This window comes from Procambarus clarkii, chromosome 45 (genome assembly GCF_040958095.1).
Source record: "Procambarus clarkii isolate CNS0578487 chromosome 45, FALCON_Pclarkii_2.0, whole genome shotgun sequence".
Taxonomy (NCBI): domain Eukaryota; kingdom Metazoa; phylum Arthropoda; class Malacostraca; order Decapoda; family Cambaridae; genus Procambarus; species Procambarus clarkii.
In genome coordinates, this window is record NC_091194.1 from 13,276,945 (window position 1) to 13,349,033 (window position 72,089).

At 39.1% G+C, this 72,089-nt stretch overlaps 5 protein-coding genes across 6 annotated transcripts in view; all 5 read right to left on the reverse strand.

Moving 5' to 3' along the window:
• Positions 1–801, reverse strand: part of LOC123770190 (uncharacterized) — a 9,584-nt gene extending 8,783 nt beyond the window's left edge. Inside the window, exon 1 of the mRNA XM_045761862.2 lies at positions 485–801. Coding sequence (XP_045617818.2) covers positions 485–608 — 124 coding nt within the window. The 5' untranslated portion in view covers positions 609–801. The remainder of the gene's footprint in view (positions 1–484) is intronic.
• An 8,711-nt stretch (positions 802–9,512) lies between these two features.
• Positions 9,513–15,226, reverse strand: LOC123770191 (uncharacterized). The gene is made up of 6 exons (XM_045761863.2): positions 14,860–15,226; positions 13,175–13,249; positions 11,065–11,190; positions 10,649–10,765; positions 10,392–10,517; positions 9,513–10,053 (listed from the first exon to the last, which is right to left on the reverse strand). Exons 1-6 carry the CDS (start codon positions 14,981–14,983, stop codon positions 9,899–9,901), a joined length of 723 nt encoding a protein of 240 aa, XP_045617819.2. The 5' UTR covers positions 14,984–15,226; the 3' UTR covers positions 9,513–9,898.
• A 9,096-nt stretch (positions 15,227–24,322) lies between these two features.
• Positions 24,323–32,224, reverse strand: LOC123770192 (uncharacterized). The gene is made up of 4 exons (XM_045761865.2): positions 31,920–32,224; positions 29,067–29,249; positions 26,863–26,988; positions 24,323–26,320 (listed from the first exon to the last, which is right to left on the reverse strand). The coding sequence occupies exons 1-4, from the start codon at positions 32,041–32,043 to the stop codon at positions 26,007–26,009; spliced, it is 747 nt and encodes a 248-aa protein (XP_045617821.2). The 5' UTR covers positions 32,044–32,224; the 3' UTR covers positions 24,323–26,006.
• A 16,781-nt stretch (positions 32,225–49,005) lies between these two features.
• LOC123770193 (uncharacterized) lies at positions 49,006–58,909 on the reverse strand. The gene is made up of 4 exons (XM_045761866.2): positions 58,605–58,909; positions 53,142–53,354; positions 51,094–51,219; positions 49,006–49,859 (listed from the first exon to the last, which is right to left on the reverse strand). The coding sequence occupies exons 1-4, from the start codon at positions 58,720–58,722 to the stop codon at positions 49,741–49,743; spliced, it is 576 nt and encodes a 191-aa protein (XP_045617822.2). The 5' UTR covers positions 58,723–58,909; the 3' UTR covers positions 49,006–49,740.
• A 7,476-nt stretch (positions 58,910–66,385) lies between these two features.
• LOC123770194 (uncharacterized) overlaps positions 66,386–72,089 on the reverse strand; it is a 7,732-nt gene continuing 2,028 nt past the window's right edge. The window contains exons 2-4 of one of the 2 annotated variants that reach the window (XM_045761868.2): positions 69,866–70,039; positions 67,076–67,192; positions 66,386–66,578 (exon numbers count right to left, since the gene is read on the reverse strand). In XM_045761868.2, the coding sequence (XP_045617824.2) occupies positions 66,442–66,578; positions 67,076–67,192; positions 69,866–70,039 (428 nt within the window). In that variant the 3' untranslated portion in view covers positions 66,386–66,441. Of the gene's footprint in view, positions 66,579–67,069; positions 67,193–69,865; positions 70,040–72,089 lie in introns of both variants that reach the window. The other variant, XM_045761867.2, reaches the window with a different exon arrangement.

Here is a 72,089-nt window from a genome sequence, read left to right on the forward strand (position 1 = left end):
CTCTAAGCCCGACACCAAACACATGGCATACAACTAGGGAATAAGAAAACTGGAGCCAAAATGGTCTCTCCTGGAGGGCCGACCAATCAAACGCTGGGAGATGGTATTAACCAAGGTACGGCTTTTTACAGGTACCAGCTAAACGTGAAGATACCTTATATAAAACACACCAAAATGTATACGAAATATATATACAAGTATGAAACACAAGGAAGAATATTCTTTAGACAGCATCGGTGCCACAGACCTACCAACTATTCTACAGGAGTCTGACACTGTCAGCAGCGTTTAAAATAACTTTTCAAGACGCACGAGGAAACTGAGACGTGTTTCCTGGCTTTCCTAGTTTAATACACAAAACTAATGTCTTTTTAACTATTACTCTCTGGCTCATGACTTTACGTTACTGCTCTTCTGGTTGACGTGACTGGTTGCCTCCAGCAGAAAAAACACAACAACAGAAAAGTTCTGTGACATACCTCACCAGCAGCTGTACCGTTGCTGGCGGGTGGTGGCGGTGTTCCCGCGGGCCCGGACGCGGATCCGGTCACGCTGTCCGCGTTCACCAGGGAGACGCACAAGAACATCACCAAACACACCGACTTCATGGTGCCGATGTCTCGCTCTTGGGGGATTGGTCTCTCACTGTTGGTATTTCTGGCTTCTGGGAGTCTAGCTGTTGGTGTCTGGCCTCTTGGTCTTGCTGGGAATGTTCTATCTCGTAGATCACTGCGTGTATGTGTGTATCAGACTTGGGTCGAGTCTTCGGCCCTTCACGTCCGCTGCCAGTGAATCGCAACTGTGAACTGTGGCTGCTGTAGGGGGAGTCACTTGCCTTATATCTAATCTAAATGCGAATGCAGACCTCCAGAAAACACCTGCTGAGACAACAGGTGCTAGAAGCTGGACACATATCGCATGTAAGGGAGTTATTGGTTAATGTTCAGATGCACCTGTGTCTCTTGCCACGTCACTGACCATGTGTCTCAGAGGTCTGTGACCTCGTGGGTTAAAACTGTTCTCATAATGGCTTTACCAGACGCGACGAAAATGGTCTTCAAAACATAACAGTATTCTATAATTTTTTTGTAACATGTTTATACATGCCCTAAACGGAAGTTTAAATTTTCCTTTCCTTCAATGACAGGAGTCGTGAGGGAAATGTTGAAGTGAAGGAAGAGTTAAGTTCAGTAGGAGAGATGAGGTGTATTGGAGTCTTGAGATGAGATGAGGTGAAACAAGTCTAGCTAAGGTGAAGGAAGGCTAAGAGTTTTAAGATGCTAGATGACATGACATAGGAGGGTTGAGGTTAAGTATTGGATGACATAATGCTAGGAGGGTTGAGGTGAAGCACAAAACCCTCAAAATGTAATCATTCACACAGATTCAAACGCTGCACTTCAAATATTAGAAAAAAAACAGTAGAAAGACAACGTGGAAATAATTACCCCCATTTTGCATCTTAGAGCAGTAGCTAAAGGCAAAAGACTCAACATAGCCATAAACTGAATCTCATCCCGTATTGAATTTCCTTTAAATGAGAAAGCCGATGAAACTGTTAAATTGGCCACTCGTCAGTCAGTGATTCATAAAACAATCCAACCCAGCCTAGAGTACATAAATAACCCCATCACCAAAAAACACCTCAACAAAGCCCATCTACAACAGAGTAGCAGAAGTTCGCCCTCTCCAGTATGGGATCTTCAGGCCCACCAAGTGAGACAGGTTAAATATCCTGAAACAAATCCACAGGGAAATAGCAATTCGGCAATAAAGATTACGTCTAAGGGAATGCATCTTCTGCCAAACAGTCACAGAAAAGCCACAACTTTACTACCTCCTGGAATGTCAAACAAACAATGAACGACCTTAGAAGAGCTTTAAGAGTTCCTGAATGTTGCAGTAACCACACCGAAGCCATCAACACTGCCACTCTTCTGGTCAAATAAGGTGTCCAACAGCTGGACACCCTCATATATACTGTAAAGCAGTATCGCCCCCCCCCTCCGCGATAGCAGCCTAACGATTTAAATGCGACTTCAGCACACAGTATACATTCACTAAAAAAAAAAAAAAACACTACCACTTTCGGGCTATTCATGCCCGTAGCACCTCTTGGGTGGCTTAATCTTCATCAATCACCATTCAATCGAGTTGAAGAATTGGATGACGTAAGACTAGGAGAGCTGAGGTGAAGTATTGAATGACATGACGTTAGGAGGAATTATGTAACAAGATGTTAAGCGTATATTCAGTGTTTTGAAAGTCACACGTCAAGACGAAAGAAAACAGGAACACTTGTAACGATGTCAACAACACAAGTGAATATCCCGATGTGAGTCAGAAAGCTGCAGAGTGTTGTGTGATGTTGAATAATCTAACCACTAAAGTACCAGAGCCCGAGGCTTAAAATCTTTCCTCCCAAAATGTACTGTAAAGATTCATGGAAATGAAGAACCCCAAGACTGTAGACTGCAGATGGAATCGAACCCCGCAGCAAAGCAGCTTTATTTACACCAAGAAAACTCATTTCACTTAAAACAATCCAACGGTTCCATGTCTTTTATGCTACCAGGTAATTGGTTCCATAAATCAGCAATCCAATTTTCAATTCAATATTTACCAAATTGTTCTCTGAATCTAAACTTATCCTCTTTGTATCCATTGTTTCGTGTTCTATTTGTGTTGGTGTATTTAACACATTACTGAAATCCTATTTATTAGACTCATTCAACCAGTTTTTTTTACTTGAGAATGTAAATTAAACTGATAAGTCATGTAGCCGATAATTTTCCAAGAAATGGGAGGTATTATAAATAAGTACTCTGTCTCTATACTTAGCGGAGAAGAATGTGATATTATGCCTGTAACGAGGCAAATCTATGCAGGTGGTGAAGAGGACAAGTTGATTAAATTAATGGTTAAAGTTATTAAACAAATACAAAAATTGAAACCATACAGGTCCCCAGGGGCAGACGAAGTGTTTCCCAGGGTGCTTGAAGAATATAAAAAAGAACTTAGCGAGCCTTTGTCTTGAATATCTAATCAATTATTAGAGTTGAGCTGAGTGCCAGAGTCGTGGAGGGTTGCTAACGTGGTACCGGTCTTGATGAAAGGGGATAGATCACTTGAGTCAAACTATCATCTGATAAGTTTGACGCCTGTTGTAGGAAAATTCCGCGAATCGATTCATATATATCTTGGAGGCGATGAGTCACAATAACGTGGCTAAAGTATGTTGAGTCTATTGATTTAGTCACAATCGACTTGAGAATGGTCCAGGACGGACCGAAACGTCGTCGTCTCTTCACCTTCTAGTGTGTGGTCTGGTCAACATATACATCTTGTATTAAAGGATTCACAACATAGTTGACAAAGCTTCGCTCATTTACAACAAATTTACTTTCATTCTTTTCCAATACATTTCAAGCCGTCGATAGCGGGAAAGATTGTGACGTTCCACATCTTGGCTTTAGTAAAGCCTTTGACACAGTGTCTCACGAGAGACATTAAAGAGACAGTGGCACAGGATAATGTGGAGGGGGAACCTAAAGTTGGACCAGAAAGCAGTGTTAACAGAAATGGAGTTAAGTCCGAGTGGGACACTCTTGCAGGTTGCGTGCCTCAAGTCTGTTAAGGGACCTCTGTTGCCTCTATATGCTAGCCATATGAATGTAAACGACTTAGACACAGGACTGAACAGCAAAATTTACAAATTTGCAAACGATGTATAAATAGGATGGGGAACAAATTCCGATAAAGATATATTTTGGCTTTTTAGCACGATCTAGATATACTTTTAATATGGACGATTGTTGACCAGACCACACACTAGAAGGTGAAGGGACGACGACGTTACGGTCCGTCCTGGACCATTCTCAAGTTGATTGAGAATGAATCGACTTCAGAATGGTCCAGGACGGGTCGAAACGTCGTCGTCCCTTCACCTTCTAATGTGTGGTCTGGTCAACATACTTTAGCCACGCTATTGTGACTCATCGCCTGAATATGGACGAAAGATTTGCAGTTAAATGCTGACAAATTTCTGCTTCTGATCTATGATAATAACAGCAAAGTTTCGAGATATCTACTGGACTATGTTGAAGTTGCCAAGTCTCAATGCTAGAAAGATCTAGGAGTTACCTTTCGATGCTTCCGAGGATCACTGTCCCCGCGGCCCGGTCTCTGACCAGGCCTTCTGATTATTAGGGACCTGAAGCCAAAATATGTATGCATAAATGTATGTAATAGGGTCAGTAGAATATTGAAAGTTATTTCCAAAAGCGTTATCAACAATACATCTAATTTGGCAATATTAGCCTCCATTTAGATGATACAGTTCAGTGTTGGTGACTGTACTAATGAATGGACATAAATTAACTTGAACTCATAATAGAAACCTTCCATTTGAAGACTGACTAAAAAAAATGAAATTTATATGCAACGAAAACTACGACACATAAAGGGGTGACATGAATAAAATCTATAAATTGACTCCAATAATTGGAATGTTAATAGAGTTTTAAATATATATATACACAGAATAGGACATGAAACAATGGATATAAAGAGGAAAAGTTCAGATTCAGGAAAGACCTGGGTTTACACAGGTCTTTGCCAAGTATACTTGTTTGGAAACAGGGTTTGCTGAATAATGAATCAAATTACTTGGTAACATAATAAACGTTGGATTGATGGATTGTTTCAATCGTAGATTAGATATATATGGTTGAGCTTGGGTGGATATACATCAAGCTGCCACGTATTGGTTCCGTTAGCCTTCTGTAGTTTTGAATTCTCTAATGGCAAAGAAAATTAGGTGGCAAATAAGAAATGACAAATAAGAAATTAGATCTTAACTCTATTGTCATTGGTAAGGTCAAGACCCCTGCATGTTTCATCATTAAACTGTATTTGCTATTTTTTTCCACCTTAAAATTCTATCTAAATCGTCTTGAAGAGATTCTGGGCTATTTTCTGAATGTATCCCCCCCCCTAGTTTTGTTTAGTCTGGAAATTTTAATCCCTTATTCCCAAGTGCCATATAGTCCAAATGGCTTAGCGTTTTCTCCTGATATATCCCTTACTTGACACTGTGACTTGCTAGTATAAGTGCGGTATACCAAAAAAAGGCAGTATATATTTTATTATTTATTTATATATATACAAGAAGGTACATTGGGTTTATGAGAGTACATAGCATTGATGTTTTTACATTCTTGTAAAGCCACTAGCACGCATAGAGTTTCGGGCAGGTCCTTAATCTAACAGATAATTTTAAGTAGGTAATTTCTAGCAAAATTAAATTTTTTTTAACAGGTATTTTGAAAGAAAATTTGACAAAGATTAGTAGGTACATTAAAGTCAAATTTGAGGGGTTATTAACAGGTACATTGTAGCATAATTTGAGGATTATTTCAAGGTATAATGCAGTAAAATATGTGTTCAAAGTAACAACCATGATATAAGATGATAGCAATGATTACAATGATAAAGTTGTCTGTCATAGGTACATATATTGGGGGAATAGGTAGCACTAGATACAGTGCGAGTTTAAAGCACTAGGTAGGAAACTATGAAGATGAAATTAGGTCCTTTTTGGTTTTATTTTTGAATAAGCCAAAAGTTGGACAGCTTTTCAATTCGTTAGGGAGTGAGTTCCAGGTAGTTGCATAGTGCCAGGAGCACTATGCAACTGGTGTACAAGGCACCTTATCATCTCGACCATCACGACCGGACAAAAGCTGATGGTAGCCGAGGCTATTTTGCCCATCAGCCCGCCGGCACTCTGATGGTAATCTTGGGCATAGTATTTTATCAAATCACCTTATTATTCTTTGGGGCACACGTGAGGAACACAAGCCATTCAGGCTTGTTTGCATATATATATATATATATATATATATATATATATATATATATATATATATATATATATATATATATATATAAGTTTAGTCTACAATCATCAGCAGATTTCCTAGAATTGATCAAATCTACCCAGCCCGATGGAATCATCGCTTCTTTGGACGTTGAATCCCTTTTTACCAACGTCCCAGTCGACACAACCATAGGAATGATACTGGACAGAGTATACAGAGACGAGAGCACCCCCAAATTAGACATACCTGAGCCACACTTGAAAAGTCTTCTCGAAGCATGTACAAAGGAAGCCCCTTTCATCAGTCCACAAGGAGACATGTATTTACAAATAGACGGAGTAGCAATGGGCTCCCCCTTAGGAGTTTTATTTGCTAATTTTTATATGGGAACCATCGAAGATAGGGTCTTCAGTAGCAGACAAAAACCAACTGTATACTGCCGTTATGTAGATGACATATTCGTAATAGTAAAAGACTCAGATGAACTAATTGACCTAAAAAGACACCTAGAGAGAGAGTCAGTACTCCGATTTACACATGAAAATAGTGAAAATAACAGTTTGCCATTCTTGGATGTACTAATAACAAAAATAGGAACCTCTTTAAGCACCAACGTATATACCAAGCCCACCAACATAGGATTATGCCTGAACGGTAGAAGTGAGTGCCCCCAAAGATACAAAGCCAGTGTTCTCAATGCTTATATTCGTCGAGCGCTTACCCACTGCTCTGAATGGAGCAACGTGAGTAGAGAGTTTGAAAGAGTAACTCAGGTATTGGTGAACAACGGATATAGCAACGCGGAAATAAACGCTGCTATAAGAAGACACTTGGACCGTTGGTATAATTCAGAACCTAGAACAGAAACCACAACACCCCCAATAAAATTATATTACAAATCAACCATGCACAGTGAACATATAAAAGAGGAAAGAATAATGAAAGAAATAATCCGTAAAGGAGTAAAAAGCACTACTCCTAACCAAAACATAAACCTGATAATATTCTACAAAACCAAGAAGACTTCCGAACTCCTTATCAAAAACAGCCCGAAGCCGACGGAGAACCCTCTACAGCAGTCAAGCGTTGTATACATGTACACTTGCCCCCACGAAGGATGTAACCTTCAATGTAAGTACATAGGTATGACGTCGACCAAGCTGACGAGGCGTTTGACATGCCATCTTCAATCTGGTGCCCCTAGGAATCACATGAGACAAGCCCATGACATTACTCTAACAAGAGAAATGTTGAACAAGAATACTTGCATAATAGACAAAACCCAAGATTCAAGAAGATTACAAATTCTTGAGGCAATTCACATAAGAATAGAGCGACCTACCATGAACACCCAAATCACGGAACTATTTACTCTACCCACCATGAGAGTAAGGACAAGACAAGAACATATCGATGCCAACACAGAAGACAATGTCCAACATAACAGGCCAATTACACTGGATTAATCTTTGTGTTTGGATAGGAGATGCCTCGTATGGGCCAATAAGCCTTCTGCAGCCCCTATGTTTATCCCTTATGTATCCCCCCATGTTTTCACCTTCATTGTATTATCACCTGACCTAATGCGGGTATAAAATCAACTAGTATTGTAAGATCTGTTCACTTGAGAATGAACCATGGAGGTTCGAAACGTCGTGCAAATTATACAAATAAGTGTAATACACTCTATAGTAAATCACTTCTTTTCTTCACCTTAAAAGTACGAAAATGAGTTTTGGAGAACTCCTATTTCAATTAAGCCCTGATGCTAAGAAAATAGTTAGAGGGATAGAAGCCCTAAACCATAAAATAATAAATACAGAATATGCGGTCATATTCAATGAAACATGTTTGAAAGAAAACCTGCTGCCAGTATACACCAATATATATATATATATATATATATATATATATATATATATATATATATATATATATATATATATATATATATATATATATATATATATATATATATATATATATATATATATATATATATATATATATATATATATATATATATATATATATATATATATATATATATATATATATATATATATATATATATATATATATATATATATATATATATATATATATATATATATATATATATATATATATATATATATATATATATATGTCGTACCTAATAGCCAGAACGCACTTCTCAGCCTACTATTCAAGGCCCGATTTGCCTAATAAGCCAAGTTTTCATGAATTAATGTTTTTTCGTCTACCTAACCTACCTAACCTAACCTAACCTAGCTTTCTTTGGCTACCTAACCTAACCTTACCTATAAATATAGGTTAGGTTAGGTTAGGTAGGGTTGGTTAGGTTCGGTCATATATCTACGTTAATTTTAACTCCAATAAAAAAAAAATGACCTCATACATAGAGAAAAGGGTAGCTTTATCATTTCATAAGAAAAAAATTATAGTAAATATATTAAATCAGGAAAACTTGGCTTATTAGGCAAATCGGGCCTTGAATAGTAGGCTGAGAAGTGAGTTCTGGCTACTAGGTACGACATATATATATATATATATATATATATATATATATATATATATATATATATATATATATATATATATATATATATATATATATATATATATATATATATATATATATATATATATATATATATATATATATATATATATATATATATATATATATATATATATATATATATATATATATATATATATATATATATATATATATATATATATATATATATATATATATATATATATATATATATATATATATATATATATATATATATATATATATATATATATATATATATATATATATATATATATATATATATATATATATATATATATATATATATATATATATATATATATATATATATATATATATATATATATATATATATATATATATATATACGAAGGGAGGTTTCAGCCATAGCCGATATTCTCAGCACCATTTCAATATTATTTAATCTATTGTGTTTTTTGTATTTATCTTTGTCATTTTATTTCATTAGTCACTTGCCCGAGTTTTGCCTTTATTTTCATTTATGTTTAAAGTAAATATATTAAAGTTTCATTGTTCATACTTTGTGTTTTACGTGTTCCTCCCTCTAACTTGCCACAGACAACAGGCACGCAGTCTATATTTTTGTTTTAAGTGTGACCAGGCTTTGACACCTGCCATTGGAGGACTGCCGAACATCAACACTCCAACACTTTCCCGTCACAATATATATATATATATATATATATATATATATATATATATATATATATATATATATATATATATATATAAATAAGTATATATATATATAAATAAGTATATATATATATAAATTGGTGTTAAGCAAAAGTAAATATTTTTTTTAATTTTTATTGCATCAAACATGTAAATAAATCATAACACCAGATCATTGATTATCGCTAATACAGAAAGGTATACCAAAACGCATTCTAATCATTTCAATAAACATTTTTTGATAAAATGTAACTTGGGATAATATGTACACTAAATTTTATTCGCTCAATAATGAAACTTGCATTCGTGGATGACAATTACTAAATTGGAGTGAAAGTAAAGAATATATATATATATATATATATGTCTCCTAGTCTAATTCACCGTAGTTGAAATCTTCCATAAGTAAGACGTTCTCTATGTGCTGCTGTTGTTAGTTCTTGGATTATGCCTATACAAGCTTTGATTGTATGCTCGTATTCCTGTCTGGGCTATTGTTCGCTGCCGGCCAGATGACCGCCAGAGCTAACCTGCACTACTGAACTAAATAAGTAACAGATCTCTAACCCGGTCCACTGAGGACAGAAAACAAATATACATATGCTGGTTAGCATTATAAATGTGTGGCCACGTCTGTGGTAAAAAAACAAAACCAGGAACAACTATCTGCACTTTTGTTATGTGTGTATGGATGTAGCTGTAATAACTCCTATGGTTCTTCTTTGTCTTTCTTGTTTCCATCTACTTCTTCCTAGTTTGAATCCACAGACTCGTCCTCATCTTCCTCTTCCTCATCCTCCTCTTCTTCTTCTTCATTAGATTGAGTCACATCGCTTCCCTCTTCTCCTGTTTCCACGTTGATCACTTCACCAATAGTACTGTTACTTTCAACATTACGGATTGGACCTAAAGACAGAAGTATTATCCATGAGATGCTGCATCCATCAGCTTTAATATATATAATTTCTTTGGATAAAAAGGTATCAATATATAAATTTAATATGATCAGAACCTATAAGTTTCTAACAGATCTGTTATGTAGGATTTTATCACTGTTTCATAAATTCGCAATGACCTATTAATGTAACTGTTTCATGGTCAGTATACTTTCCAAGTAATCGTTATAAAACTTTAATGTCATCCTGGATTTGATTTACAGTTTAGGAAGCACTTAGAAAGTTATCCCGTACTTGATACACACAATATCATTACCCTCAGCGGGAACCCCTGAGTTGAATACTCACCGGCAGGTGAACAACACCGACAGCCTTGTCCTGGACAGGCATCTAGAAGCTCTCTCTGTCCGGGGGCACACCTTTGTCGCTGGCAGACACCATGCCAGTCCTCACACTCGTCAGACGTGCCACACGCTGTAAGAGACAAGACACTTGTGATATCATAGTCGTCCAGGCCTGACACACGTCAGAGGTGACACACTCATGAGTTAAGTGCACCACAGGAGTCTGGAGTTAAGTGCACCACATGAGTCAGGAGGACTTACGTCTAGCACAGCAGCTGCACGTTCCGGTGCAGCCCCCTGGGAGCACTTGCAGGCCGGGCCCGCACGCTAGGGCACAAAATCCTCCAGATTTCTTGCATTTAGGTTGAGGGTCACAACCTGTGGGGGAGCAGAGACATTACGTTAGCTGGTGCACAGTTGCTGTGGTCTGTACTTACCTAGTTGTACTCATCTAGTTGTGCTTCTGGGGGGGGGGGGGGGTTGAGATCTGGCTCTTTGGTCCCGCCTCTCAACTGTCAATCAACTGTGTATGTGTGTGTGTGTGTGTGTGTTGGTTCACCTGTTGTGGATTGCATCCTGGGAAAGGTCAATCGTTAGCTAATCAGTCTAACAGGGCTGTCCGTGCCTAATCCTGGGTGGCAATAATTATCATCTTCAGTGTAAGTCACGATACTAACCTCTGGGGGCACAGCAGTTGCACACACTTCCTGTGCAACCTCCGTGGACCCTCTTCTGCTGCACAGTACACGGTGCACTTTGACACTTCCCACTGGCAGCGATGCAGGCCGCAGTTTTGACGCAACCTGATTGGAGACAAACAGTTTATATGCCATCTACTCAGTTAACCATAAGCTGAGATTTATCTTGCCACGTTTAAATGGTTAATAATTATATTTAGGGAGGGATTTATACATATTAGACAATGTATAGCTGTCTATCCTGGAGGACAGTTACACATTGTATAACTGTTCTCTTATGTATGTCCTCATGTATAAGGTTTTGTAGTATGTCATGGATTTCACGCCTCTAGGATATACTATCCAACGAGATGGGAAAATTCGTACCCACCAAGCTTGCTGTTGACACGAACTTCGTATAGTTTACGGTAGCCACAAAAGCCTTCGTATAGTTTACGGTAGCCAGAAAAGCTTTCGTATGGTTTACGGTAGCCACGAAAGCCTTCGTATGGTTTACGGTAGCCACAAAAGCCTTCATATAGTTTACGGTAGCCACGAAAGCCTTCATATAGTTTACGGTAACCACAAAAGCCTTCGTATAGTTTACAGTAGCCAGAAAAGCCTTCATATAGTTTACGGTAGCCACAAAAGTCTTCGTATAGTTTACGGTAGCCACAAAAACCTTTGTATAGTTTACGGTAGCCACAAAAGCCTTCGTATAGTTTACGGTAGCCACAAAAGCCTTCGTATAGTTTACGGTAGCCACAAAAGCCTTCGTATAGTTTACGGTAGCCACAAAATCCTTCGTATAGTTTACGGTAGCCACCAAAGCTTTCCAATAGTTTATGGTAGCTATAGAAACCTTTGAATACTTTATGATACCCACAGAAGCCTTCGTACAGTTTACGAAGTTTACGAATGACTATTGTAAGTCGTGGCTTACAATAGCCACGACATTGTGGGTGCATCTATGGTAATAATAAACAGAAAATCTTCTGCCGGCTAAATGGATAATGTAAATATAATACAATATCATTCATTGACAAGTGGGATTAATTTGATGGAAATAATAATATGTATGTTGATGTATATATGGATACATCAATCTGGAGCTAATAACTGGGCGCTGCTAAAGGGAAGGTTGTAAGCCTCTCAAAAGGGGTTTAATAGGATACGAATCGGGTTGAGAAATAATAATAGAATCCTAGAAAATAATAATAATAGAATCCTAGAAAATAATAATAATAGAATCCTAGAAAATAATAATAATAGAATCCTAGAAAATAATAATAATAGAATCCTAGAAAATAATAATAATTGAATCCTAGAAAATAATAATAATAGAATCCTAGAAAATAATAATAAAAGAATCCTAGAAAATAATAATAATAGAATCCTAGAAAATAATAATAATAGAATCCTAGAAAACAGAACAAAGCAAGAAGAAAAGTATGCCTCCAAGATATGCCGTGAAAGTTATCACAAATAGACTGGAAAAGTTAGATTCAGGCAAGAAATGGGTAAATAGTTAAAAATGTATAAAAATCAATATCCAGTAAAATGACTATTTAAATGGTTAAGAAAATAAAACCTGAATTAATGTTACACAAAGTATACAGCAAAAAAATGTATACATGTTATATAATTCACCCAACAGCATAATTCACCAGACGAAAATTAATGTATAAACAGATGAGTTAAACGCCTAGATCCGTTTAACTCCAATCTCAGTCTCGCAATCGAGATTGATTTCACAGCCCGACCTCAACAACAGAGGCCAAATGTTCATTCCTTTGGGCCGCCAAACCCCTTGTTTATGACTGAAAAGTGCTTTTACACACAACTCACAACTGTGCCGTTCGAACATCTCTAGAATAGTGCATCGCTGATGACCCCTATTCGAACCACAACGCTGTAAATGCTTCACCCACGTACTACAAATACAAATAATTGCAACAGAACCTAAACACCTAACCTAACCTATGCCTAAATATGCACAATATCCTAATATATATAATAATATTAATATATATTTGAGAAAATTCCTATTCTGAATGAATCACATAACTTGAGGACGGGCGTGAGAGAGGAAGATAGCCAGTGTTCCTACCTGGTATGAATTCATGTGATTCGTGAGATTCGCTGGAGTCATGAAAGCGTTGTGGTGGATCGAAGGTCGAGCCACCTGAAAAGGAAATAGAAAAAAAATCAATGATCCACCTGTAAAACAACTACACTGGGACATCATTTGCTTGTTTACAAAAACGCTTACGTCGTCGACTTATAAACAGTCGACTTATAAACAGATAAAATATCATCCAAAGTAGTTTTCATACTCCTTGCAAGACACTTGACTGTGATACTGTGCTTAGTGCTTGCTACAATGTCCTGTAGCCTACGGTGCCCGAGAAACATAGCCTAGTCTGTCTGAGAAACATAGCCTACTGTGTCTGAGAAACGAGGCCTACTGTGCCTATAGTGCTCTGTTGTGTCTATAGTGCATATTGTGGATTGGTGTCTTGTTAAAAGTAACACAGCCGCAGAGGCCTGAGTTCTCTCTCAATGAAACTGTCACAGTTTTGAGGACAATTTTCAATCTATGAGAAAATTGCTACAACTCTTCCCCCCAAACATTTGTTTTGGAGGAAGAGTTCTGCGTCCGTTCACGATATCAGGTCACACCCCACCTCCGTGTCTGGCAGACCGTCTATGTCTATTGAACATTATTTCAGGCCCCCTCAGAGTCTGTGGGGGGGGGGGGGGGCGAGAGTAGTGTGTCTGTGGAACAATACTGCAATCCTATTGAGTTCTTTGCATGTGGCACAGAGCCCCAGTCCCTCTTTCCCTGTCTTGTGTTTGTGGCAGTGTCACAGAGCCACAGTCCACTTCCCCCCCCTCCTGTCTTGTGTCTGTGTCTGTGGCATAGTGCCACAGATCTTCACAGGTCCCTTGTACTGTTCTGTTGAATTATCTCTCCGTTTCCTCTGTGCCTCCAGCTCCATCATCTGCAAAAGAAACGCAAAATAAGAAAATTTGATCATCATGACGTCAAATTAAAAGTGTAAATTTGCATTTATGGTTTGAAAAAAAACGTTTTTACTTGGTAACAAGATGAAGGAAGACCTACATCCCTGCCGTATACCAAGCGACACTGGAGTGCCAGATAATTATCCAGCTGATGATGAACCAATACAGGAAATATAGGATAGAATCTCTTCGAGTAAGCAACGTCATACATCGAACTACACAGCCATCAACACACCACTATTAAGTAACACCGTACAACTGACTACAGATTCTGACCACTGACTCACAAATCAGATTCTGATTTGGACCCACAAAATGTTGACGTGTTTATACTGTTAATTTGATCAGAGTCCGAGGGGAAAAAAAGATAAAAGCCAAACTTAAACATTCCTAGGCCTAGAATAACAAATATACGTACTACGATATTATTCCTACCATAACGTGAATCAGGCCAAGGATTGCGTGGACGGGTTATGTCAAGGTACGTTAGGGTCTTCAGTTTTACATACAAAATATACATAAGTGAAACCTACAATGATTACACGACAAACATCTTGGCAACTTGCAGAAAGCGAGAAAGAATTGAAAGAATATACTTTACAAACATTCGACCAATAGGAATATCTACCACTCCACAGAATTCAGAATATCAACAATACTAGACTTACCACGTGCTTAATCAGCAAAATATAGATATATTATAGTAACTATAGATATAAAAATATTGATAGTAATTGTCAATAATATAAATGCTCTGACATACCTCACCAGCAGCTGCTCCGTTGCTGGCGGGTGGCGGTGTTCCCGCGGGCCCGGACGCGGATCCGGTCACGCTGTCCTCCGCGTTCACCAGGGAGACGCACAAGAACATCAACAAACACACCGACTTCATGGTGCCGTCGGAGTCTGCCTATCGGTGTCTGGCTGTTGTAGTGTGGCTGTTGGAGTTTGGCTGCTGGAGTCTGGTAGTTGGTATCTGACTGCTGGAGTCTGGCAGTTGGTATCTGGCTGTTTGTGTCTGGTCGCTCGGTGTTGCGGAGATTGCCTTGCCACAGAGGAAGAGTCTTGGGTGCGTTATGGCTCTTGACTGCTACCAATGAAGTGCAGCGGGGAACTGGCGGCTCCTCTACAAGCTCATCTGCCTTAAATGTTCTCGCCAGATCAACGCAGGCTCCCACGACGCATGTGCTGCTCGAACAGCTGCTGTAACCAGTTAACACGTTCAGAAACCACCTGTGTGTATGCACCACGTCAGCAGCCTTGTGCCGTAGAAGTCACTGAACTTTCTCAAGGGGCTCAGATTAAAATTAATCTGAACGTTTCATTCCCAAATAAAAACGGATCCAAAGACCCACAGATATCCAGTTATATTTGTTTTGTAATGGAGTTATTAAATACACGCTGGCAGCCCTGTTACATACGGTTAAGGGGAAGGTTACCAAATTCTTCCTACTTTACATAGAGGCAGGTAGAGAAATGTTGATATGAGGGGCGAGATACAATGAGCAGCGATGAGGAGGTCTAGGAGTCTTGAGGTGAGAGAAAGAAGTCTTTAAGTGAGAGAAGAGCTGAGGGAAGTTTAGGAGTCTTTAAGTGAAGAATGGGTATTAAGAGACTGAGGGCATGGTTCGGGTTGGTCATGGGTGTACAGAGGTTGGCTGAAGCTTAAAATGGATATAGTATTTTAAAACAACTTATGAACTCCATATGTTTATCCTACTGTTTCCTGAAGTACTAAATTAAATCTGTACTTACATCATTGGAAAGTAATTCGTCTCTAATAACTTAGTTTCAAGAGTCGCCATTCTTAGTTCCTACCTTAGTATAGTTTCTACTTCCCAGATCAGAGCCTTAGAGCACTTCGTCTACCATAGTTCCCATTCGGACTTACCTTCATTTGTGCTCTTTATTTTTGTTTTGTAATAACCATGCTCAACTTAGAGCAGCTCCCCCAATACCATGAGCTTCTACCATTATAATAGGTCTTTAGTGAGGCAGAGCTATGTTAAATGAAAGATACACAGCAACGCAATTTCCGTTATCAACTATCTCGAAATCGCTGGAAAGGAATGAGAATAGTTTGTTGTTGTTAAGGACGATGGGTCTTTGAAGAGCCAGTCTGTGAAATCTTCATCAATGTATGCTCTTCAAAATGTATACAAATGCCTTTTGGGATTATCGAATATACCATTTTTCCCATAATAAATGTTCACTGTAATTTATCTACCTTTTCCCCCCACCCTTCTTGAAGACTGGCACGCCGTTCGCAACTCTCCACGTTCTCTGACCCACGTTCTTTCATCCATTTATACCTGGGATATACCTGAAGTAGGTTATGAGAGTTCTTCTACTCCTCAAGCCGGGCTTGGGGTCAGGCTTCTCTAGTGATAACGTGACCTAAAAGGCTGTTGCTTAGAGCACTAATTTTATCGACCAGATAAGTCTTTCCATGTTCTTTCTTTATCTTCGAAGACCAAGTAGAGTAACATATGGAGTTTGAAGCCGATAGTAAAGAGAAAAAGAGTTGTCCAGTAATTTGTGGTAGAAATTAACTTTATTGAATCACTTTCCATTGTTTATTTACTATGTATTATTAATTATATAAAATGCTCTTGATGTTGGATGATAATGATGATCAGTTATATATGATTAGCAAATTCTTTTTATTCATGTTTCTTAGGTCTGTTTTAATGAAAAATTAATTCCCGCTTAAATTTTTAATAGACATGTTTTTCATGTCTATTTTTAATCACAAATAAGTTCCTGCTTAAGTTTTTAATGATTTGTCGTATATCTATATTTAATAACAAATGAGTTCCCGCACAAGTTTTTGATTCAATAAGTCTCGCATGTTGACTAGTCTTGATTATATTTGCAGCCTTCTAGTATTGTGTCTTAATGATTCAGAGAGTGTCACTAAGTCATATTAGTGGATACTTTATTTTATATATTTGTTTCTAGTCATACTTACCTCTCTAATTTATGTGTTTCTGATATCTTTGAGAATCTGCCTAAACTAGTGAATCCAGTAGGTTAACATGAACAATATAGTAGGGAGCACACTATATTTCATTAACCCTGCCCATCATCCTAAAATGATAGCACTGTATGATAGTAAGTATTCGGTGGAAAGTACCAATGTGTAGAGATGGATCATCACAAGGTTCCCCTCTTGTATTATTGAATTTTGGCCAAATGAGAACCTTTGTTAACTGTATTATAACTGCAGTATGTAATCTAACCTAACATCTCTTAGCAATCCTTGGCCTATTACACGCCATTTTAGGTTTTATATAGTATACTATATATATATGCTATACTCGCACTAGGAATGTTTTGATTTTTAGATATACTTTTTCGGACTTTCATAAAATTAAAAGTACAAAAAGTGGATTTTTTTTGGTGGTACAGTACTACATATTGGTACTTTCGACCAAATAGTTACTGAAAGTACTGTCATTTAGGAGGATGGGTTGAATTAACCACAGAACATAAATAATGGACTGTTTGGAGGGTTGAAATCCCCTTATTATAAAATAATTATCAAAGGTATCAGAGTGTGTACTACCTCGCAATAATAAAACGTATCAAAGATTTTCTTAAAGTCAAGATATAAAATGTCTCAATCCTTGAGACTCTGAAATATACTGGAAAAGAATGAGAGTAAATTTGTTAAACAGGAGAGAAGCTAAGTATCACCATGTTGTGATTTCTTTATTAATCTGTTTTTTCAGAATGTAGGTGAATGAATTTTTGCGATTATTCATTCAAGTATTTTTGTTGTGACAAACGTTAAATTAATTGGACGACAGTTCTTCACAAGTGAAGTGATCTCCCTTCTTAAAAATCAGCATCACTTTAGCAACCCTCCACGACCCTGGTAATTTGCCCGACTCTAATGATTGACTAAATATGCAAGACAAGGAACCACGAAGCTATTTACATTCTTTAAACATCCTGGCAAATACTTTGGCTCTTGGGACTTGTTTGGCTCTAATTTATATATTTTAATTTTTAACTTTCTCTTTGATAACCACTAAACTATTCATTTGTCCTCTTCACTACCTACATAGATTTGTTCAGATATGGGAATCATATCACAGTGTCCGTCCTCGGCTCACAATCCAGGGATACAAGTTCAATCCCCGAGCAGAACGGAAACGGTTGGGCACCAGCAGTAAAATAGGTACAAATGAGAGAAGGTACATATTAAAAAACACCCATTTATACGTCCTTGTCGGTTACCTGACATGTCTAAGGTTTCAATGTCCCAAAATCTTCATTTTGGGACATTGTTTTTCCACCTAATATATTTATATTGCATATTACATTTCTAGGCTTTATTGAGAAAGTATTTATTTGTTTTATAATTGAAATGTACTTAGTAAACCATTATCATGCCAACCACCCTCTAGACACACACCACATCCCACTTTCTGAGTTCAGATTTATGCAACCTACACTGTCCGAGAAACTCTCTGGATGTCTTGTACCCTAATAATTTTCTATCTCTCAAAATTACCATGCTTTGTATATCTAATTTCTCTATACTTAATATTGTCGAGTTCGTTGTCTTTTTTCACATTGGTGATTATTGTCTCTTTGTATTTCAGAACCATCTAAAATATTATTATTTCATAGTATCAAACTGTGCTAGGAGGCAATTGTTTATAATTTTCTCTTTTTCAGGAATTCTTCTGTCTCTGAGTTACCTGTTTTTAATGTCCTATCTATTCCTGCAAGATTAACGACGATAACAATACACACATTACTTTACATTACACATGGGTAAAATAGGCCTCTATGTTGAGGCCTATTTTACCCATTCCCAAATGGGTTTAATATCTCACCGGTGGGTCTGTACACTACTCCAATTAGAAGTTTTCATTTCCTTTGTTCACTTCTACCTATATGGTTTCTGTGTTAGTCTGTGATTTGATCTGTTCTCTTACAATGCACTTGGTATCTTATTTTTACATAAATAGCAACTCCATCTCCTTTTTCTGTCTGTTCTTTAATTATATAAAAGAGCTTACTTCCCCAGATATACTTCTGGACATTGAATTGATATTCATCCATGTTTCAGTTAGTGCTATTATTCCTAACATTTCAGTACACACTAGTGCTCTGAGCTCATTCATCCTGTTTCAAATATTTCTGGAGTTGGTATAATTTACTTATAGACATATTTTAAGTGCCGTCATATTATTAAGAATATTCATGTCATTTAATTTTTTTTTATGCCATATGTTTCCCCTTCTTGACCTAATTTTCCCGGTATTGCCACTATTCACTAACTATATAAAGTATTACATAGTGTTTCCTCTAATAAATCTGCAAATACTGCCATTCTCTCTGTCGAAAAGTGACTCCATCCCTTGCAAACATGGTGTTCGTGTTAATGCATGAGTACCAGTCATCCACGAATGATACTGTATTATACATGGAATACTTTTCGAGACTTTGGTTTACTCCACTCGCTCACGACGGCCACTCTGCCGACTCTTAATCTTGGCAGAACCCAGCACATGACCAGAACCTGTCCTGTATTTGTTATCAGGAAGCAAATAAACAATGCTACATTCGAAAATGATGCTTGAGGAAAAATTAACAATCTATATAAAAACTAAATTTATGTATTATCTTGTCAAGTATAGATATTTATGGTAATATATGGGTTAAGCAGTATGTTGCACCAAAAATTAATTTTTCTTTCTGGTAGAAAGAAACACTTCAGTGGCACAATCTTTCTGGGTGGATCTGGACACTGCAAGGTACCTCTACATAGACAGTCTCTCCCAAATATGTGATTAAAATAATGAGCAAATTATAAAACTCTATTGACTTGGTCTCGAGCATTTAATCTACACTGGTTTCATAGTAGCCGACATTCCTGACCACCCCTTGGGAGGCCTGAGGGCCGACCACGACAGACCTATGACCATCCCACTATTTCCTCCACTCACCCTGCAAAGTTTGAGAAGGATAACCCCCCCTAGCATCTGGCCTATAGCCTTTGACATCCAACAAATTGCCATCTTCTTTGTATATATCTATATTATAAGAGAGAATCTCTATCTCTCTGTCCAGAGTTGGAGTCCAGATGCTTGGGGCTAGACTCACTCAGGTTTGCAGGGAAAATGGTGTGGAATACGGGAAGGACATAGGCTCGTCGGAGTAGGCCGAAGTTAAATGCTTAAAGAAATATAGTGTGTAACCCACCCACCCCCACCCCCGAGAAATTTTCATGAAATCTGGAATGCGATATCCGTAGAGTGTGAAGTTACTTTGATGCTACCTATATCTACAGGCAGCATAAAACGTCCACCAGACTGTGCGACACAGTGGTTGCAAGGATCAGGTTGGGTTACCGTTACCTGTGGCAGGTGGCTGCAGGTGACGGATCTCCCAATCCTGAGCACTCCAGTTACAAACTCTGTGAGCAGGAACTGCGGCATGATCTCCCACTACATCAACGAATGCCCAGTTATTAGACCATTCAGACCAGTTGGTATGAGGTACCTGGAGCTTTGCAATTACTTTATTCACTCGTATTCTTGAAGATATCCTCACAATGTACCTAAAATTTGCCAGTGCAGGCTACTAAACATATAGCCCTGTATGACTAACCATCCTGCGAGATGGGGACTTTTAATACCACTGCTACCTTATTCACTCTTGTGTTGATGATATCCTCAAAATGCATCCGGAGTCTGCCAGTGTAGACTGCCTATCACATGCCTCTGTATGACTAACCATCCTGTGTGATGGGGATTTTTTAGCATCACGTAGTTAGCGTTTTTGACACACTGTATTCCACTTCATATAGTCTACGGTAGCTGCATTAATGCAGATGTACCTCAAGTATTAATAAAAAAAAAATCCTGCCTTTGTAGAGGTCAGCCCGTTGTTTAACCTGACACTATAGTCTGTGTGCAAATATTATAGAGATAATATTTGCACACAGGCTATCAGTGTCAGGTTAACCAACGGGCTGACCTCCACACAAACAGATCTTGCGGCACTACAACTAGCTACCAGAACATTAAAAAACATAGGAGGAGGAATAATATTTTGTGATTCAAAGCTTTCTCTTCAAGCAATTGAAAACTTCTCCTGGAAGATCGACAGCAAGACCCTCATACTAGCAATTATAAAGGAACTAATCACTGCACAGAGTAAAGGGTTTCGAATCTCCTTTGTATGGATACTATCACATAAATATAATCCATCATAATGACACAGACATTGCAACCAAATTAGCGTGTAACAAAGATGAAGTTAATTAGACCTAGGTATCCCCATCTCTGCTGTCAAGACTATATTGTTCCAAACACTCAGGTCTGATAGGAGAGAAATCTCTGACTCTAAACGACCTGAAAGCACCAGTGTAAAAAACCATGATTTGTTCAGATCAAAAACCTATGTTTATGGGCAGCACAAAACGTCCACCAAACTGTGCGACACAGTGGTTGTCTGGATAAGGTTGGGTTACCATTACCTGTGGCAGGTGGCTACAGGTGACGGGTCTCCCAATCCTGAACACTTCAGATGCAAATTCTGGCCAGGAACTGGGGCATGAGCTTCCACACTACATCACCGAATGCCCAGTTATCAGACCATTCAGATCCATTGGCATGAGGTACCTGGAGCTTTGCAATTACTATATTCACTCTCGTATTATCGGAAATCCGACACACAACATGTTAACATAGCCATTACCAGAATTTAAGGAAAATGGGAGATTTCGTGACGTCATCACATCAAATCCATATTTACATCACGTATATTTAAACTCCACAATTATTCCTTAAACCACAGACTAGTGTTTAAACTGAATAAAAATGTATTCATTAGGACTGGATAAAATAAATAAACCATATACCACACGCTCCCTTGCTACTGTTAAATAAACTCAGAATATTGAGAAAATATTATTGGAACACGGGAGACGCCTTGGGGAAGAGGCCAGTCACGTTCTCACACAGAGCTTATAAACAAAACACAGAGGACTACTCACGACTCGTCAAGGACTGCAAAATATTAGCCAATCAACTGAGACACTGCCATAGTGACCTCTACAACAAAGAGAAAGCTGAGTATCCGACTTCTTTTATGTCTAGCATTATGAGGCGTTGTAATTTAGATAGGAACATGCCGGGTTATGAGCTGATTTAAAGTCCAAACAAAGTGAGTCTAGCTCTTCACTACACACACAAATATTTCATGTCACGTCTGTACTATATATGTTATTGTCAAATTTTACATTGCATTCATTTTGCAGGTAAACTTGTGATCTGGCGATATTAGCTGTTTACTAACAACATGACCTGTGAGGCTTTCATGCATGATCTGGCTGCCTCATAGTGCCAGCCGCCATTACATGGCACCTGCACCACATGTAGCCACACCTTAACAGATGTTGGAGGAATCATTCACAGCCTAATCTGGCCATATCAACCATACAGCTCAGAACATCTATAACGTTGTACAAATCCATGTTAATTATAATATAAGGTAGTATTAACCAATGTAGTCTAATTACCATCATATGTGGTATAATTTATATCGAGTAAGGTAAATGTTTATAGCTTATTATATAACACCAATTGTGGTATATGTCGTAAACATCCCACCCAACTATGTGTAGGTAAATTCTGGTAGGCTGAATTTAAAATACAGTCCACTTAGAATCATAATTCAATATTGAAGTAAATAAAAAACACAAAATAGTTTTTTTTTGCAGGGATATTCCTGCGCGGGCTCTAAGCCTCTGGCTGGTCCACTAAGTGTTGCTTGTTTCTCTTTTACTTGGGCGAAGTATGAGTATTTATGACTCGTATGGTCGCTTCAGTAAGATTTTGACAAAATAAATGATCACTAATTAAAAGCAAATACTGCCTGCTAGGATTTGCCGACACGTGTTCTTGAGGATATCCTCACAATGCCCCCAAAATTTGCCAGTGGAGGCTACTAAACATATGGTCCTGTGTGACTAACCATCCTGCGAGATGGGGACTTTTAGTATCACTGCTGCCTGATTCTCTCTTGTGCTCATGATGATATCCTCATCATGTACCCAGAGTCTGCCAGTGCTGTATGACTAACCATCCTGCGAGATGGGGACTTTTAGTATCACAACAACCTTATTCACTCTTGTGTTGATGATGATATCCTCACCATGCACCCAGAGTTTGCCAGTGCAGACTACTGATCACATGCCTCTGTATGTCTAAACCATCCTGTGTGATGGGGATTTGTAGCATCACGTAGCTAGCTTGTTGACACTCTGTACTCCCCTAACTCAGTACCTCTTAACTCAGGGACAAACCTTGTTTCATATATTTGACTTAAATGCACCATGTTCTTGTTGTGTTAATAATAAAAAAGTCCTGCCATTACCTACTCAATTTCTTAATAATATATTTTATAAGAGAAAAGAATGATGGGGGAAATTTGATGGAGAGGGGTGGGGGAGAGGGGGTTAATGGGAGAGGAGGGGGAGAGGGGATTAGTGGGAGGGGGAAAAGGGAGGACGAAGGTGGGTACCAATGTGGTAAAGAGGGGAGGGAGAACGAAGGGGGTGAGTAATAGGTGAACTCCTAGACCAAACCCAGTGTGTAGGGGGGAGGGGGGGGGAGGCAATGCATACAAACTCTAACTTGACTTAAGTTGAAGCCTCAGGTCCCTTAGAATATTCAGATACATCCCAGGCTCCATTGCTTTTGACCATATCGTGGTGTAACGGTCTAAGGCGTGTGCTTGGGAGTATCCAGCGCATAGGTTTGAATCCTCTTTACATTTCCTTCTGATTTTCCCTATCGATACATCATGTTAATGTGATTTCTGTGTGCAGACCCATACAGTTGTTTCAGTCCTTCTTAATAATATAGTTTCTGAGAGAATGGGGAGAGAGGAAGGGGGATAGGAAATACCGGGGAACGATCAATGGGGAAGAGGGAGAGGGGGTAAGAGGGAAGGAAAGGGGCAAAGAAGAGAGGAGGTGTGATGAGGGGGTAACCAAAGGGACGCGGACGAAAGGGTCAGTGAGGGGGGGGGGGGTGGATGTTAATTAAGTGTTAGGACCCCCCATTTCTTTCTCCCAGGGGGGGGGGCACCTATAACACTTTAATAGCACAACTCTTTAGGCTCTCCCAGAGTACCGACGGGGCCCCCCCCCTCATATATATAATTTTGTACAAAAGGTGAGATAATTATACATGCATTTTCTTTGCAATTTTATTTGCTTAAACATAGAAACAATCCATAAACCAGAACATTGAAAATAAGAGCAAACAGAGATATATATGTATACACAAGACCAGCACCAAGCCATGATTGGATCAACTCTCTGTATAGCTTTTGCACTTTTAATAACGCACTCTAGAATACCTATAAATAGGTTATTTAACATGGGTGTAATAAAATGGGGTTTTGTTACATCCATGTAAACTTGATTTAATACAAACTGGGATATAGCCATTTATGGCTGACAACATAGTATAATATACACTGCAATAGCCACACAAAGTATACAACATTATATAATGCACACTGGGATAGTTGTATGTTACAGGTTACAAGGTATGCCCGAAACGCTTTGCGTTTATCTTCATGCCCGAAACGCTTTGCGTAATAGTGGCTTTAGGCATTGTATGTACTAGCTCTACCTATAAGTTAAACAATCCTTGTAAATATTTATTGTATGTATGTACCTTACCTAAATAAAATTGTATTGTATTGTATTGTATTGTATAATCAGGGCCATGACAGCCACACAAGGCATTTAACCCCCATCAGATAACCACATATGGCGTCCAATATTGCATAATGCAAATAGAGATAATCACAAAAGGCTTGCAACATGATCAAATACCTTCACTGAACACTCCATCACAGAGGAGGAGATCCTTTCGTCATACTAAAGACATTTTACTTAGGGAAGATTTCATAAGGCCGAACTTTGTATTATGTGTTGCATACATTTAAATATGTCAAAAACAAACTTACAGATCAAGTTTCAATAATTAAAATTGATTTATAAGGCCGCACTGAGTTGTTCCCTCCATTCCAGTCATTGCTATCTCGCGCTGATGTCAATTAGGCAGAAAGCAGTAAGTACAAACTGTAGTATTTCAAATAAAATATTAACAATATATTAGGGTGGGAAAAAATATAAATTTGCGAGGATTTTAAAAGCTAAACCCAAGACGATTTAAACCCAATAGGTGATAAATGTGTCAGATCAGAGTGAAGTTGATCTGTGCACCTTCACATCATTAGTATATCAAATATGTCTCAGCATATCACATTTATCAAGTATATCATGACTTTAATTTAATGACAAGTACATCACCTTAATTATAGGATATGCAAACTATGGCCTCAAGAGTGCAAGACTGTTTTCGTACCAACTAGGCCAGAGGAAAACAGTCTCAAGCTTTGGAGACTAGAGACATAATATCTTCTATAACTCACATGTTGTCACCCGTCGTGTATGACATGGCTGAAGGGATGCAACGCCTCTCTAGATACCATAGTGGTGTTCCAGGGAAGTCTCAGTTGGGGATCATTTAGGTGCTTTTAAGATCCTTATTATGATCCTCCATAGACTGGTTGGTTGGACCTCTGTTACCTTAATATTTGAGGATCGAGTTAGAATCTCCGATGATCCCAGTGAATTATATTTAATTCTACATGTTATCTTGGATTATACTCTATGAAATAACAATTATATATATCTATGGGAAACTATTTAGAGCAGGACGGTGGGATCGAACCATCGTCCTGGTTCATCCCAGACGCGCAATATGTTCAAAGTTACACAGCCTGAAGTCTGCCCAAATTCACTAGAAACTAGCCTTACTTCTCCTCCTCCTGCTCCTCTACCTCCTCTCACCATCAACATAACACTTTTACTCCTCTTCTTGGTCTGCTCCTTGGTTCTCTTCAGTTTCTTCCTTCTCTTTGTCACCCTCTCCTTTCTCTTGCAGTACAAGCTCCTCCTTAACCTGGTCCTTGTTGACCAATTTGCTAATTTCGTTGGCAGTCACGTTGGTAGTCTTACTGTCAGTCTCGCTTGTAGTCTCGTTGGCAGTCTTGCTGTCAGTGTCGTTGGCAGAGTCGTTGGCAGAGTTGCTGGCAGAGTTGCTGGCAGTCCCGTTGGCAGTCTTGCTGTCAGCGTCGTTGGCAGAGTTGCTGGCAGTCACGTTGGCTGCAGCCTGGCGGACTACCAAAAGAAAACGGTAAGTATTGACTGTGCTGTGTCCTTAACTTTACGTTAGTTTATATTATTATTTATTAGTTTAGGGTTACTGTATAGTGACCATCATAGACCTTAATGGCTACTGTATAAAGTGACCACCATAGATTTTTATGGCTACTGCATAAAGTAACTAATTTAGATCATTAATGGTTTCTGTACAAAGCAACCATCCTACAACGTTTAGGGCTACTGTATAAAGTGACCATTGTGATTATTGAGAAAATCAGTAGGAGCCGTGTGGAGGATTCGAATTTATACTCTTGGGGTACTCACAAGCATAAGCCTTAGACCACTACACCACGAAATGGGTCAAAAACGCAATTTAACCTGGGACTCAACTTTAGGTTGAAGCTTCAAGAACCTGAAGCTTAAATGTGATTTCTTTGTGCATTGGAATTATTATTATTATTATTATTATTATTATTATTATTATTATTATTATTATTATTATTATTATTATTATTATTATTATTATTATTATTATAAAGTGCTAATGGCATACTCACTCAATGGAATGCAACAGCGACAGCCTCCACCTCTGCAGCCGTGGCGATGCCAAACCTCGGTTCTTCTGCATTGATTTTTCCTACACTTACCTAAGTGCTCTGCGCATTCCTCGCTTCTTCTACATTCTGCAGGAGATATAATGGCTCGTGTGTGGTAAACACCGGTGCATATGTGCAGAAGTAACGTAATGACAGCGTTCAAGGGACATTGCCAACGTTCCTACAACGTTAAATTAATGATACTCATGGGCTATCTCGACTCGCTGTTCACGAGGAAGGGTTTATACCACACGTGTGTATGGATGTATATTCACTCAGAGTGAATGTACATGCATATACACTCACTTAAAGTGAATGTCCATGCATACACACTCACTTAAAATGAAAGTCATGCTAAAAAAAGTATTGCATATGCATTTTGAACTAAAAGGTAGTGTAAGATGCCTGACCCAAGAGTACAAGAGAGAAGAGAAGCAAGCAAGTACCAGACACCAAACCTAAGATGAGAAAAATAGGAAGAGTGTCAGAAAAGAGCCAGACCCAGAGAGAGGAGGGAGAGGAAAGAGAGGAGATAGAGAGGAGAGTCAGGAAAGTACTAGATGTCGGGCCCATGAGTAGGGGTCTGATTAAGAAATGCACATCATAACTTTGGTGTTTTAATGCAATAACTTGTATGTAAAAATAATTTTGGTGTTTTTAATGCAGAAACTTGTAAGTAAAAATAATTTTGGGGTTTTTAATGCAGTAACTTGTAAATAAAAATATTTTTGGTGTTTTTAATGCAGTAACTTGTAAGTAAAAATAATTTTGGGGTTTTTAATGCAGTAACTTGTAAATACAAATATTTTTGGTGTTTTTAATGCAATAACTTGTAAGTAAAAATAATTTTGGGGTTTTTAATGCAGTAACTTGTAAGTAAAAATAATTTTGGGGTTTTTAATGCAGTAACTTGTAAGTAAAAATAATTTTGGTGTTTTTAATGCAGTAACTTGTATGTAAAAATAATTTTGGTGTTTTTAATGCAGTAACTTGTAAGTAAAAATAATTTTGGGGTTTTTAATGCAGTAACTTGTAAATAAAAATATTTTTGGTGTTTTTAATGCAGTAACTTGTAAATAAAAATATTTTTGGTGTTTTTAATGCAATAACTTGTATGTAAAAATAATTTTGGTGTTTTTAATGCAGAAACTTGTAAGTAAAAATAATTTTGGGGTTTTTAATGCAGTAACTTGTAAATAAAAATATTTTTGGTGTTTTTAATGCAGTAACTTGTAAGTAAAAATAATTTTGGGGTTTTTAATGCAGTAACTTGTAAATACAAATATTTTTGGTGTTTTTAATGCAATAACTTGTAAGTAAAAATAATTTTGGGGTTTTTAATGCAGTAACTTGTAAGTAAAAATAATTTTGGGGTTTTTAATGCAGTAACTTGTAAGTAAAAATAATTTTGGTGTTTTTAATGCAGTAACTTGTATGTAAAAATAATTTTGGTGTTTTTAATGCAGTAACTTGTAAGTAAAAATAATTTTGGGGTTTTTAATGCAGTAACTTGTAAATAAAAATATTTTTGGTGTTTTTAATGCAGTAACTTGTAAGTAAAAATGATTTTGGTGTTTTTAATGCAGTAACTTGTAAGTAAAAATAATTTTGGTGTTTTAAATGCAGTAACTTGTAAATATTTTTTTTGTGTTTTTAATGAAATAACTTGTAAGTAAAAAAATATTTTGGTTATTTAATGCAGTAATGGAAAGGAACTTAGCAAGGAAAAAAAGGTCTCGATGTTTTAATGCTGTAATGAGTTTGAAATTTATTTTATGGTGTTTAAATGCAGTAATTAGGAATTAAAAATATTTATATGTTTTAAAGCAGTATATAAATAGTAAGTATAAAATTATTGTGGTGTTTTTACTAACTAAAACCAGTGAAAAAAGGCCAATTCAAAGTAGAAAGGAAAGTACAATAAAAATAAGTCAGTGTTGAAAATACAAGAAGGTTTATGGAATTAATAAACTCTTAAAACTCTTAGCTAAAGAACTTAAAAGAGCAAATTGCTAAAAAAAGAAAATGTTCCTAACCTTATAATTTCCAAAACATCATATAACTAAAGACCTGGGAATGATTTCTAACAGAATATAGAGACCTTCTTCCCTGCCAGAGTCTTACTTAATATCTTATATCTAAGATATAATTATTAGCAATCTTACTTTTAGGGACAACAATTCCGGGGAAGTCATGGGAGTCGTGGAAAGAACCATGGGAGTCGTGAAAGGAACCATGGGAGTCTTCGAAGGAACCATGGGAGTTAGGGAAGGGACCAGACCAGTCATTTAGAGTTTCCCAACTATTGAGCCCTGCACTGTGATGCTTCGGATTCACTGGTGCTCCATCTGGAAAATATGAAATAAAATTTGTCTGCACGTAAAATCGTTGTTAAATCAACGTTAAATCTACATAGGATCAACGGTAAATTAACGTAGGGGCAACATTAAATCAACAAAGGATCAATTGTAAATCAACGTATTGGTTCAGCGTTAAATCAACGAAGGATCAATGTTAGATCAATGGAAAAATCAATGTTACATGAACGTAGGATTAAATTTAAAGCAATGTAAGTTCAATACTAAATCACTGAAGGATCTGTGTTTTCCATGCTGGTTCAATGCTTTGTTAATATCATGTGCCTGGATTTGCCTCGGGGAACTTAAATGTTGCGTGACTAGAGCCAATGGATGACATGAATCGAGCAGTGGGTGACATGACTCGAGGAGCGGGTGACATGACTCGAGGAGCGGGTGACATGACTCGATCAGTGGATGACATGCATCCATCAGTGGGTGACATGACTCCAGCCAATGGGTGACATGACTCCGGTAGTGGGTGACATGACTGGATAGTGATGTAAAGGTAAAGTTAGTATTTAAAATGTTCTTATTGAGCCCCACGTAATATAATGCAATAAAATAGACATTAAATCATATGATCATGACCCAAAATAAGATAAAATAAAGTTAAAGGTAAAAGCTACATGTACTCAAATTAGGTGAGGGAATTATCAGGAGAAGAGTTAAGCCAGCATAACTTTAAAAGTACATGGGAGGGATATGAGGACAGGACAAGGAGCTGGGATATGAGGACATGACAAGGAGCTGGGATATGAGGACATGACAAGGAGCTGGGATATGAGGACATGACAAGGAGCTGGGATATGAGGACATGACAAGGAGCTGGGATATGAGGACATGACAAGGAGCTGGGATATGAGGACATGACAAGGAGCTGGGATATGAGGACATGACAAGGAGCTGGGATATGAGGACATGACAAGGAGCTGGGATATGAGGACATGACAAGGAGCTGGGATAAGAGGACATGACAAGGAGCTGGGATATGAGGACATGACAAGGAGCTGGGATAAGTCCATAACGTGTGTGTGTCTCGTGATGCAGCAGTCATAATAAACGTTAAAACAACGTTTGTTTTACGTCATTACAACGTTGTATCTACGTCAGCATAAAGTTGCAGTTACGAAGGGATTTGCTGGGGGGTGTTGTATCATTGAAACTGTGTTGCAATTCTCCTTTTCTTCCCTCCCCTCCCCTCCTGATGCTAAGTCAGTGTTGAATTATTGAGTCCTGTGTTGTATTAAGGAAACTTTGTCACAGTCTTCTCCCTTTCTCTTTTTATCTTTGTTTGCCTCTCATTCTGTGTCGAGCACCATCATCTGAAAGAATATATAAAAAATATAAGAGGTACGTCATGTTATACAATAACAGTGTGTGTGTGTGTGTATGTGTGTGTGTGTGTGTGTGTGTGTGTGTGTGTGTGTGTGTGTGTGTGTGTGTGTGTGTGTGTGTGTGTGTGTGTGTGTGTGTGTGTGTGTAATAATTGTAGCATTGATAATAAACACAAAAATAAAAATACTACTACTACACAAATAACAATCTACCACATTCCAACCAAACTACAAATATAGTCATATTAATACAAAATTCCCCCCAAAATACATCAGTTCTGTGTTCATATTCTTGTATTAAAAAAAAAGGCATCTGTCGCTTCAGTATACAATAATTTATATCCCCTGATGTGAAAATTAGCAAATAATTGACGTATTCACATGTATCCATGTTTTAGTAATCACAATAAAAGACTGCACAAATGGCATTACTTATAATTTTTATATGATTTTATTTATATATTTTATATGAGGCTAAAATACCATTTTTACTATTTGTATTTTAGACTACTATTTTTTTCTATTTATTGGAACTGTTGTGTTAATATGACTGAAATCCTTCTCGTTTGTTCAAAAATTTAGTCTCAAATCTTTTAGATTATTTACTTTAGCATTAATAATATTTTAAAATTTGTTTTTTATATTTGCATTTTATAACACATCCAGACCTTTTACAGAGTAAAATTTAGCAAGCATTCAAAAACAAGCATTTAAAACTAGTAAAACATTCACTTTGGTCACTAGGAGCCACGAACACTCGACCTTCGGCATGGGAGACATTCGCTCTATCAACTGCGTTACTTGGCTAGTCGTAAAATCGTTTAGTAAGCATAACGAATAACTCTGCTTTACTGACCACGCAAATACTACCACTTCTGCTCTGAAAACATGCAGCCACACTTAGGATGCATATTATACTTATCACAGAGTTCATTATATTTTTTTTATTAAATATATCTGCATTATGTCCACAATGATGGCGCAATTGACTATCATGCACTACTCATTCTTGAGAAACATTCCATAGTATTATGGTAAACATTTCTTAAAAATACTTTTTCTGCACTCTTGCAGCAGCAACAGTGCAGAAAACTAGTAATATAATATAAAATAATACTTTTTTCTGCACTCTTCATCGTCAATAATTTCGTACAATTATATTGCAATTAACATCAATTTTCATAAATGATCCTGTTATCTAATATTATTTTTCCAGTCCTCCATCTAGCTTTGTTTTACAGACTACCCTTGCTGTCTCCTGTCTCGAGGAGACAGGAAATGAATCAATAAGTTAGCGAGAGAAAAGCTCAGTGACATACCTCACCGGAAGGTGCGCCGTTGCTGCCGGAAAGCTGTTTTCCAGCCGGTCCGGACCCGGATCTGACCCTTCTGTCGGGCTTGGCGTTCACGAGGAAGACACAAAACATCAGTAAATATATAGACTTCATGGTGATGTCGTCTGACTGTTGCTGCTTGGCTGTTTGACGCTGCTGCTGCTGCTGCTGCTGCTGCTAAAGACTGGCTTTCACAGCAGGTAATATACTGGGTAATAGACGCAAACACTGTGCCACTTCCCAAGTATTGATCACAATGATCGTCTCTGTGGCAGAGTGTGACTTGGGGGCTTATGATACCTGTAGCAGACACCCATGCAGTCATATATATATATATATATACTCCCAAAGTCCCCCCACAAAACACCTGTTGCAAAACAAGTGTTTCAAGTTGGACGTGCTACAGATACCCAAATCTTTCCTGGTATATTTTTGGATACTTCCACGCAGGTAATCGTATGGTTTACCGTGGTCTGCGACGAGGAGGCCTGTTCACATCTGGCAAAATATCCAGGAGTAATTTCAATTCGTAATTTCAATAGCGTCGAATTAACGTTATTCTTGGATATGGTGCTCACTGGGTTTAAACTCATCGAGGTTCAGCAGAGACCAATCTTCTGACCTCCCATCTGATGCCCGACTAAAAACTGACAGGGTACTAAATGAATGTAAAGAAGAGCATAGTCAATTATTGTATTTCTGAATTATTAGTTAGCTACCGTGACAGAATTGTGGTGGTTTGTGAATGTGACTCCAATATTGTAAATGAGAAAGGGATGACTGGCATTCAAAGCCCGTCAAATTAGTTGAATGCCCATTGAGTAAATGATGTGTTATCGTAAAATCTTATGCCCTCATCCATCATGTTCGTATGTGCTCGTTGATTGATGAATATAGAAATAATGATATAAGAATTGTTCCTGAACAAATAGCCTGGATGTGTCACAATGGAAAATAATTATGATATTCTGGAGATATATATATAAGAATTTATCACCAAGAATGTAAAAGTTTGGGGAATTCCTTGCATGTGTATTGTAGCTATTGTATTATTATTTATGAATATATATTCATAAATATACATAAGTACAAATTCATATAAGCATTTTTATGTACTTGTGTGTACCTTTAGTATATTATTACCTTTGTATATATTATACCTTTGTATTTATTATACCTTTTAGTATATTACCTTTGTACAGGAAGATACATATATGTTCATCACCCAGAATGTTAAGTAATATGTCAATTGTTTGAGATGTGTGTAAATATAAGAACTTCTTGCATTGAACGATTGCTTATATATATATATATATATATATATATATATATATATATATATATATATATATATATATATATATATATATATATATATATATATATATATATATATTGAAACAGTAATTTCCGTAAGTACTTTCGTATATTAATACATCTTCACTCCTTCTGAAGATGTATTAATATACGAAAGTACTTAAGGAAATTTCTGTTTCAATTTTCCTCCGTGGTCTGACACTGTCACATTTTTAATCACGTGTTTATTTTCGTGACACACACACACACACACACACACACACACACACACACACACACACACACACACACACACACACACACACACACACACACACACACACACACACACACACACACACACACACACACACACACACATATATATATATATATATATATATATATATATATATATATATATGTATATATATATATATATATATATATATATATATATATATATATATATATATATATATATATATATATATATATATATATATATATATATATATATATATATATATATATATATATATATATATTTTGGTAGCAGTCTTTTCTGTAGACATATATTATTAAATATGACCAAAAAAGTAAGATTAATAATTCTAACACGAATTTTTTCGATCTTTCTTACGTTTCTTTTCACTGTTGATGGTAATTCAAAAATCAATTCTCCAAAATTCATTTTTATTTCTAGTCTGACGCGACACTTGAGCGCGTTTCGTAAAACTTATTACATTTTCAAAGACTTTAGTTTACACACACACACACACAACTTTAACTGAATAGAGCTTTAAACATCTTCGAGTTTTTATACCTACATTTGGGTGAGGTGACATGTTACAATAGTTTTGGATGAGGTGAAAATAAACTTTTAACACAAGACAGGACACGAAACAATGGGTATTAAAGGTAGGTAACTGCAGAAGGCCTATTTTTATTGGCCCATATTTCTTGATGCTTCTGTATTGGAGCGGAGTCTTGAAGTGGGTAAAATATAGTTGTGCATTAATTGGCTGTTGATTGCGGGTGTTGACTTCTTGATGTGTAGTGCCTCGCAGATGTCAAGCCGCCTGCTATCGCTGTATCTATCGATGATTTCTGTGTTGTTTGCTAAGATTTCTCTGGTGATGGTTTGGTTGTGGGAAGAGACTATATGTTCCTTAATGGAGCCCTGTTGCTTATGCATCGTTAAACGCCTGGAAAGATATGTTGTTGTCTTGCCTATATACTGAGTTTTTTGAGGCTTACAGTCCCCAAGAGGGCATTTGAAGGCATAGACGACGTTGGTCTCTTTTAAAGCGTTCTGCTTTGTGTCTGGAGAGTTTCTCATGAGTAGGCTGGCCGTTTTTTTGGTTTTATAGGAACTTGTCAGTTGTATCTTCTGATTTTTGTCTGTAGGGATAACGTTTCTACTAACAATATCTTTCAGGACCCTTTCCTCCGTTTTATGGGCTGTGGAAAAGAAGTTCCTGTAAAATAGTCTAATAGGGGGTATAGGTGTTGTGTTAGTTGTCTCTTCAGAGGTTGCATGGCGTTTCACTTTCCTTCTTATGATGTCTTCCACGAAACCATTGGAGAAGCCGTTGTTGACTAGGACTTGCCTTATCCTACAGAGTTTTTCGTCGATTTGCTTCCATTCTGAGCTGTGGCTGAGAGCACGGTCGACATAAGCGTTAACAACAGCGTCAACACCAGCAATCAACAGCCAATTAATGCACAACTATATTCTACCCACTTCAAGACTCCGCTCCAATATAGAAGCATCAAGAAATATGGGCCAATAAAAATAGGCCTTCTGCAGTTACCTACCTTTAATACCCATTGTTTCGTGTCCTGTCTTGTGTTAAAAGTTTATTTTCACCTCATCAAAACTATTGTAACATGTCACCTCACCCAAATGTAGGTATAAAAACTCGAAGATGTTTAAAGCTCTATTCAGTTAAAGTTGTGTGTGTGTGTGTAAACTAAAGTCTTTAAAAATGTAATAAGTTTTACGAAACGCGCTCAAGTGTGGCGTCAGACTAGAAATAAAAATGAATTTTGGAGAATTGATTTTTGAATTACCATCAGTAGTGAAAAGAAACGTAAGAAAGATCGAGAAAATTCGTGTTAGAATTATTAATCTTACTTTTTCGGTCATATTTATTAATATATATATATATATATATATATATATATATATATATATATATATATATATATATATATATATATATATATATATGCGAACAAGCCTGAATGGTCCCCAGGACAATATGCAACTTGGGGTGTGAGTTTTCAGTTATATATATATATATATATATATATATATATATATATATATATATATATATATATATATATATATATATATATATATATATTTCTGCTTCTCCTCGAAGAAGAAAATAAAGAGCATTCAGAGAAGATCTTGTGGATTCTCACTGAATACTTTATTCTTTCTTCTCCTACCACTCCTATTATTTTAGATTTATATATATATAACTATATATATATATATATATATATATATATATATATATATATATATATATATATATATATATATATATATATATATATATATATATATATACATATATATATTTAGGGGTATCACCACTGGTTTAATTAAAGGGACCCACATCCTCGAAGAAGAAAATAAATAGTGTTCAAAGAAGACCTTGTGGATTCTCACTGAATACTCTAATCTTTTCCTCTCCTACCACCCCTATTATTTTTTTTATTTGATTTTATTGCAATGCTACAGTTTACAGAAAACACACACTTATATAACAATATAACAATCAGTGTTCGAAGACCTCGTCCAGCTCCTCGGGGGTCGGGTGCGTACCCAAGATACAGCACGCATTTTCCTTCTGAACAGCGACACTGAGGCGCTGGAACATAAAACTGGCCGCTCTTGGGTCTCTAGTCTTCCCAATGAGTTCCTCGCCCAGCTCCTTCAGGAACTTAAGTGCACATTTACCCCAGGCGCCCAGAGTCTCAGAGCCTATTGGCACGAACCTGTAACAACGTTCTAGGTCCCTGTACTTGTTAGTTTTCTGGGTCTCCCTGAAGGTGGCCGCCCCGCCTCCCTCAGCTGTGCTGTAAGGTAGATAGGTATCAGCCAATGTGGATGCACACGTGTAGTCCCACACGACCTGTTTACCTTCCCTCCACGGCTGCAGGGTGACTCCATCTGGGCGTTTTTGGCTGTTGTCAGGCCTGCACAACTGGGGTTCCCTTTGTGCTGGACACCCAGCTGAAGCCAAACTTCTCTTGATGATGTCATTGACTGCTTCATGTCTGGCAATCTTTCCCTGTGTCTTACGACAGATGAGACCATGGCTACCGTATTGGTCCGCCCGTGCATGGCCGCAAATACACCGGTGTTCGGTGGAGATAGGGGCGGCAAGGCGCAGAGCAACACCAATATATATATATATATATATATATATATATATATATATATATATATATATATATATATATATATATAAATATATATATATATATATATTTATATATATATATATATATATATATATATATATATATATATATATATATATATATTGGTAGCAGTCTTTATTGTAAATATATGTTATTGAATATGACCGAAAGGGTGAGATTAATAATTCTAACACGAATCTTCTCAATATTTCTTACGTTCTTCTTCACTATCGAGGGTAATTGATAAAGTAACTCTCCAAAATTCATTCTTTTTATTCACTCTATCCACTATGATAGCGGATAGAGTGTATCGTGATCCGGCTTGTACTCCTCTTGACATACCAGAAAACATACTGAGGAAGCTGCTCCAAGCCTGCACTAAAGAGGCACCCTTCTCGAGTCCAGATGGGCACATATATAAGCAAGTAGATGAGGTCGCCATGGGTTCTCCCCCTTGGTGTTCAGTTTGCGAACTTCTACATGGGTACCATCAAGCACAGGGTCCTAGTTGACACGGACTTGAAACCCGTCATATTCTGCAGGTATGTTGATGACATTTTTATGCAGGTAATTGATGTCAGACGTCTGCAGCAGCTGAAGGAAGCATTCGAGCAGAATTCTGTGTTGAGTTTGACGTACGAGATGGAGAATGATAGAGAACTGCCTTTCCTAGATGTAACAGTCACAGAAAGGAACGGAGGCTTCCACACTGCAGTCTACACTAAGGAAACAAACATAGGAATGTGCCTCAATGCCAACAGTGACTGCCCAGACAGGTACAAGAGTGATGTCAACGCTTACGTCGGCCGTGCTCTCAGCCACAGCTCAGGATGGAAGCAAGTCGATGAAGAACTCTGTAGGGTAAGGCAGGTCCTTGTTAACAATGGCTTCTCTAACGGTTTTGTTGAAGACGTCATAAAAAGAAAGGTGAAATGTCATGCAACCTCCGAAGAGTCAACTAACACAACACTTGTAACCCCTATTAGACAGTATTACAAGAACTTCTTTTCGACGGCTCATAAAACGGAGGAGAGGGGCCTGAAAGACATTATTGATAGAAACGTTATCCCTACAGACAAAAATCAGAAAATATAATTGACAATCTGCTACAAAAACAAAAAAACGGCCAACCTTCTCACGAAAAACTCCCCAGACACCAAGCAGAATTCCTTGAAGGAAACCAACGTCGTCTATGCCTTCACATGCCCGCTTGGGGAGTGTAAGCCCCAAAGAACTCAGTATATAAGTAAGACAGCAACGTCTTTATCTAGGCGATTAACTATACACAAACAACAGGGCTCCATCAAGGAACATATAATCTCTTCTCACAACCAGACCATCACCAGAGAAATCTTTAGAAGCAACACAGAAATCATCGACAAATACAGCGATAGCAGGAGACTCGACATCAGCGAGGCACTTCACGTCAAAAAGTCAACACTAGCAATCAACAGCCAACTAATGAACAACTATATTCTACCAACTTCAAGACCCCGAACCAATATGGAAGCAGCAAGAGTAAGTATGGACCAATAGGCCTTCTGCAGTTACTTCCATTCATATGATCTCATCCCATTGTTTCGTGTTCTGTCTTATGTTTCACCCCATCAAAATCTTTTGTGCCATATCACCTCACCCAAAAACGAGTATAGGTATGAATGTATTTTGTGTGTTAATTAAGTCTTTGAAAATGTAATAAGGAATTACGAAACGCGTTTAGGCGTCAGACTAGGAATAAAAAGAATGAATTGTGGAGAGTTACTTTATCAATTACCGTCGACAGTGAAGAAGAACGTAAGAAATATTGATAAGATTCGTGTTAGAATTATTGATCTTACCCTTTCGGTCATATTCAACAACATATATATATATATATATATATATATATATATATATATATATATATATATATATATATATATATATATATATATATATATATATATATATATATATATATACATACATACCATGGGAGGTGGAGCTAGCTCCCAGTCTACCAACCAATCATCGACTCGGCCGCCACCGCCACCACCTCCTTGTAGCCAATCATCAGGCCAGCCTTTACCACACCTGCTGCAGGCTCCCAACATCGTTAATAGTAACTTCTTCGCACTTACGCGCCTGGCAGAAATGATGGCAGGCACGAACTACAAGGAATTCGTCCGAATTCTTAACAAACGTTGCAAATGGCCTCCCAGCATTCTCTGTTCCAGAGGAACTTCTCATGACCACAGCTTCAGCTTCTGCTACCACTTCAGCTTTCAATATCACTATCTCTGCAACTACAATCGCAGATCGCTTGTCTGCTGACCCCAAGCTCAGCAACCAGTATCGAACCACCTGCTTACTGAATCAACTGATTCCTTTCCTGCTTCTGCACCTGAAGAAACTGTTCCATATCCTCCGTCCTCACCAAAGTCTGAAAACCTCAGCTCATCTGATGACGATTCAGTTGATGCATTATACCCCCCCCCCAGCTTGGTGCATTATACCGGGAAGAGACGGTAGGCAAGGAGGCGGGGTCTTGTGGCGGGGACGACGAGGCGAGGACAGCTGTCTTCTTGAGTCGTGGAGTCTTCTTTCTTCTATGATGCTGAAGTCTCCTGTCTTTAACGTCAGAAAATTTCACGGTAGCGGACATGGCATCCTCCAATTCCAAACGGGCATAATTAGGTCCCTATACCCCTTAAGTGGGGAAAGAAGGTGGCTGCTTTCAGTTGGTGATGATGACTTTTTTCTTCGTTAATTTGGCATTTTTAGCTCGCTGATGTCTTGTCGCAACCTTCAACTGCGAGTCGGGGTTTGAGCCTTTGGATGTGTCGATGAATTCAATCGTCGTTCTGCTGCTACGGTCGGGGTCTTCCTGTTTTGCCAGGTTATATAGGTCCCTCAAGGCAAAGGAGATGATTCCGCATTCTTCTGGCGTTCTGGCTAGTTCCGCGCGGCCATGATCTTGTACCACTTCTGATGTGAGTGAAGACGGGAGCGGTTTGTATATCAGCTGCACTAGTGGTGATGTTGTGGGTCCTACTGAAACCTCTTCGTCGTCGGATGAGTGTGGCTTCGGTGTCTGGGGCAGTGGAGAGGGCCCCCTGGTCTGGATCTGTTGTGGCGTTTGCTAATGGCACTGGGCCAGGCGTTTCGACTCTGGTATTGCCGGGTCCGGTGGCCAAGGCCGACGACGTTTTTCTTGGCTGATTAGGTGGTGTGCTGGTCTCTGGTGGCTTAGTGTTTTGATGAACATGGTCTCATATTTTGAGGTTCAGTAGCTTGTTCTCGTCGTAGAGTTCGTTGAGAATTTTGTACTGTAGTCGGATATCCACGCCAGATATTGTTTGCTGTTGATACTACCCTCATCTACTCTAACCCCAACCCACATACACTAAATAATGTTATTAATAATGAACTAAAAAAAAGTCCACTTATGGATGTCAACCAACAAACTAACACCTAACATAAAAAAGACCTACTACATCTTATTTGGAAGCAAATCAACAAATGCAATTCAGCTTCAGATAGATAATGTTAACATTAGTAATAAAAATGATGGAAAGTTTCTTGGCCTATTCCTAGACAATAGACTCAACTTCAGCACCCTTATACAACACATAACTAAGAAAGTCTCTAAAACAATTGGTATACTCTCCAAAATTAGATATTATGTACCTAACTCTGCTCTCATCTCACTATATTATGCACTAATCTATCCCTATCTTAATTATGGTATCTGTGCATGGGGTTCAACCACTGCAAACCACCTCAAGTCCATCATCACCCAGAAAAAATCTGCTATCAGAATAATAACAAATTCTGCTTTCAGACAACACTCAGCCCCCCTTGTTTAAATCCCTAAACAGGCTAAACATAAACTACCTTCACACATTCTCTTGTGTAACTACATTTACAAAACCCTGTTCTTAAATGCAAACCCTGCGCTGAAACTCTCCCTGGACAGATGTAATAGAACCCATAATCACCACACCAGAAATAAATATCTCTTTGATATCCCCAGAGTCAAACTTAATCTGAATCTGTGTAAACATTCTTTACAAATAAAGGGACCCAGTCTATGGAACTCACTCCCTAATGAATTGAAAAGCTGTCCAACTTTTGTGTCATTCAAAAACAAAACTAAAAAGTACCTAATTTCATCTTCATAGTTTCCTACCTTGTTGCCTTGAAATTGCACTGTATCTAGTGCTACCCAATCTCCCAATCTTTATGTACCTACTCTAAACAACATTACCATTGTGATCATTGCTGTCTTCTTATATGCACTATCAATTTGCTGTATTGTGCCTATTAATCTTGTCTAAATTACCAATCAAGATGTCAATGCAATCAATCAGAGCTATCAATGTGCTTTAATATACCTACTAATCTCTCCTTTCTCATTTTTCTTTTTTCTTGCAATGTACCTGTTATCATTTTATTAATTCTGCTTGAATTTACCTACTTAAAATTATCTGTTAAATTAAGGACCTGTCCGAAACGCTGCGCGTACTAGTGGCTTTACAAGATTGTAAATACCATGCTATGTATCCTCACAAACCCAATGTACCATCTTGTATATAAATAAATAAATAAATAAATAAATAAATAAATAAATAAATAAATAAATAAATAAATAAATAAATAAATAAATGGATGAGGATGGATGAGGGCAGCCTCAGTGCTGTGGATGGTGGGTGGTGGAGGTGAGAGTGGCGACGGCTGGGTCGATGATTGACTGGCCTGGTTGGGCGATGTCGTCTGGGTCTGCGATTGGCTGCTGCCGCTGGATTTGCTTATCCAATAGTTGAATGGAGCGCCGTTCGTGGCGCCACTTGTCGGGAGGTCTGGGAAAGCTACTGTCTGGATGTTGAATGCTTTCGGTTTTGGAATGGTGGTGGCTTGTCTGGCGTCGATCATGCTCTGAATTTTGACCTTTCTAGCTTGTAGCGAGTTAATCTTATACTCGCTCCATTATCTCATTATCTTAATAGCATAACTAATTAGCACTAATTACAGAAGCTACAATCCTTTCCCCAATTACAGGTAATACTCTTCTCATCTTGTTGGAGGGAGCTGAGGTGTAGTCACCATATAAGCAAGCGATATGAGGAATAGCGGACAGTACAATTTCCACAGTCAACAATGTAGCACTCGGCGTGTACTGTTCTAATCGACCCAAGACGCTACAGCTTCGGCACAGAGCAGACAGCAGACTACGACCGCATCCAGCCGCCACGCTCTCTCACATAGAGCTCCACGACTCCGGCCTCACTCAGCTCTCTGCTCTGCTCCAGGCTTTGTCTCAACGTCTACGACACTGCTGTATCCAGGACTACTAAATAAATATGAAACTCACTAAAAACTGTGTATCTAGTCTACCCAACAACGTAACATAATCGTACCTTACAAGCTGCTTGTCGGCCGCCTCAGCAGCCACCATCCTGGTTCCTCTACTGATTTGCCTTGCAGAGAAGCTGGCAGGATGGGTGTTCGATACCCACTGGCAGGACTTCACCACTAGTGAAGCTCTGCACGGATGAGCGAACATCCCGTCGCTGAACACGGTCTGGAATACTATGGGGAAAAAACAGATCACAAGAATTCTCACCTTTTACGACAACTACGACGTCTTCCTCAGAAAGACCCTAACAGACCTAAAACTACACACAAGCTATTTAACCTGATCTACGACCCACCCCATGCTCCAATATTCAAATGACACCCTTCTCCTCCTCCGATCCTAAATACCTAGCTCCTAAATACCCAGCCTCCTTAACTCTTCTCCTCCCTCTTTAGGGGGGGGGGGGACCTGTTAGCTCCCATTTACTATTGACTCTGGGTGGGGCACTATGCTGACTAGTGACTCCAAACCTCAACTGGCGTGAGCCTCCAAGGCTCACCCAGCTAAGGGCTGCTATCTCCATGGGTGCGCTGAAAAGATGGAATGTTGTCACTACAAATCAAATTCCTTGCCTCCATCGCTTAGTCCGGTTATAACGCTTAAACGTCATGCAGCTGGGTCTAGCCTTGGCACTTTATCTCATTCTAAAAACTCTTCCTCTCATCCTCGCTAATTCTTCCCCCTATCCTCATTTCCCCTCTCACCCCATGGAGTATCTTGACCTATATTTAATTCATTCATTCTGGCAGGAGCAGACATCGCCAGGTACGAGAAGATACTCAACAGACTGCTTGCGACAAACGGTCTACCCGAGATGTCGGTTCCAGTGGACCTACTACAACCTCAAAAAGCTGCTTCATCTCAACCAGGCCAGGCCACAACAACAACGAGACCAGCAGCAACAATACCAACGACACCCCCGGCGGAAGTACCGACTATAGTGCAAACAACACCTATGACCCACGCACCAGTTACAGCACGGCCCAAGCCATCCCAGACTAGACAATCAATCACCCAATGCCTACATCAACTCTCTCCACTGACACAACAACAAACCAAGATCACCAAGCGGATGTTGCAGCAACTCAACCAGAAGACAACATGGATCTTGCAGAACTTAAAGTCTCCTATATCAAACCCGAACCCACAGGCAAGTGGCGCAAGACAGAAATGAAGCGCCCGTTACCTCTGCTACTTCGAAGGGGATACCGATTTCAAGGGCAACAGTAGTACAAAAAAAAAAAAAAACTGGTCCTACTATTCAACCAGATCATCGCCAACAAGAACACTGACAAATTCCCTCACCGAATGTATGTCCACTCAGAAACATTGTGGAGACACACTGACCTCACCATCCTGAAGAGAGAGTACTTCGACCCGGAGTTCTATCTAAACGAGGAATACGCCGCCAACGAACCCCAAGACCCGGAACCCCAATACTTCTTTACCAGAGGTTCTGTGCGGTCTGTTTAAGCAAACTCCCACCAGCGAGAAACCACCAAACCGAAATTAATGCAACCGTAGGTTCACCAACTCAATAGGGAAGACGCATGCTGCAAGCCAGACAGAACACCTGACATAAATGCAGGACAACAGCCAACCTCCACCTCACTAGCCTCCTGCTACTGCTACAGAACTCAAGATTCCAAACCTAGACAAAAACATCATGCCAACCCATTGTGGATCGGCCACCGAAATTTCAGCCTCCTCTATCCACATCCAAATCTTCTTTCAAGAATGTCACCTCCCCATCTCTTTTCCTCCCCCATTCTCTCCAAATCCCTTGGAAAACCAAGTCAAGTCAAGGCCAAGTACGTGAATGTACTCAACAGGCTGCTGTTTGCAAACGGGCTACTCAAGATGTCGCTACCAGCGGATCTACTCGAGACTCTACAAGCTACCCCAATCCAACCAGAGCAAATCCCAACACCAGAGGCAGCAAAAGCAACGACATCGACTAACATCGCCTCGGACCTGGATGATCATCTCCCAGTGGCAACCTCAACTCCAACCCAAGCACGCACGCGACCAAAAACCAAGAAAAAACAAAGAGCGTCCAGCTTCAGCAACAGTACAAGGAACTTACCCAGCTGACCGCAATAACCTTGAAACCACCTATACCAAACCCGAAGACGACAAGGAAGCCAACGACAAAAAGAGACGGCCCTGCTATGGCCTCTACTTTAACGAAGATGGGTTTCAGGGTAACCCTCAATACAGGACAACAGCTGGCACACAAATACAACTAGATCATCGCCAACAAGAACCCCGACAAATTCCCACACCCCATGTTCGTCTACGGCTCTGCCATGCACTACCGTGTTGACCTCTCCACTCTGAAGAAGGAGTACTACGACCCGGACTTCGACAAAAAATTCCCTGAGAGACTGTACATATTCCACGAATATGAAGACGACCCGGAAGAAACCGAGGGACCATCGTTAATGTGCACATCAATCAGGCGATGCCTCGGGCAGAATCACTTACCACCAAGACACACGGATTAGAATAACAAAACGTGCACACCTCAAATTGAAAGACACCTTCACTCAAGCCAGACGCAGCATTTCACCTACACGAGCATGACAGCTGACCGCCACTCCCCAAGCTTACTGCTGCAGAACGAGAACAACATCAAGATCAACAACAACAACAACATGCTCCACCCCAAGACCATAACATCATGCCAATCCATGGTGGACAGGCCACCGAACTTTCAAGCCTCCTCGTTCCCCATCCAAATCCTTTTCAAGACTTTCAACTCTTCATCCTTCTTCTTCCCCCAAGCCCTTTCCAAGCCCTTTGGACATCAAACTTTCAAACTTCCTACCACGTCGCCTCTCGCCACCTAAGAAGAAGTCAGAATAACAAAACCAAGACTAAGAACCAAGACAAACACCTGACACCAACCCACGATGGATAGGCCACCGAACCTTTTATCTTCCTCGTTCCACATCCGCTTCCTTTTCAAGAATTTGCACTCCCCCATCCTTCTTCCTTCCCCCATCTTCTCCAAGCCCTTTGAACATTGAAACTGAAGCTACCCAAGATGTCGGTACCAGAGGACCTACTCCAAGCTTCACAGACCATCATAGCGCAAGCCAATCTGCTCCAAACAACAACAGCAGCAGCAACAGCTCAGTCAGCCAACCCACCAACATGGCAAGCAGCCCCAGCCGACCAAGATACATCGACACCATAACCATCACCAGAACAAGAGATACCAGATATCCTAGCTTACGACCGCAGAGCAGATGGACCTGCTACGACCTCAGCCACAGCCCCTTCAAGCGGGACCAGTTCCTGCCACAGCAAAGAAGACTCAGAAGAGGAAACTGAAGACATCGAAGAGTACACTCTACATACAGCCGAAGAATATGACACGCCCTACCCCGGTTACCCGACCCGTCTCAAAAACGGCCGAGAAATAAAAAAAAAACTCCCTGGCAGTCAGACGCGAAAACAGCCTGGCGTCAAGCAAATTCTTTCGGACTGAAAGAGAAGGAAAACCCAATGCTCGCTGCAGCGTCGAGCCACACCTAATCCAACGCTGCCACGGCATCACCGTTCTCGACCCCGAGCTCATCACTCAAGAATTCTACACCCAATACTCAGCCGTTATTAAAGTCATCAACACAAGGCTCAGAGAGAGAGAACAGATAAAGAAAGAAGAACTAGGAAATCAGGCGTGTGACCAGGAACAAGGCTAAACACCTGAAAGAAGCCACCGCCTCCAAGACAGAACTCACCACATACAGCTCCAAGGAACAGCCCACTGAAAACCCACCGAGGCAACCCCATCCCTTCGAACACACACCGACAAGACTGAACCACTCCTCGTCCCGAGCAAGCCAGCCTCAAGCCATCCAACCCGCCATGCAGCCTTTCCACGACGGATATAATTCAAACTCACAGTATCAAGATACAAAAACTTAAACGACTCCCAATCCACAGTAGATAGGCAATAACCTTTCTATCCCCCCTCGACGCCATCCTCATCCGGTTTCCATAGTTTCCAGCCCTATTCATGTGTATCTTTGGCGCCCAGCTTGTCAAACCCTTTGGTCCTGAAAACGCAAAACCCCGTAACTCTGATGTTCTTATTGGTCACCCAGATGGGATCACAGTGAACCCCTGGAAGAATGGTTCGGGACTGCTGTCGCACAGTTGGTGCGGGACTGCTGTCGCACATCCGGGTGGCACTGCACTCCCAGGGAATCAGCGAAGTCCCGTAAATACAGAGAAATGGATCATCACTACAATTTTGTCCCCATTACTTCCGAGACACTTGGCGTCTGAGAGCCACCAGTTTTTTTTTCAAGGATCTGGGTTCTAGGCTAATTGAAATAACAAGAGACCCCTATAGCTTCCCAGCTTACTTTTCCAGCGCCTTTGGCATGGCTATGAAGAGGAGAAATGCACACTGCATATTGGGTTCCTGTCCGCCGTCTGAGGAGCTGGACGAACTCGATAACCAACTTGTTAACGTCTGGAATCAAGTCTGTAACTCCTTTTTTGTAATAAAGTTTAAATAAGGGTCAGCCGCTTCTTGGACGAGCGTAGCCTGATTGGTTGACCCGCCAATCGGTTAACAACCAGGCACCCAATTACTGCTAGGGTAAACAAAAGCGAAGTGAAAGGAACTATCAGGAGAAAGTGCCAAGCCATTTAGGAGAAGGATTTAGGATAGGGATGCATGAAAGGAATTGGTGTCCAGTATATCCTCCTTCGCCAGGATTCGAACCCAGACCAAGGCGCTCGCGAGACGCGGGGCGAATGTCTTACCACTACGCCACCTCGGAGTATATATTCCCCCTGTGATTATTATTATAAACATGGTTTGGTTTGGTTTTTAGTGCATTATGTCCACAAGAGCTTGCTAGCCAACCAGAAAGTATACTTTTCTCCAAATGTTAAGGACAAAATTACCATTATGAAAGTATTCACCGCCTGAATCTGCAATTCATACGGTTTATCAATCATTTGAACTTTTTTAATTTGCTAAAGTTAATGTTAAATTTGTAATTCCTATAATGTTCCTGAAGATAATTAAACGCAATATTGTATTTTTGTATTTATTAGTGCATAAACCAATGAAATAACAATGACATTTTCGTAAGTAGAAAGTTATTGCAAATTGCAACAAATGTATATATATATATATTTATATGTTTATTACTTTAAATCCCGTGCAACTGGGGTTCGAATCCTGGTCCTGGTCAAAAGAGTTCTTAGTGATATGTATATGCATGTATATATATATATATATATATATATATATATATATATATATATATATATATATATATATATATATATATATATATATATATATATATAACTGAAAACTCACACCCCAGAAGTGACTCGAACCCATACTCCCACAACTGGTATGTACAGGGACGCCTTAATCCGCTTGACCATCACGACCGGACATAAGGAAGTGATAGCCGAGGCTATATGAACCACTTCCCCGCCGGCACTCGGATGGTAATCTTGGGCATAGCATTTTATCAAATCACCTCATTCTTTGGGGCACACGTGAGGAACACAAATGCAAACAAGCCTGAATGGTCCCCAGGACTATATACAACTGAAAACTCACACCCCAGAAGTGACTCGAACCCATACTCCCACAACTGGTATGTACAGGGACGCCTTAATCCGCTTGACCATCACGACCGGACATAAGGAAGTGATAGCCGAGGCTATATGAACCACTTCCCCGCCGGCACTCGGATGGTAATCTTGGGCATAGCATTTTATCAAATCACCTCATTCTTTGGGGCACACGTGAGGAACACAAATGCAAACAAGCCTGAATGGTCCCCAGGACTATATACAACTGAAAACTCACACCCCAGAAGTGACTCGAACCCATACTCCCACAACTGGTATGTACAGGGACGCCTTAATCCGCTTGACCATCACGACCGGACATAAGGAAGTGATAGCCGAGGCTATATGAACCACTTCCCCGCCGGCACTCGGATGGTAATCTTGGGCATAGCATTTTATCAAATCACCTCATTCTTTGGGGCACACGTGAGGAACACAAATGCAAACAAGCCTGAATGGTCCCCAGGACTATATACAACTGAAAACTCGGCTTGTTTGCATTTGTGTTCCTCACGTGTGCCCCAAAGAATGAGGTGATTTGATAAAATGCTATGCCCAAGATTACCATCCGAGTGCCGGCGGGGAAGTGGTTCATATAGCCTCGGCTATCACTTCCTTATGTCCGGTCGTGATGGTCAAGCGGATTAAGGCGTCCCTGTACATACCAGTTGTGGGAGTATGGGTTCGAGTCACTTCTGGGGTGTGAGTTTTCAGTTGTATATAGTCCTGGGGACCATTCAGGCTTGTTTGCATTTGTGTTCCTCACGTGTGCCCCAAAGAATGAGGTGATTTGATAAAATGCTATGCCCAAGATTACCATCCGAGTGCCGGCGGGGAAGTGGTTCATATAGCCTCGGCTATCACTTCCTTATGTCCGGTCGTGATGGTCAAGCGGATTAAGGCGTCCCTGTACATACCAGTTGTGGGAGTATGGGTTCGAGTCACTTCTGGGGTGTGAGTTTTCAGTTGTATATAGTCCTGGGGACCATTCAGGCTTGTTTGCATTTGTGTTCCTCACGTGTGCCCCAAAGAATGAGGTGATTTGATAAAATGCTATGCCCAAGATTACCATCCGAGTGCCGGCGGGGAAGTGGTTCATATAGCCTCGGCTATCACTTCCTTATGTCCGGTCGTGATGGTCAAGCGGATTAAGGCGTCCCTGTACATACCAGTTGTGGGAGTATGGGTTCGAGTCACTTCTGGGGTGTGAGTTTTCAGTTGTATATAGTCCTGGGGACCATTCAGGCTTGTTTGCATATATATATATATATATATATATATATATATATATATATATATATATATATATATATATATATATATATATATGTACATTATGCTGCCTGATAATGGTAGTGGAAAGTCATGGTGGATGCCAGTTACGTGAATGTGCAAGTAATCCAAACATGCTTCGTCTTTCTTTAAAGTAAACTACGCCGCCTTTGGAAGCGAAGGGAAAATGTGTAGAGTGTGTTTACCTGCTTTACAGGTGTTGAGAGTTGTTCTACTCCCGCAAACCACGCAAGTCGAGGTGTAGACTCCAGTTGTCAGTCATCAAATGCAGTGACATGGCAGCTCATGCTTCCTCATCTAGTTCATTTTATTTCTCATTTCTCTTCTTTTCAACATTGATAATTCACCGTCTATCATGTCTCCTAGTTGTCAGTACTTCTCAGCCGCCGTTCGATACACTTCCCTCAATATTTTCACATATTTCCTTCAGTTCAGGTCTGAGTTCCTTTCTCTATCTGTAAACTTCTGAGCCTTTACAAGTCTCGTGTTGTGCTGCTTGTGGTAACATGGTCTTCCCTTGGTTACTGGGTTCTAGAGGACTGGTCTCCCGATGGTAAATAATGGTGTTGCGTGGCCTCCTCTTCCATGGTGCCAAATGGTGGTATTCTGATGTTCGTCAGTCTGTGAGAGCCGCTGGAGCTTTCCTATTTCTGTATGTGTGTGTGTGTGTGTGTGTGTGTGTGTGTGTGTGTGTGTGTGTGTGTGTGTGTGTGTGTGTGTGTGTGTGTGTGTGCTTGCGTTTGCAGATTCAGAAGCTTTTACTCTTCTTCATCTTCCTCCTCGACATCATAACTTTCATTCTTCTCCTCTCCTCCTTCCTCTTCTACCTCCTCTACCACTTGAGTCTCCTCGTTGACAGCACCTTCAGCATCACGCACTGAAACACACCACAAAGGGAAAATTATATCATGTTAACTTATTGCTCTAAGGTTTTACACAACTATCGTTTGCATCAATGTTCCTTACCTCACTACTAATGTTACCTCTGTGAAACATATTTGGAGCAGGCCGGTGGGCCTGACACGGCGTCCAAGGACACCCACCAGACACACGGATTACCCATGGCACCACGATGTTCTAAAAACCAATACAACCTGAATTCCTCTGAATTTGTTGCATATGCTAAAAAACAACGTTTATAAAACGTTTATAAACGTTTATGAAAGTTCACTCGACTGAATATACCAAGAACTCTGTTTGTCATTTGTTAATATTATCTAAAGGCTCCTTGTGAGCATTTCTCTTTATTCATTTATAAATATATCTTCTTATCTACTTATCAGAATTGCTCCTTGTCTACTTATTCTCAATTTGCTTATCAATACTCTTCCCTATATACACATCCTTATACTTCCCTATCTAGGTATCAATATACCACACTATCCAGTTATCAGTATACTCCATATCTTCTTATCAATATACCTTATCTGCTTATCAATATACCTCCCTGTATGCTTATCAGTATACTCGCTGCCAATGTATTAATAAACCTTCCTTTTTACTGAACAATATATCTCATTACTTAACAATATACCTCACTACTTATCAATATACCTCCCTATATACTTATCAATATATCTTCCTATCTACTTATCATCATACCTCCCAATCTATTGATCATCATACCTCCCAATCTATTTATCATCATATCTCCCTATCTACTAATCAGTGCATCTCCCTATGTGTTATTACATCTTGTTCCGGTAACTGTCATCCTGACTCCATATTTCCATATCTGTCAACACGACGTCTGTATACTTCCCTATCAATATACTTCCTTATCTGCTTGTCTGTCAATATGCCCCCTATCTGCTTGTCTGTCAATATGTCCCCTATCTGCTTGTCTGACAATATGTCTATATTGACAGGTAGAGACTGTCAAGAGTCTCTATCTAATAGTGTGTCAATATGTCTCCCTAATTACTAGTCTAAGACCACACCTTCCCATTTGTCTGTCTGTCACTCGACCTCTATATCAAGTCTAATGAACCATCAACCAGATCACGGATATGACCTCAGTAAGGAAGACGAGGAGCTCGGAGAATTCACCTCCTATATGTATATTTATATCATTGATGGCATTTAATAGCATTTAAAACAGCAAGACTAACCATTAGGAACACAGCAGTTACAGCCTTGTCCTTTGCACCCACGACGTATGAGGACCTCGTGGTTCTTGCATTTGGCTTGGGTGCACCTGCCACCGTGCTCTCTGCATTCCACGTTGCTGGTGCAGTCTGGAAGGGGAATAGTTTACTCGTGTTGTGAGCACAGACGTGCGAGAGAACACGCTTTGTATGAAGAGGTTTTGAAACACATACAAACATAATTATGTTATGTTCGATTCTTCGATTCTTCGATTCTCTCGATTCTTCGCGGCAGGGGATCGTATTCCAGAGACCTGCCCGAAACGCTACGCGTACTAGTGGCTGTACAAGAATGTAACAACTCTTGTATATATCTCAAAAAAAAAAAAAAAAAAAAAAAAAAAAAAAAAAAAAAAAAAAAAAAAAAAAAAAAAAAAAAAAAAATGTTGCACAAGAGGCTCGCGCACAATGGGACGCTTAGTACTGAAATGAGTCTATGGATTATTAGAAATGTTTTTCTCAGTATTAGAGTAGTTAGCTCCATACACAGTTTCAAGTGAAGATATGATAGAGCCCAGGAGGCTAAGGAACTTGCACATCAATTGATTGGTAGTTGAGAGTCGAGATCAAAGAGCCGAAGCTCAACTCCCTCAATTGTGATTGCGGAAGTTGAGTTACTGAGGGGCATAGGCCCTCAGTAGACCTCTGGGAACGATCTATAAATATTAAATTTCGAAGGGAGAGTTGCCCAACTGTTGGAAGAAGGCAAATGTGGTACTAATGTACAAGAAATGGGTTAAGGAAGTGGCACTTAACTACAGACCGGTATCATTGATAAGCATTCTCTGCAAAATACTCGAAAAAAATGTGAAGAATCGTCTAACACCAATAGAGGGATCGTAGTCCTAAGGGTCCGGGTGTGATTCCCGGCCGAGGCAGAAACAAATGGAGTAGTTTTTTCAACATGATGCACCTGTTCACCTTGCAGTAAATAGGTACCTGAGAAGTAGACAGCTGTTACGGGCGGCTTCCTGGGGATGTGTGTGTGGGGGGGGGGGGGAGAGAAATATATATGTAAAAGATATTATAGAGGAAAATAGATTGATTAGAATAGCTATTAGGGCCAAGAGCTAATAGCTCGATTCTGCAAGCTCAAATAGCAAATTACACACACTCACACTCAGGAGGTCAATCAGAACAGGAGCGTTACCAGAAAGTTGGAAGATAGCTAACGTAGTCCTAATATACAAAGAGGGTGATATGCAGGTGTGCAACGAGGCTCGTCTCAGAATTGCAATAGAAAAGAGGAGAGAGAGGAGACATGAAAGATACGTACAAAAAATACTTAGGTGAGACTGAGTGTTGAAATAAATGTCATTAAAACATTAACTGAAAGAACGTAAGCTTTAGAACAGATGAGCCACAAAGTTGTTAGAAAATTTCATTTTAGTGATAGAGTAGTAGGAAATTTGAATGAACTAAATGAACAGGTTATAGAAGAGATAACCATTCATAATTTCATGAAAAGATATGACAGTAAAATAAGATCGGAATCAATGCATTAGACAACCGCCTGCTAGAAAGACGGGATCCAAGAACTACAGCTTGATATTGCAAGAATAAATTGATGAGTACAACTAGGTGAGTATACACACACACACACACCGTTATCAAAATAAATATGATACAAAAAGCGAATGAAATGAGTCACTGCAATGAAGTAACGATGGTGGAAAGTCGGGGTTTATGAGCAGATATCCGACCGTGGATATTACGGATATCATGGATACTGAAAGAGGCTGCTGAGGTCCTGAGTATACATTAGGTGAGGCTAGGTTGAGCTGGGATAGAGTAGATTTGATTAGGTTGCATTAAGCTAAGATTGGTTAGGGAACGTTAAGCTAAGATAAGCTGCATTAAATTAAGGTATATTACGCTAAAAATAAATAGATTTATTTAGGCTACGTTAAGGTACGATAGGCTAGAAATGTTTAGGACAAGTTAGGCTTGAAAGTGAGGTTTGGCCTAAAGGCAATAGCATCATAAAAATCATATTTTTTGTTGTCACTCACGTTTCTTATTCTTACGAGTGCAACACTTGCAACCATTCCCACCACAGCCATTGTGCACCTCGTTCTCCACTGGACCGTTGCAAGAACGCCTGCAAACGCCCTCGTTCTCATCGCAGAGTCTCCTCGGGGCACACCCGCGTTCGTGCTCCTCGAATTCGCCTCCGGATCCATGCTCGTTGTGTTCGGGTCCATACCTTTGCTCCGAGAGAGTTCCTTTAAGAGAGAGGGAAAAATCATCATGTCATCGATTTCTTAGGCCCTCTACATTTTTGGAAAGTTTGCTTAAATCACAGCATGCAGGAATGATAATTATATTCACAAATAAACCTGCCATCTAAAAATTATAATATATATGAGCACAGATATTCAATAAATCTGTAGGCAGGCTTTCCGCATATAATATTGTAATTTTTTTATGTAATGATATTTTCAAATAAAGTTAGATAAATATACACACATACCAAAAGAATAGGGGTGGTAAGAGAAGAAAATATCAAAGTGTTCAGTGAGGATCCACAAGGTCTTCTCTGAGTACTCTTTATCTTTTTCTCTGAGGCTATGGGTCCCTACACTTGCACCAGAGGTGGTACCCCTTCTAGGTTAATAAATAAATATATATATATATATATATATATATATATATATATATATATATATATATATATATATATATATATATATATATATATATATATGTCGTACCTAATAGCCAGAACGTACTTCTCAGCCTACTATGCAAGGCCCGATTTGCCTAATAAGCCAAGTTTTCATGAATTAATTGTTTTTCGACAACCTAACCTACCTAACCTAACCTAACCTAACTTTTTCGGCTACCTAACCTAACCTAACCTATAGAGATAGGTTAGGTTCGGTCATATATCTACGTTAATTTTACCTCAAATAAAAAAAATTGACATCATACATAATGAAATGGGTAGCTTTATCATTTCATAAGAAAACAATTAGAGAAATTATATTAATTCAGGAAAACTTGGCTTATTAGGCAAATCGGGCCTTGCATAGTAGGCTGAGTAGTGCGTTCTGGCTACTAGGTACGACATATATATATATATATATATATATATATATATATATATATATATATATATATATATATATATATATATATATATATATATATATATATAGTCAAATCTGAAGCCTAAGCCAAGTTTAGCACATATATGTACTAAATTAACCTTAAAATGGCGAATATCAGGCCTAGGATTACTCATTTAGGCCTATGAAAGGTTAAGTTAGTATTACAGTTACTGTTCCACTTTTTGGCTTACCATATGGAGTACAAAACCTAAATTTTTTGGGGGTACAGCAATCTATTTTTGTACATTCTACCCTTAGATTCTATAAGAAGTATAATTTTTGTACCTTCTACCTACAGATTTTATAAGAACTACAAATTTTGTACGTTCCACCCGTAGTTGCTATTAGAACTATAATTTTTTATTTTCTCACCCATAATTGCTATTAAAAAAGATATGATATTTGTTCATTCCACCCATGGGTGCTATAAGAACTACCATTTTTGTTCATTCCACCCATGGGTGCTATAAGAACTACCATTTTTGTTCATTCCACCCATGGTTGCTATAAGAACTACCATTTTTGTTCATTCCACCCATGGGTGATATTAGAACTACCATTTTTGTTCATTCCATCCATAGTTGCTATAAGAAATATAATTTTTGTTCGTTTCACGCAAAATTGCTATAAGATCTATAATTTTTGTTCATTCCAGCCATTGTTGCCTTCATTTTTCGAGTATGTGTTGAAATCTACAGCGTATTTATTGCTTATACAGTGTTTATGTGTGTATTCAGTGTATACACACTTGTATACACTGTATACAAGAGTGTAACAGTGCACTTGGTCACTATATCAGTTGCATCTCTCCTGTGGCTACAGAAGAGATTCACAGCTTCTTGCGGTTCTCTTTTTCTCTCTTCTGTTTACTCCCCTTTCTCTCTCTCTCTCTCTCTTCAGCCACGTCATCTGCAATAAATTAAGACATTTTATATTACATAAGAATACACTTGAGTGTGTGTGTGTGTGTGTGTGTGTGTGTGTGTGTGTGTGTGTGTGTGTGTGTGTGTGTGTGTGTGTGTGTGTGTGTGTGTGTGTGTGTGTGTGTGTGTGTGTGTGTGAGTGTGTAAAATAAAATTTTAGACATAATAAACTCTAGATTTTAAACACTTGAGCTCAACAAGAGTGTATGAAAATTAAATATAATAAAAATAGTTCATTCTTAAGCATACAATAATAATAATAATAATAATAATAATAATAATAATAATAATAATAATATGTGGATTGTGGTTCAGAATAGTTCATACCTTCCAATCGCCAAATGATTCTGGTAAACCATCTGATTGGCATGCCTTGGAGCTCATCATGGTTCCATCAGTAGTGTGTGTGTGCCTTTTAGGAGTACTGGGACGAGAGTTCGATCCCATCGTATGGCCTCAATATTTTCTGAATTTAAATTAAATTTGAAGTTTTTTATTGAAATAAAACGTGTAGGAACAGTACTGTTGTCCATACTTTTAAACTTTATTAGCTGTTCTTTTTGTAAGTTTTGAGTCCTGTGGCTCAGTGAGCTACGTCCTCGGCTACGGCTACGTCCTCGGGTCTTGGCGTTCCAAAGCATACAGGGTTGGCGTTCGATTCCCGAGGCCCATGGGTTTGTGCACAATTTATTCACCCTATCCTCATCTCCCAGCTCCCAATCCTTACATCCCAACTCCTTATCTCATATTATAATTCTTTGTTCTCATATCCCAACGCCTTGTCCTCATATCCTAACTCCTTGATCTCATATTCCAACTCCTTGTCCTAATATTTCAACTCCTTGTTCTCGTATCCCAACTCCTTGTCCTAATATCCCAACTCCTTGTTCTCGTATCCCAACTCCTTGTCCTAATATCCCAACTCCTTGTTCTCGTATTCCAACTCCTTGTCCTCATATCCCAACTCCTTGTTCTCGTATCCCAACTCCTTGTCCTAATATCCCAACTCCTTGTTCTCGTATTCCAACTCCTTGTCCTCATATCTCAACTCCTTGTTCTCGTATCCCAACTCCTTGTCCTCATATCCCAACTCCTTTTCCTCATATCCCTTCCAAGAACTATATAGCCATACTGTCTTAGCGGTTTCTCCTCACAATTCCCTTACCCAGCTGACACTAAGTCACAATAACATGGGAGAAAATTACATACCCAACCCACACATCTGGAAACGAATGAAGTGACGACATTTCGGTCCGTCCCGGACCAATTATCAAGTCGTGATAATAGTCCATAATGGACCGAAACGTCGTCGCTTCATTCATTTTCAGATGAAGGGGTTCGGCGTCTCTTTTATTAAGTAAAAAAGCAATCAAATCAATTGTGCTGGAGAGCCTGGCTGGATGAAAATATAAGCCTGCTTCTCACTACATGTGTGGCTTTGCTTTGATTTGTCTTATATTTTAGGAAGGAATTTCAGATTAGTAAAGAGTACATATATTAGATATCATCCCGTATAAAAATAATCTCATAGTATAAAAAAAAAGAAAAAAGACCACATGAAGTCTTAATTTTGATCAATTTATTTGAGTCTGAGCACAGATATTCAACGAATCTGTAGGCAGGCTTTCCGCATATGTAGGATTTATGGTTATGTATGAATTCTATATATATGATTAATTTCTGCATATATATATATATATATATATATATATATATATATATATATATATATATATATATATATATATATATATATATATATATATATATATATATGTATATGTATATGATTTCAGCATATGCTAATTTCATTTAGCTAGTGAGCATCTGATTGAAAGATTATGCAGCCACCGGTTTGTATACAGAGAGATACTGAATATGTATACGCTGTCAGGAGTAACTAAAACTTATGATGTTCACCTGTACGAACCCCACAGGTGAACATCATCAATTTCCTTAACCCCTTGACAGCACAAAGGTGAACACGAACCACGTGAAAAATCTTTGGAACAGGCCGGTGGAATCGAACCCCAAAATCCTGGGGTTTCACCCTAGCTGCACGCATTACTCTTTGGACCATATGTGCGTGTTGGGGGGAGTGGGGTGATCTTGGACGCGGTTTCAATCCCACCGTCCTGCTCCCGATATTTTCTCATCTGCACTGTTTGACATATGCAGTACAATATGTCTTTCTGTAGAGGGCTGCGTGCTATTCCTATCAGAGGCTCACCAGCTGACAGAACTCTTCTAAATATTTAGCAAGAAATGCGAACAAAGACCAATCCTTAGGGTGGATGTGATCAAATATAAATCCTTATGGTGGATGTGATCCAAACCCAATCCTTATGGTGGATGTGATCCAAAACCAATCCTTAGGGTGTCCAGTATCATGGTTGATGATGCACTAATACACAAGAGGCATCCAGTCACTTTGTCTATGATGGAGGGAAGTAGTTCTGGACACCCTGTATGTGAAAATATTGAGAGTATACTGTGGAACCGCCCAGTGGTCTCCAACCCTGCCGGAAACTCGCACCAACCACTCACACCTCGGAAGGCATAACGGATCCAAATGTTCTGCTGAACATACAAGGGGGAGGGGGAAGGTTTGGAACCCGTGTACCCCTGTAGCAACAATTCAGTTTTGAGTAGTTCCCCGCCGCTGCTCCGGCCCAGGAATTCACCAAACGTATTCGCAACCAGTTACGAAATCTGTAAATTGGTTCCTTGCTCATGGCGGTTTTGCTAACATTTTGTGAACAGTTTAATAATGCGGAACTTCATTACTCAAGATTATTTTTGTTATAAACAGCCTCTTAGTGCTTTAAAGCTCATAAACTGTTTAGTAAAAGCAAACAAAGCCGTCTTGATTGATTAAAGATGAACAGGTTTCGTAAGTAAATGCGTAAAGGCTTGATGAATCGTGGCTGTATCAATAATGTTTCAAGATCATCTTCCGTCCCTCTCAATACAAAGAGAATCCACAGTAGCGTGAGGGAGAGCTGCTCAATTTTTCGTTGACAAGGGCGGGAGATGGACATAAGAACAGCGTTACCTATACCAGAGTAGGATCGGGTACCAAGCAGGTGCCTCCCAACACCGTGTATGTTTAGAACAACATCTGGCTGTGTTGCTTATAGCCTCCCATGGCGGAGTAAGCCATGTTTGTCTCTGCTAGTACCACAGACCGGGTTTGGTTCCATCCTCAATATTTTACCATAATGCGTACAACATAGATATGTAACAGTTGATTGGTTAGAGATTTGCTATCAACTCGAGCTCCCGAAGAAAATAACAGTATCACTGACCTCCACAGTGAAAGCAAAGAAGTAAGCCATAGAATAGGTACTTAGGTGCTTCACTTATCCACCTTAAAAGCATCACTTGGCGTCTTAGTGTGTAGACAGCTAGGCAAGACGACAAATGTGACGTACCTTACCAGAAGCAGCGGCGTCGCTCCCGCTGGGTTGCGGTGATCCTGCAGGTACACCCCCGTCGGCCTCTGCTCCCGCCATCAGGGAGACACAGAGGATCACTAGCACGAGCGATGCCTTCATGGTGCTGGTGTTTCCTTGTTCCTCGACGCCTCTTCAGCTACAAAATGGTCCTCTGTCTCTCTCTCTTCGCCGTCCCCACCACACTGTGAACCTCGGCGGCTTGTGTGTGTGTTATGTTCTTAGGGGTCGCCTCGCGTCCTCTGCCCGTGAAGTCTGGCTTACAACTGGTAATAATAGGAGCAAACTCACGGGTATTTATTTGAACGAAACAGCTGCACCAAGAGCAGGTGCTGGAAGATGAATGTAGAGCAGATGTAACTGTCTTTTTTGTTTGTAATTCTCAGAGGCCACCTGTACCAATCGCCACGTCGAAGGACATGAGTCACTGAACCCTCTTCAGAGCTCGTCACAGATGCTGAGGGTCACGTTTATAAAGTCTCCGCATTAATTTAAAATGACCAGAGGTAAATTTGTATTATTTTCAATTATTTGAACAGAATAGTTATTTTCTTGCAACATTCTACTTGAATGCTAAGAAAAGAGGGTGAATGGAAGGTTCAGATGTGGAGAGAGTTCAGGTGAGGGGAAGGGTTCAGTTTAGAGGAAAGTGTCGTATGATGGGAGTTTTCCGGTGATGGAAGGATTCAGATGAAGGGGGTGGTTCAAGGAGGGGGAGGGTTCATATGTGGGGAAGGGGTCAAATGAGGGGACGGTTCGGGTGAGGGGGAGAGTTCAGATGAAGGAAAAGGTTCAGGTGAAGGGAGAGTACAAATCTTAAAAACAAATCTAAGTGATACAAATGTGAGTTGTCTCTTACTAACAACACAAATCAAGATAATTATTACATATTAATTAAATGACCAAAGGTCTCTGCTCCAGTCCCTGATGTTCTTCTGGGATAATTAAGATTTCAATCTTCTGACATTTTCTTTATTCACAGAATTAGCTATTCCTGCTTACACACTTATTTCAGTTGTATATTAATCTTGTGTTCAATTGCTTATTACTCCTATGTCCTTGATATACACATTATTTAAAAAAATAAGAGTATTATAATTATTTTTATTGGTATTCAGTTAAATGTCAAGGGTAAGGATGAGTGGCTTGCTATGCAGTAACTTAAGGAAGAACACTCGGACCTGGAGTATCGATATATATAACATTCAGACACCATATATCAGTATAATACCTCCAGGAACACAAGTTGATCCAGGTGATATAAAATCATAAAGCCATGATGCACACAATTACTCCACTATATACACTCTTACAGTATATAACACAGACACATAAATAGAAAATCGTGATATAAAATCATAAAGCCATGATGCACACAATTACTCCACTATATACACTCTTACCGTATATAACACAGGCTCTCTATATATGTACAAGCCTTCCAGGAACTAAAGTTGATCAATGTGATCAACTCATCGACTTGAGAATGGTCGACTTGAGAATGGTCCAGGACGGATCGAAACGTCATCCCTTCACCTTCTAGTGTGTGGTCTGGTCAACATTGATCAATGTGATATATATATATATAATCGTAGAGTCATAATGCACAAAAGAGCTCCACCATCTACTACACTCCTATAGTATATAAGATAGACACTCTATATAAGTATAATACCTGCAGGAACAAACGTTTCCCCCATACACAGAATTACAACTAGTAATTAACGCGATATATATTCATAGAGCTATTCTGCTTAACATTACTCAGCTCCCTGGCGTATTAATCTACACTGTAATGCAGTATTAATCACTGATCAAGGTGGTATTAATGACCAATGGTCACTCTACCTTTGTCTGCCTGATCCAACATGGCCGCCCTCACCTATGGCCGTGGCTGACATAATTCCATCACCTCTCCTAACTCTTAATGTATCTATTGGGTTTTCACCACAGTAAACAAGATCTAAAATATTAAAGGTTACAAGGGACCTGCAGTCATTAGGGTGGAGTGCAGGTGTCAGATTCACGAAGCAGTTACACAAGTACTTACGAACGTGTACATCTTTCCTCAATCTTTAACGGCTTTGGTTATATTTATTAAACAGTTTACAAGCATGAAAACTTCCCAGTCAACTGTTGTTATTGTTATAAACAGCCTCCTGGTGCTTCGGAGTTTATTAACTGTTTAATAATTGTAAATAAAGTTGCCAAAGATTGACAAGAGATGTACAGGTTCGTAAGTGCTTGCGTAACTGCTTCGTGAATCTGGCTCCAGGTCTGTACAGACCTCAGAGTGCCTCATCCTTAGCCCACGCTGTCTTTTTGCGTGTTGGTGGGTCATGCAGGTCGGAGTTTAATCCCCGATCGTCCAAGTGGTTGACCACCATTCCTTCCCTCCGTCCCATCCCAAATCCTTATCCTGACCCCCCCTTCCAAGTGCTATGTAGTCATAATGGCTTGGCGTTTTCCCCCTGATAACTCACTCCCTCCTCTTTCCGCTTGTCGTTCCAATATTGAGACAAATTATTATCCAGACTGCATATTTTCATTTCAGATATCATGTACCGGGTTTCAATAATAAATTATATTTTCAACTCCATATTTGACTAAGAAATGTACATGGGAAAGTGTCTCTAAAGCACAGGACAGTGTCTATCCAAAATGCCTGCAGGAACACAATGCGCTGGTAAGGTCATCCTTACGCATGCGCACAAGCGTCTTGCCAGCACTGTCAAATGCGTCAAACTGCATTTGTTATTATCTTTTCCATCCAGCACACCAAGGCAAGTTTTGTCATCTTAGACAAATGTTTACATGCACTCCCTGCTCAGAAAACAGTGTTTCAACATACTCCTATATTACAAGGGAAGGGTTAGGTTGAGGGTAGGGTTTAGACAAGGGAAGGGTAAGGTTGAGGGGAGGGTTTAGACAAGGGAAGGGTAAGGTTGAGGGGAGGGTTTAGACAAGGGAAGGGTAAGGTTGAGGGGAGGGTTTAGACAAGGGAAGGGTAAGGTTGAGGGGAGGGTTTAGACAAGGGAAGGGTAAGGTTGAGGGGAGGGTTTAGACAAGGGAAGGGTTAGGTTGAGGGGAGGGTTTAGACAAGGGAAGGGTTAGGTTGAGGGGAGGGTTTAGACAAGGGAAGGGTTAGGTTGAGGGTAGGGTTTAGACAAGGGAAGGGTTAGGTTGAGGGTAGGGTTTAGACAAGGGAAGGGTTAGGTTGAGGGGAGGGTTTAGAGAAGGGAAGGGTAAGGTTGAGGGGAGGGTTTAGACAAGGGAAGGGTTAGGTTGAGGGGAGGGTTTAGACAAGGGAAGGGTTAGGTTGAGGGGAGGGTTTAGACAAGGGAAGGGTAAGGTTGAGGGGAGGGTTTAGACAAGGGAAGGGTAAGGTTGAGGGGAGGGTTTTGACAAGGGAAGGGTTAGGTTGAGGGGAGGGTTTAGACAAGGGAAGGGTTAGGATGAGGGGAGAGTTTAGACAAGGGAAGGGTTAGGTTGAGGGGAGGGTTTAGACAAGGGAAGGGTTCAGACGAGGGAAGGATTCAAACGAGGGAAAAGTTCAGCTGAAGAACGGGATTATGTGTGAGTTTAGGTGAGATGGGTTCAAAAGAACGATGCAGATGAAGCCTTTTCCTGATCTCTGACACATGAGATCTCAGGATTAGGTTGAAATTATTCAAACTAAAGCACTGGAGGAAAGATGAACCAGAGGGAACATGATCATAGCATATACGATACTACGATCCATTACCGAAGTGGGCAAAGTTAGCCTACTCAGGCTTAAAATAAAGAGCTGCTATAGGTGGAAATAAGCAACACAGACAAGCAACAAGGAAGTATTAATTAATTTAGTGTGAAAATAAGTGATTGTGATGCTTAAGGTATATTGTGATGTGAAAGAGGAATATTGTGATGTGAGAGAGGAATATTGTGATGTGAGAGAGGTATATTATGATGTGAGAGAGGAATATTGTGATGTGAGAGAGGAATATTGTGATGTGAGAGAGGTATATTGTGATGTGAGAGAGGAATATTGTGATGTGAGAGAGAAATATTGTGATGTGAGAGAGGAATATTGTGATGTGAGAGAGGAATATTGTGATGTGAGAGAGGAATATTGTGATGTGAGAGAGGTATATTATGAAGTGAGAGAGCAATATTGTGATGTTGGAGGCATAGTTTGATTCTGGAGGCAAGAAGCCTTTAGAGTATTGATAATCAGAGAAAGAGAATAATATATCAATTAAATCTATTACGATAACAATATAAAATTCCAATTATTTAGATCCTCTCAGTGAAGGTCAGAGGTCTGAAGTTCTATACTAAGTGGAGGAACTAAAACACAACACCACTCTAATCAGCACGCAAAATATAAACAAATGGGTGCAAGGATATTTACACCATGAGGTACACACTTCTCAATGAGTACTAACATGAGGTACATGAGGTACTAACATGAGGTACTAACATGAGGTACTAACATGAGGTACATGGGGTACTAACATGAGGTACATGAGGTACTAACATGAGGTACTAACATGAGGTACATGAGGTACTAACATGAGGTACATGAGGTACTAACATGAGGTACTAACATGAGGTACATGGGGTACTAACATGAGGTACATGAGGTACTAACATGAGGTACTAACATGAGGTACTAACATGAGGTACTAACATGAGGTACATGGGGTACTAACATGAGGTACTAACATGAGGTACTAACATGAGGTACATGGGGTACTAACATGAGGTACTAACATGAGGTACATGAGGTACTAACATGAGGTACATGGGGTACTAACATGAGGTACATGAGGTTAGTACATGAGGTACTAACTCTCAATGCATATTCGGTGTCTATGCATTGAGAGTTAGTTTACTTTTCAGCTAGACTATGTCCAAGATGGAATGATACTTGCCGCATGATTGGTCAGTAAGGTATTATGGTGAACTTAATAACTCTCCAGAAATTGATAGACCTTAATAACTCTCCAGAGGTTGATAGGCCTTAATAACTCTCCAGAGGTTGATAGGCCTTAGTAACTCTCCAGAGGTTGATAGGTTTTAATAACCCCTCCACAGGGTGAAAAGTTTTAATGACCCTCCAGAGGTTAACAGGGCTTAATAACCCTCCAGAGGTTGACAAGCCTTAATAACACGCCAGAGATTATTAATAACTTCTGGAGGGTTATTAAAACTAAATAAGCCTTAATAACCCTAAAGAGGCTGTTATGCCTTAACAACCCTCCAGAAGCTGATAGGCCTGAATAACCCTAAAAAGGCTGCTATGCCTTAATAACCCTCCAGAGGTTAACAGGCTTTAATAACCCTCCAGAGATTGACAGGTCTTAATAACCCTCAAGAGGCTGAAAGGCCTTAATATACCCTCCAGAGGTTGATTAACCTTAATAGCCCCCCAGAGACTGATAGGCCCAAAGCCCCGAATAAAATCAAAATATTTAATAATCAGAACTAACTCAAATACAAATAATATGAAACTAACAGATAGAGCTCGAGAGGAAACAAAAGAGATATAACGTAGAGGCCCCAGGAGTTCCAGCTGTGGCGGCCATAACATAAATATATCTTGACAGCAATCAACAGTGCCGCAGGAACCCCACAACAGCCAACTGTGCCAGACAAAGGTTGGGAGGGCGGGGGGGAGCTGGGTTAGTTACAGGAAAACCAATTCGCTTCCACAAAGGATTAGAATATATTAATTAACAAGACCAGTGAGAGAAAAGAGAACACGCAGGGAACATGTGTTCAGGTGTTCTTATTAACAAAATACTCAAAAACTCATATTTTCAATGGTTTCTGCTCTCAAACACCCGCGTGTTCATTCTCATGCGCGCATGCGCAGCCGAGTCGACATCGCTTTAGGGGTCGTAGTCCTATAGGCCCGAGATCGATATCCGGGCGAGGCTGAAACAAATAGGCAGAGTTTCTTTTACCTGATATATCTGTTCACCTGGCGGTAAATTGGTGAAAGGTGCTTGAGAGCTAGACAGCTGCTACGAGTTGCATCCTGGGGATGTGTGTGTGTGTGTGTGTGATTTCACCTAATTGTATTCACCAAGTTGTGCTTGCGGGGGTTGAGCTTTGCTCTTTCGGCCCGCCTCTCAACTGTCAATCAACTGGTACTAACTACTAACTAATTTTTCCACACACACACATACACACACACACACACACACACACACACACACACACACACACACACACACACACACACACACACACACACACACACACACACACACACACACATACACACACACACACACACACACACAGGAAGATAGAAGGAGAATAGTAGGAAGAGATAATGGGAGGCTGCTTGATCTCACCGCAGTCTTAGCTACGGTGAGATCAGTCAGCCAAGCAGCAACCACAGTGTTAAATCCTCATCAGCTTGGGTTTGGGGATCCTCTCCCCCCCCCCATTCCCATAGGCGGTGAAGGTGCAACACTCGAAACGCGAACACACAGTGCTAATACGACCAAAATAAGCGAGTTAAACTCGACTTTAAAAATGCTCTTTATATCAAGTCAGGATAGATGTCATTCTTCGAGCCATCCATATCTATCCTCTTGATCAATTCACCCAATTGCCTTGCATCTCTTAAAGTTTTAAGACATTTCCTACACCACTTGCTATTTGTACACTGAAATTACTGCAACTCTTAATATATATATATGTACACTGAGAATTAGAATACACCTGCAGTTTATACAATGATAAGCATGCTACATGCCTCGCTGTATGTATACTGATAGATTACCTCTAATACTGTATGTACACTGAGAGGTTAGCTTCACCTCATAATGTATGTATACACAGGGGGATGAAAGTTGGAGAAAGCGGGGTGGAGGTGGTCGGGTATCCCCCCCTCACAGTGTACTTATTATTCACTGAAGTAAAGAATGCCTCATTCATCCATACAACGAATGCATCACTCACCCTTAAATTTCCCAATTTATTTTCTACATTGTTTACGTAGGTAATGTTTATTAATATTCATTGACAAAAATTTAGAATGTTTGTAAAAAATAATTATTTGATTATTTTAATTTTTTTATTGCTTAAAACAATGAAGTAATCCAAAACTCTTGAATTTTTACCATACAAATAAATTAATATATAACAAAATCCAATCATCATATGAATGATCAAACACTGGTTTTATTTCCCGATAATTTAAAAAACTCAATATATGAAAACGGCGAGAAATATGTATTTCTAGTTTAATATAAGTCAAACCACACATTGCAGTGTTCAGGAAATAATGATCAAATTACAACTCAATAATAAATATTGAAACATAATAAAAATAAACCCAAACTAGCAAAATAGGGTTCAGGTGAGCGTTAATTAAAGAGAATATGTGTGTCTCTCTACATAGCTTCAGCACATAGTCATAGCATGGTAGCACAACCATGTTATATATCATATATATATCATGGTTGTGTTTCTTTATTATGTGTTTCTTAAGCTAATGGTTAACATCTATGACAGGAGTGTTATGGTGATTGTGGTTGTTGATTGTGGTTGCTGAGTTGTGTGGGTTGGGTGTATGTACTCACCTAGTTGTACTCACCTAGTTGTGTTTGCGGGGGTTGAGCTCTGGCTCTTTGGTCCCGCCTCTCAACCGTCATCAATTGTGTGCGTGCGTGCATGTGTGTGTGTGCAGGTGTGTGTGTGGGTGTGTATTTTCAACTGCACAAGCTCTCATTGATCACCCATCCATGTTTCACTTGTCCTTAACTCTCTCATATCCTTTGTTCCTTCAGTATTTTAATTATCTCCTTTAGCTGCTTCTTCTTATTTTTCTCCGCCTTCCTCCTCTTCTTCCTCTTCTTCTTCTTCTTCTTCTTCTTCTTCTTCTGCCTCTCCTTCTGCCCCCTCCGCTACGCCTCCCACGGTATTTGTTTCACCCTCTGCGTCACGAAGTGGAAATGCTGGCAGAAAGGAAATATATTGTTTAAACACAGTAATATAATTTTCGTTTGTATAATTCTCGTTTCATATAATTCCTGTATTTTATCATTCTTGTTTTTTATAATCCCTGTTTTTATAATTAATGTTTTTATTATTTGCTTTGATATAATTCTTTGATATAATACCTCCCAATCCGGATTGTGGTCTATCTACCGATAAACTTGTCTAAGAGTATACCTTCCAATCCACTTAATATAAATAATTTAAAGTTAATATAAAGCAATATCTATCCTAGATACATATTGCAACAGCATCCAGGAGAATATGACCGATAAAGTCGCCCCTGGAACACGATCTTCCAATTAGCACATAATCAGGTCTTTAATTACTTTAGGATGAACAAGGGCGAATAGTTATTAAGAACGTGAGGATGAATATGGAAAACTATCATGTGCACGGATTATAACATGTAGTTATATTCTAAATCACATTCCCTTTGTGGTATACTCACACTTACGGATACAGCAGGAACACCTGTGTCCACATACGTGCAAAAGCTCATTCTCGAAATTTTTACATCCGTTTTTGCGACACCGTCCATCGTGCTTTCTACACTCGAAACTGTCAGAACATCCTGTAAGATAAGATTTCTCACATTAGGTAAACAAGATGATTATGGGAACATGTTCCACACACACACACGCGCTGAGGAAGGCAGGGTTCAAGAGCTAAGAATATCTTCAAGTGAAGATATGATAGAGCCCAATAGGCTCAGGAAACCGTACATTAGTTGATTGACAATTGAAAGGCGGGACCAAAGAGCCAGAGCTCAAGCCCCGCAAGCACAACTAGGTAAGTACAACTAGGTATGTATACACCTTACTTCTTACTTAAGTATATTCTGTGATATACACCTCGCGGCTGAGTGGACAGCGCTTGGGAGTCGCAGTCCTAAGGCCCGGGTTCGATCCCCGGCCGAGGCAGAAACAAATGGGCAGAGTTTCTTTCACCTTGGTGCACCTGTTCATCTAGCAGTAAATAGGTACCTGGGAGTTAGACAGCTGCTACGGGCTGCTTCCTGGGGATGTGTGTGTGTGTGTGTGCGCGTGTGTTAGAGATAAATATATGTAGTAGACATAATAGTGGAAAAATAGTATTGGTTAGAAAGGCGGGGGTCCAAGAGCTAATAACTCGATTCTACAGATGCAAATAGTAAATACAAATAGTACAAATAATAAATATACACACATAAAAACCTTCAGAATCTTGTATCCCACATAAGTCAGGCCCAGGTGATAGGATAGGTAAAGACAAATTAACACAGGTGGTGCTAGCACAAGGAGACACCGGTGGAAACTGAGTGCTCAAATGAGCAACAGACATTAGAAATAAAAAATAAAAAAATAAGTGTCAAATTAGTTAAAAAAAATGGAAAGCATTATGCAGCGATGTGGTGGAGGCAGACACAGTTCCAAATGTAGATATGATAGAGCCCAGTAGGCTCAGGAACCTGTACACCAGATGATTGACAGTTGAGAGGCGGGACCAAGCCGTTTTGAGTAGCAGGAATGAGACAGCCCTTGACACGATGACAAGCGATGATATATATATATATATATATATATATATATATATATATATATATATATATATATATATATATATATATATGTATTGTCGGAAAATCCGACACCATTTAATAATCATACAGATAATAGCTGTATTGTATAAACAAGTTACCCATAGAAAACGTAACTTGTAGTGGAATTACCGTCTAAAGAAAACGGGATATCATCACCACATACCATTATAAATTGACCAGCTATTCTGCTGGGAATTATTCTTAAATACATTAGTCTTTGGACTTTACCATCATAAAAACATCTTATATAAATTAACTTAATTATCAATATTAAAGTAGAGTAAATGTGACCCTTCTATCACTTTCTGACATGTGGACAATGTAAGCCAGGCGTCAGAGTGAGGAAGGAGGGCAGCCATTGTTTATATTTAGACCAGAGGCTCACACAGGAGCAAATTCGGCTCCTGTTAAATTTACTTGGACGTAGTGTTATGGAAACCAAAGGTGTACCATTTTTCAACACGCTGTCTACATATCAAGTTAAGTGTTCTTTCCGAAACCCATTATCTATCATTAGTGGCCATTAATGTCATTGGGTAGGGTTGGCCTGTTAGAACGCGAAATCGCCTCAAACTAAAGGTAATTAAGCCAGGTCTTTATGTTCCATGTATAGTGTTTTCTCTGATATAGCTTGTCATATATAGGATTCTGGCTTCACAGCTAGCGCACTTTTGACAGGTCAAGACGAGGAAGCAAGATTTGTGCACCAGTTACTGGGTGATATGGAAGCTACCTCAAAGAGGATAATTTGGTGTCTACACCCTAGTTATACCTGGTGGACTAACCTGCTGTACTATAAGATAAGGAACCTCTTCAATGTATGTAGTTAATTTTGTAGTTTGATTGGCTGCATATATATATAAACTATTAACCCCCCCTAATGTGTAGAGGATCGATTTGTGAGATTAAGAGATTATTGCAGAAATACAGTCCACTTATCATTATACAAATTGCTATCGAAGTATATAAATTAACGTAAATATAAATTCATATAAATTAAATAAATATAAATCTCACAGGTCGGTTCCCACATGTATATATATATATATATATATATATATATATATATATATATATATATATATATATATATATATATATATATATATATATATATATATATATATATATGTATATATATATATATATATGTATATATACATATATATATATATATATATATATATATATATATATATATATATATATATATATATATATATATATATATATATATATATATATATATATATATATATTCAAGGAGTACAGTAGACAGACAATGCAAGGGCGACGGCTTATATAACCCTCCCACAGAAACACAAGGAAGTGACATGTAAAATCGAGTAATGGAAGTGACCTCTAAATTGAATAATGGAAATAGAGCAATGGCAGACTGACTCATTCTGATAATAATTGTATACCTTTCACAAACGTTACCATTTATAAATCTATCTAATTTACAAAGTCCTGGTCTTACATTTACATAATCCAATTCACTACGCTATATAAATGATCGTTCACGTTATATGTTCTTCAGAATACCAGATTTACACACAACAATGTTCCTTGAATTAGTGCAGTCGACTGAATGATTACAGTCTTCTCTTAAGGGAACAAATAATGAATGTATATATATAGCAACAACAGGAGGAAAACACTCACTGTGACGGTTATGAGCGCAGCATCTACACCCACCGCCTCCGCCACACCCACCATGCACCTCGTGTTCTTTGAAATGACACGACCGCCTGCACACGCCAACGTGGTTGGGGCATAGTGTGTGAGGGAAACACCCTTGGTCGTGGCCCACTTCAGGATGGCGTTTGTCGTCCAAGCCTAGAGAAAATCAAACTATAATTGGTCCAAGACTAGAGAAAATCAATATATAATTGGTTCAAGCTTAGAGGAAATAAAACTATAATTGGTCCAAGCTTTGAGGAAATAAAATTATAATTGGTCCAAGCTTAGAGGAAATAAAACTATAATTGGTCCAAGCTTAGAAGAAATCAAACTATAATTGGTCTAAGCTTACTGGAAATAAAACTATAACTGGTCCAAGCTTAGAGGAAATAAAACTATAATTGGTCCAAGCTTAGAGGAAATAAAACTATAATTGGCCCAAGCCTAGACGAAATCAAACTATAATTGGTCCAAGACTAGAGAACATCAATATATAATTCGTCCAAGCTTAGATTGAGTAAAACTACAATTAGTTCTAGGCCATTTACTAGGCACAAACGATAATCACATCGTTAATCCACTGTATTTAAAGTAATTTGTTCGGGTTTTCTAGACAAAATCTGAAATATTTAATATTTGTTTTTAGGTTTATCTGCCAAATAGAATAATCATATAAAAACCAAACAATGAAAGTCTCTGTTTCAACAAACACACACAATGCAACCACAACGTTCTTTGTTTACGTCGAAACAAACGTCATAATATTGATGCAGCAACATGGTTACGTCGTGTCTCTTGAAATCCAAGTACAGCCAAGTTGACTATTCAACAAGTACGTTATTCTTGTAAAATCGTCATTGAATTGCTTAAATGCGTTAATACAGCTTCAGTCGCATACAACCTGCCTTCTAATCTCATACAACAAGCCCTCCTGTCACATACAACCTGCACCTCTTGTGTTATACATCGCAATTTGACCTCAAAATCTCCAACGGACAAAATATGATGTACTGTATATCACAGCGACTCACTAACATTCCTATTTTCTATATGTGGGGGTGGTTAGGTTAGGTTCGGGCAATTTAGTACATCATTTTCAGTCCGCTGTGACAACTCAAGAGGACGAGCTGGTATTTGTGAGTCTGGGTAGTTTTTGGTGGATACTCTGTGAGGTATACGGCGCTTTACGGTCAATATACACTGAGTTTACTTTATAGTTCTGAACTAAAGTCTGTGGCTCCGTGTCTGGTGATGTGGCAAAGTCTATGGCATCGTGACTGGTGATGTGGCAAAGCCTATGGCATCGTGACTGGTGATGTGGCAAAGCCTATGACACCGTGAATGGTGATGTGGCAAAGCCTATGGCACCGTGACTGGTAATGTGGCAAAGCCTATGCCATCGTGCCACAACCCTTGCGCTCGATGTTTTGACTAACACTGTGCAACATAGTCCTTGGTGTTATAATCAAATCTATGTAACAGTAACACAGTTCTCAGTGATGTCACCAATTCTTTGTAACACACAGACCCCTCGTGCTTCTCTGCCTCTGCCGCTCTCTCAAGCCTCACATCTGCAATGAAAAGATAAAATATGATTTAATTAACAAAGAGAGAAAGTGTGTGTATGTATGTGTGTGTGTGTGTGGGTGTGTGTGTGGGTGTGTGTGTGTGTGTGTGTGTGTGTGTGTGTGTGTGTGTGTGTGTGTGTAATATACAAACACGTTAAGTACAAGTGACGTTAGGTGCCGGGAAGATATTTACGACTTACGCCCCCTTCACCTGTGGTGTGTTCATGCTGCCTTCACTTGTAAACTGTTTACTCTCTGTGTACATATATAAACTCATGTTTACTATCTCAGTATACAGTATATAAACTCATATTTACTCTCTCAGTATAGATATATAAACTCACGTATATTATCTCCATGTACATAAACTCGTGTTTACTATCTCAGTATACATATATAAAATCATATTTACTCTCTCAGTATAGATATATAAACTCATGTATACTATCTCCGTTAAAATGGAACCGCATATTTCCAAAATGAATTAGTTTATAACCAAGAACGTCCTGGACTCCTGGGATCTTAAACTCATTTTTCCAATATTATGTATTCTAAGATATTAACTTCCAGTCTCATCTAACACTAATTGGTAAAATAAAATAAAATAAAATACAAATAAACTAATAAAATGCGACGTA

Excerpts from the sequence above, each read along its gene's own strand:
- LOC123770191 (XM_045761863.2), bottom strand. The coding sequence starts at position 14,983 with ATGAAGTCGGTGTGTTTGTTGATGTTCTTGTGCGTCTCCCTGGTGAAC. Across the intron at positions 13,250-14,859 it reads CAGCAACGGAGCAGCTGCTG|GTGGCTCGACCTTCGATCCA; the intron begins GTGAGGTATGTC and ends TTTCCTTTTCAG. Across the intron at positions 10,518-10,648 it reads GTGCAGCTGCTGTGCTAGAC|CGTGTGGCACGTCTGACGAG; the intron begins GTAAGTCCTCCT and ends TGTCTCTTACAG.
- LOC123770192 (XM_045761865.2), bottom strand. The coding sequence starts at position 32,043 with ATGAAGTCTATATATTTACTGATGTTTTGTGTCTTCCTCGTGAACGCC. Across the intron at positions 29,250-31,919 it reads CAGCAACGGCGCACCTTCCG|ATGGAGCACCAGTGAATCCG; the intron begins GTGAGGTATGTC and ends CATATTTTCCAG. Across the intron at positions 26,321-26,862 it reads TCGCTGTTGCATTCCATTGA|TCCGCCAGGCTGCAGCCAAC; the intron begins GTGAGTATGCCA and ends TTCTTTTGGTAG.
- LOC123770193 (XM_045761866.2), bottom strand. The coding sequence starts at position 58,722 with ATGAAGGCATCGCTCGTGCTAGTGATCCTCTGTGTCTCCCTGATGGCG. Across the intron at positions 53,355-58,604 it reads GAGCGACGCCGCTGCTTCTG|GAACTCTCTCGGAGCAAAGG; the intron begins GTAAGGTACGTC and ends TCTCTCTTAAAG. Across the intron at positions 49,860-51,093 it reads TAACTGCTGTGTTCCTAATG|TGCGTGATGCTGAAGGTGCT; the intron begins GTTAGTCTTGCT and ends GGTGTGTTTCAG.